Below are 72,089 nucleotides of genomic sequence, written 5' to 3'. Positions count from 1 at the left end.
TAAAAATTGAACTTTTCATGATTTTGAGCCTTTCCGGAGCCCCTTAATGGTAAGAAGCAGGTTCAGATTTATAATAAAATTAGTTGGGATAACACAGAACATGTTCAGTTTGGTCACTTCTGATGCATTGTTGAAGACGTATATACCGTTTTTGCGCTCTGGCGCTCAACTATGGATGTGACCAAATTGCAGTTACCCCACTGACGTATACGAGCAGAGATATTCGTTCAGATTTACACGCGCTGCAACTCATAACGGTTGCGCCAACGAGAACGGTCGTTAGTGGAAATGTTTGCAGGGGACCCGTAATAACTTTTCTGCGGCAAGATAACTGCTATAACTCCTTGCTAGGACGTTAGTCGCTTACAGGAACAGCTTTAGACCCATGAAGCAGTGGTGATCGAGTTTAACTGATCCACCTGAATGGATAATTCTAAAAAAAAATGGCTCTGAGCACTATGGGACTCAACTGCTGAGGTTATTAGTCCCCTAGAACTTAGAACTAGTTAAACCTAACCAACCTAAGGACATCACACATATCCATGCCCGAGGCAGGATTCGAACCTGCGACCGTAGTGGTCGCACGGCTCCAGACTGAAGCGCCTATAACGGCTCGGCCACATCGGCCGGCAAGTTTCAACAGCTTGATGATTTGTTATAAATGTATGTTGGTGACATCGTATTACTGATAGAAGGTGACACCAGTGAAGACAACGCATACGCCCAAGCAATATATGGCATGCACTTTCACTACTAAAATTGAAAAAGAGAGAGCCATTAACTACCTTGATCTTACTATTAGGAAAGTTCACAAGAAACATAAATTTTCGATTTTCAGAAAACCTACTTGTATAGATAATATCACCAACGACAGTTCTTACCATCCTCCACGATATAAAAAAGCCTTCTTCACCTCAAGGATTCACCGGCACCTTCGTCTACTTTTGGTCAAAAGCGAAATATGTAAAGAACTCAACATTTTAGAGCAGATTCCGGTAGCTAACGGCTTTTTCGTAAATGGGATCACACGCCCTTACATTAGGCTAAGGAAACGTATAACAAACAACAGGCAACTAGTCGATTAGTGGGGGCATGGGTGCAATTTTGATACAAAATTGTTATGCAAATTAATTAAATTGATCAATTAATACACCCCCTACCACGCACACCCCCGTCCCCAGATGACGTCATGTGTTTTTCTCAGCCTGCACGTGGACCCCAGCCCCTGCCCACTCTCCCCCCTCCCCTTACCCCTCTCCTTCCCTTCCCCTATTATCCTATTGACCGGAATTTCGAATGTTCGCGGGAATTTGGGCGGGAATTTCTCTGCCCCAGGGCTGTCCTGACATCCCACCCCACACCCCACTCAGGAATTGGTGGTGCTCTTCCTCGGACTCGAACCCTGGTCCTTCTGGATGGAAAGCCCAAGTGCAGCCCACCAACACAATTATAATACCAGAGGCAGTTTTAATTGATGTGAAGCTGAAAATGGTGGTACCTTTCCTTGGACTCGAACCCTGGTTCTAGTGGATGGAAAGCCCAAGGACAACCTCCAAGACATGAAAACTGTGCAGATGCTGTAGAGGAAGGTTAGGTTAGTGTACTTTATCTATTCTGGTCAGGAAAATAAAGTAAATTAGGTTCTAATTATGTAATAAATCATAAATTTTGGGCCTAATTACATAACTACATGCATAGCGCTACACACGGATGGCCTAAAATCTCAATACAGCTCAAAAACTGGCGATACCATACAACTGGTGTTATCTTGCTGAGAAAAAATTTCGCAATATCACTCGAAACTAGTGGCAGACACACTCAAACTTTACTCTTCACTTACAAGCTAACAGGAAAAAGACAGGGCTTTATTTGTTTTTGGCTGGAAATATGTTCAGTCTCAGCTGTAGAAATGCTGATGTTGGACAGAGAGGATTTTAAAAAGTGTGTTACCTGTGAGCATACAGCTGAGTACAGTATCTATTATTGTTTGATGTCAGAGTTCTCTATAGACGCCTGCTCAAAAACCATCCTGCAGCAAGGGTAACCGAAGTCAATACACAGTCACAACTGCTTGAGAAAATGCACCACAGTTCTAATTACACATCAGAATTGTCGTGAATAGAAAGACAACTTCAAAGTTGTCGTGAAAAAAACAGCACTCGTAATGAATGGTCAGAATGCAACACACGTACTGGGGAAAAATCATCGTCTCAAAAGACTGCAGAGGGGACGGAAGTTGAATGTGTGTTCTCCTCGAAAGGCGACAACAAACTGCCGAAAATCGAGGCCCTCTTGCCTCCCCTCATCCCTCCGCTCCCTCCCTTCCTCCATCCATCTACCTATGGAGAGGACGCAGGCTTTTTCAAACAGCCAGCTGCCACACCATGCTTTGTGCTCTACCACCCGCCATGGCTAACAGCCTTGAGGCGATGCTCCTTCGCCAACATAATAGTATATAGTCAACTAAACAATTGGAGATAAAAGGACGGCCACCCAAGCGTAACTTGTTCTCCTAAAAGATAGCGACACTGCCCAAACGCTCCATCCCCTAGTCAGATTTCAGCAGTGTCATGCCCCCTCGTCCGCAACAGCCCGCCTTACTGGGATAAAGAGTGGACCCCTCTGGATGGCCTTCTTTAAGGCGACGACCCTTTGCCAACAGAAAATTAAAATTTAGCAGCACTGCCCCGCCACTTGCCGAGTGCAGATGTCTTTGGCATTCGACTCGCCCCCCCCCCTCCCTCCACCACGCCCTCCATTCTTAGATGGAGAAAAATTGTATTTGACGTTAACGAACCTGCTATAATAAAGCATCTATTAAAAAAGGAAAACACAGTTGCGACAATAATGAATGTTCTCTTTGTATAAAAATAGGCGTAGTCCATTTTCTTTTAGTTCTATGGGCAAAACTGGTATAGATTTTACAGTCAACTGCAGGGTAAAATTCGCATCTCGTTATATAACGTCGATCACTACATAACATCGCTCAGAATTGGCAAGAAAAGGTCTCAGGGATAGACCAAAAGGGCGTCAACGACATCAACTATTTCCCTGTGGTGTGGATTTGCGCACAGTTAGTGCTCGAAAACGACAATTCGCATTGCGATGAGCAACAGGAGGATGTTCTTGACAAACGTTGACACTCTCGAACGTTTCAATTCTTCTCTAAGGATATTTTAGTACTGAATTTCCATTAGACGTGATGTGACCCCTTTGGAGCGCAGGGCGACCGCTCTGTTTGCGCTTCTGTTCGGATTGGAACTACTAGAGAGTATTCGAAACCATTCCACTAAATTTAAATGTGATCCATTGCAGGCAAGGGCACTTACGCATTTTCGTTCCTCCTATTTCGCGTCCTCCTGTGGCGGGATGAGGGTGATGCGACATTGACTCATGTGTGAAGTCAAAAGCAAAGAGTGCCTTAAAGATCGCCCAGTTCAGCAAAACCCCCGATGACACCTGCACACCTTTACTGAGAATTTTAAAAACGATCGTGTGCAGAAACAATCAGAAAATAATCCGCAGTGCCTGGAGGTAAGCATCTTGTTGAAAACCTTGCAAATTCAGCTGGCTGTCTACAAGTGCCTCGTACTTCTTTACTGGTTATCTCTGAACACATTCATTTTTAAAACTCTACTGGAGGTGGGCGGATGCCAGCGAGGATTTAGCCGAACTGGGAGATGTTAAAAGGGGCCTTTTCCATTGTATACTCCGCATGGGTCGATGTGGCATCACCCCATGATGACGCCACAGGAGGATGTGACATCAGGTGAAAATACATACGTAGTTCCCTTTTCTGCCAGAGGTCATGTTCAAATTTAGTCGAATAATGTTGAACGGTCCGTAGTGGTTCTAACCTGTACATGAGAGCAACAATGGAGATCACCCTGTGCTCCAAAGGGTTCGGATCATGTATAACAGGGGTGTAGCCCCAAAGTGTACTTAGGGAAGGGTTAAAAGATCGGAGGGTTTCAGCAGTGTCAAAGTTTGTCAAGAACGTCTACCTGCTGATCATCGTACTGGAAACTGTTTTCGACCTCGAAATGTGATGGAATTAATGCCCCGTGGAGAGGGATAGTTTCACTGACGTCCTTTATGCCACCACATGAGGCCTTTACGTGCAGATTTTGAGCAGAAGAGTGTGTCTTGATTTTCTCGGCCACTCATAAGAAAACTGGGGTTCTGGCCTCCATTTCAAAGACGTCAAAAGGAGGGATGAAATGTGGGTAAGAGAGATTGTTACTGGCACTGAACAGAACTATAGTGAAGTTTGGTGCCTTTTTTCGTATGTAACGACACACTGCTGTTTAAAGAGTCTTCGAGCAAGGATGAAGTCACAGGGAACCACACATTGCACCATTACAGAGGAAGACGGTACGCACTTTTGAGCCAAATTTCAGACTTACGCCTGGCAATGGGTGGAAATACAGGCGTTTAGAAAAAGTTATTCTTTAATTCTGTTGCGCAGTGTATTTATAAAACTAGAAACTGCATAATTGCGAATTTAAATAACGTGCCTGAGGTTTCCCATTGAAAGGATTTCGTTATCTTACCTCCTCCTCTTGCATACTGTAGGCTATAGATAGCATGAATGGCTGCTCATCAATGTAGAGACATTCAAACGAGCTCGTAGTTCGTCGTGAGGGTCTCGTTTTCAGAAATAGGACTGGGAGAGGACGTACGCCGACAAACAATTAAACCGACAGAGGGAGGGAAGAGAAGGGGCAGATTAAACTGCCCGTGCTTGTTCAGGCGTGATTTGTCAGGCCATGGACCGTTTATTTGGCGCTTAAACGCTGACGAACGATCGCGTACAGTTCTCCCAGGAGTAGCCATCCGCTTTTGTTCGCGTCGGACCTGTTGAAACTGAGCCCTGCCGTTTTCCAACTGAACGATCTGTGCTTTCAGTTGCCGGTTCAGCCACCCGCACACTGTTTGTTTATGCGTGACTGGGCGTTGTGAAATGTTGCGAAGTAAAGACAGTCTTGATAACAGTAGTGGTTCGTACAAATTCTCTTCCTTTACTACTGTCTAGTTATTTCTGACTCCTGTTTTTCTTCGTATTTCCTCTACCACCTTCTGCTCTTATCAGGTTTTTTTTCTCTCTAGCTCATGGAGCAACTGTTTTAGAATTCTCCTTACCATGGTTTAACTTTCAGTTCAGCCTTTACGTTAGCAGTCTCCCACACATCTAAATACAGTCAGAATTCTTCAAATACCGATCTATCTTCTCCAGCTTTAAACCAAATATTTGAAATTTTGAGACAATTGCGAAAATGTTAAAAAATATTACCGATCGGTAACAAAGGATTACGTCAGATAACTGTTGGTTACAACCAAGTAACAGATGCAGAAAAAGTTGATATCAGACAGGTTTAGTGCAGCATATTACTAATCAGACAACTTTTAGTATTCAAAACTCATTACAAGATCATATTGGGGCGTATGAAAGTCTACGTTGCAAGCCAATGATCGGTCTGCAACACCAAAATTCTGATATCATTAATAAATAGCTTAATCGAAACTATAGTACTGAATGATTTGTTTAAATAAATTGCACAAGAACAGAGTGGGATAAAGTAAGAAAAATACAGTCTATGTAAATGAAACTATGTGAACGTTTTTAATCTCAGTTGGACGGCTCAAAAGTATCGTGATCATGAAGATCGCTCTCCTGCTCACTACCAATTTCTTCATGTCATTTGCTGGGAACAAAAGTATAACTACACAAAATATTGAAATTCATGTTGCCTACACCTATTGTGAATTTTGATTCTTCATCTAAATAAACATCGCTTATTTCTGGCTGCTAGCTAGTTAAGAATTGTGAAAATTCCTAACGGACCTCGTTACCATACCATTCTAAATCTGTGGGGTTTAGATCTGTTAGATTTTTCGTATTAGCGTTGCTCTATATTCACGAAATTATTTTGTTTACAATAAATGCTACGGCAGTTCTGTTTTAGTTAGAGGTAGATTGCAGACATCATGATTAGAAAACTCAAGATTTAGAGCAATAGAAGAATGTTCACTTTTCATTTTATATGTTTATGTAAAAATGTTAAATCCAGCCCAATCGGCGTCACTAATTTTTTCACTGTATAATCTTCACGTGAATTTTCCTAAGACGTTCCAAAAATTCCCAGTGTCAGAAGTATACCTACCTACAAAGCCTTCTGCTAGCATTTAGAATTTATCAGCTATGTCAATGGTCTTTTTCCACCTAGAGATGAATTCGGGGCTGTAATCACAGCCGGTCATAGCACGAAAAGCAGGTAAAGATTTTGTTACAACACTCCAGTTGTTTCATACAGACGCGAAACATCAATCTAACGACAGCAATTAACAAAACGAACATTCACCCTAACCACTATGCAAATTTTTACACATTCCAAAATCCCAAATTGTATAATTAAAATGTCAGCGTTGAATACTGAATAGCTACTAAAACTCGTTAATTAATTTGACAAACACGATAAACAATCTTATTATATACCTTCTCATGTATTTGACAAGTTAAAACGTCTTTAATTGTTTGTTTAACAGTACCATATTCCGTAGTACATATCGTGATTACTATGGAAGGTTTTGTTCGCGATAACCAGCGACATATCCTGTTGTGACCAATTATCAATTAAAAATTCGACCAGAGCTTCTTTAAATATTATGTTTTGCAATTCCTTTGCGAAATCCGTAGATGCTGTGATCGTGAGATGTAAATGTAGGACGAGAGCTTAAGAAGTTATTGGAACTATAGGCGGCATCGAATATATCTGAAAGCAAACAGCTTCATAGTACAGTGACAGAATCTATGTGCATTTTAACTGCATTGTATTTTATTGTGATAACACTTTTTTTTCACATAGCAGAAACGGACACATGTGGATTTGTGACGTTCTTGACCTAGTCTTGTTCACGATCATCTGCACTAATAATTTTATACGGTTATGGCCAAACCGCTGAGACATGGCTGTGGTCGTGGGCTCTCGTACTACAGTACCATTACGGCAGAACACGGCGGTGCTCGGCCCACTCGTTAATGATCACTTACAACGACAGTATCGTCGTATTTCACATCCAGTAGTGCGAGGTGTATTAGAAACCGGAACTGACTTTCAAAGTTACAGTCATTTGTACACTGAGATAAGACTATGGTTTTACTGTTCAGCGACACTAACATACCCATAGTGACATTTCTGTGGGCCTGGATTGTTTCCAAGTCAAGTACTCCATTTTGTTCAAGTTTTAATAAAGGGATCTAATATGTTGTGTATGTTATAGTATTGTTACGGTCTCCTCCTCCCCCCCTCCCCCCAATGAACCATGGAGCTTGCCATTGGTGGGAAGGCTTGCGTGCCTCAGCGATACAGATACACAGATAGCCGTACCGTAGGTACAACCACAACGGAGGGGTATCTGTTGAGAGGCCAGACAAACGTGTGGTTCCTGAAGAGGGGCAGCAGCCTTTTCAATAGTTGCAGGGGCAACAGTCTGGATGACTGACTGATCTGGCCTTGTAAAACTAACCAAAACATCCTTGCTGTGCTGGTACTGCGAACGGTTGAAAGCAAGGGGAAACTACGGCCGTAATTTTTCCCGAGGGCATGCAGCACTACTGTATGATTAAATGATCATGGCGTCCTCTTGTGTAGAATATTCCGGAGGTAAAATAGTCCCCAACTCGGATCTCCGGTCGGGGACTACTCAGGAGGACGTCATTATCAGTAGAAAGAAAACTGGCGTTCTACGGATCGGAGCGTGGAATGTCAGATCCCTTAATCGGGCAGGTAGGTTACAACATTTAAAAAGGGAAATGGATAGGTTAAAGTTAGATATAGTGGGAATTAGTGAAGTTCAGTGGCAGAAGGAACAGGACTTTTGGTCAGGCGAATACAGGGCTATAATTACAAAGTCAAATAGGGGTAATGCAGGAGTAGGTTTAATAATGAATAAAAAAATAGGAATGCGGGTAAGCTACTACAAACAGCATAGTGAACGCATTATTGTGGCCAAGATAGACACGAAGCCCACGCCTACTACAGTAGTACAAGTTTATATGCCAACTATCTCTGCAGATGACGAAGAAATTGAAGAAATGTATGATGAAATAAAAGAAATTATTCAGATAGTGAAGGGAGAAGAAAATTTAATAGTCATGGGTGACTGGAATTCGGTAGTAGGAAAAGGGATAGAAGGAAACGTAGTAGGTGAATATGGATTGGGGGTAAGAAATGAAAGAGGAAGCCGCCTGGTAGAATTTTGCACAGAGCACAACATAATCATAGCTAACACTTGGTTTAAGAATCATGATAGAAGGTTGTATACATGGAAGAACCCTGGAGATACTAAAAGGTATCAGATAGATTGTATAATGGTAAGACAGAGATTTAGGAACCAGGTTTTAAATTGTAAGACATTTCCAGGGGCAGATGTGGACTCTGACCACAATCTATTGGTTATGAACTGTAGATTAAAACCGAAGAAACTGCAAAAAGGTGGGAAGTTAAGGGGATGGGAACTGGATAAACTGACTAAACCAGAGGTTGTACAAAGTTTCAGGGGGAGCGTAAGGGAACAAATGGTAGGAATGGGGGAAAGAAATACAGTAGAAGAAGAATGGGTAGCTTTGAGGGATGAAGTAGTGAAGGAGGCAGAGGATCAAGTAGGTAAAAAGACGAGGGCTAGTAGAAATCCATGGGTAACAGAAGAAATGTTGAATTTAATTGATGAAAGGAGAAAATATAAAAATGCAGTAAATGAAGCAGGCAAAAAGGATCGACAGGAAGTGCAAAATGGCTAAGCAGGGATGGCTAGAGGTTAAATTTAAGGATGTGGAGGCTTCTCTCACTAGGGGTAAGATAGATACTGCCTACAGGAAAATTAAAGAGACCTTTGGAGAAAAGAGAACCACTTGTATGAATATTACGAGCTCAGACGGAAACCCAGTTCTAAGGAAAGAAGGGAAAGCAGAAAGGTGGAAGGAGTATACACAGGGTCTATACAAGTGCGATGTACTTGAGGACAATATTATGGAATTGGAAGAGGATGTAGATGAAGATGAAATTGGAGATATGATACTGCGTGTAGAGTTTGACAGAGCACTGAAAGACCTGAGTAGAAACAAGGCCCCGGGAGTAGACAACATTCCATTAGAACTACTGAGTCTTCGGAGAGCCAGTCCTGACAAAACTCTACCGTCTGGTGAGCAAGATGGACGAGAGAGGCGAAATACCCTCAAGACTTCAAGAAGAATATAATAATTCTAATCCCAAAGAAAGCAGGTGTTGACAGATGTGAAAATTATTTACAGACGAATGGAAAAACTGGTAGAAGACGAACGCGGGGAAGATCAGTTTGGATTCCGTAGAGATATAGGAACACGTGAGGCAATACTGACCCTACGACTTATCTTAGAAGCTAGATTAAGGAAAGGCAAACCTACGTTTCTAGCATTTGTAGACTTAGAGAAAGCTTTTGCCACTGTTGTCTGGAATACACTCTTTCACATTCTGAAGGTGGCAGGGGTAAAATATGGGGAGCGAAAGGCTATTTACAATTTGTATAGAAACCAGATGGCAGTTATAAGAATCGAGAGGCAGTGGTTGGGAAGAGAGTGAGACAGGGTTGTAGCCTCTCCCCAATGTTAGTCAATCTGTATATTGAGCAAGCAGTGAAGGAAACAAAAGAAAAATTCGGAGTAGGTATTAAAATCCAAGGAGAAGAAATAAAAACTTTGAGGTTCGCCGATGACATTGTAATTCTGTCAGACAGAGCAAAGGACTTGGAAGAACAGTTGAATGGAATGGATAGTGTCTTGAACGGAGGATATAAGATGAACTTCAACAAAAGGAAAACGAGGATAATGGAATGTAGTCGAATCAAGTTGGCTGATGCTGAGGGTATTAGATAAGGTAATGAGACACTTAAAGTAGTAAAGGAGTTTTGCTATTTGGGGAGCAAAATAACTGATGATGGTCGAAGTAGAGAGGATATAAAATGTAGACTGGCAATGGGAAGGAAAGCGTTTCTGAAGAAGAGAAATTTGTTAACATTGAGTATAGATTTAAGTGTCAGGAAGTCGTTTCTGAAAGTATTTGTATGGAGTGTAGCCATGTATGGAAGTGAAACATGGACAATAAATAGTTTAGACAAGTAGAGAATAAAAGCTTTCTAAATGTGGTGCTACACAAGAATGCTGAAGATTAGATGGGTAGATCACATAACTAATGAGGAGGTGTTGAATAGCATTGGGGAGAAGAGATGTGTGTGGCACAACTTGACTAGAAGAAAGGATCGGTTGGTAGGACATGTCCTGAGGCATCAAGGGATCACCAATTTAGTATTGGAGGGCAGCGTGGAGGGTAAAAATCGTAGAGGGAGACCAAGAGATGAATACACCAAGCAGATTCAGAAGGATGTAAGTTGCAGTAGGTACTGGGAGATGAAGAAACTTGCACAGTATAGAGTAGCATGGAGAGCTGCATCAAACCAGTCTCAGGACTGAAGATCACAACAACAACGACGGTCTCCTCCAGAAGTAAATCTGGACTTACTTAATGCCACTACCATATGTACCTAAACAACCTAAAAGAAACGGCAATGAAAAGAAAAAAATCCGCGTAAGTGCAAGTAGATAGTTCATCAGTCCCCGGGAATCGAGAATCTCGACCGTTTTTGTCTGTTATTGATATAGATACAGGGAAGACATGCATCTACCCATTCCTGAGCAGAAAACCTGTTAAAAGAAGGAAAGACAAAACAGTCGGATAAGATATGAAAAAAAATCGTGTCATATAATTCCAAATTAACCATTTCCGGATTTTTTCGTTTGCTTTTACTGTAAAACCTTGCTTCTGGCCAAATATCATGAGTCTGGCACAACAGGTATTCCCCTATAGATTTTGATGAGTGAATTTGCGAATATCAAAATATTTGACATAAATGGCAATTTCTTTTGATTGCATTGAGTTACGAGCTAAACTATCTTACACCGTCAAGGGACCATAGACCTTAATATGTGACATAAATTTCAAATTGATACCTCCACCCGTTCCTGAGAAAAGAGATTCGTTAATAGTCGGGTAGACAGATACAGAGAAAGACAGACAGACAAGCAGACAGAGGGACAACAAATTGATCCTATAACGGTTCCGTTTTTACCGACTGAGGTACGGAACCCCAAAAACGGCATTTCTCAGATATTGTCTACTGAAATGGAATAAATCAGAGCAAATACTGATCAAATCTCTTACGTATGAGTCTACTGTTGAAACTGAAGACATCAGCCGAAATATTAAATGAAGATACTATCATTCCAATGTTTGACCTCCACGCATGCGCTTGCACGCATACGCGCGCTCGCACGCACACACACACACACACACACACACACACACACACACACACACACACACACACAAATGAAGAATGCTAAAACATGCAGTCACACTATTGAAAAAAGATTATACGACTATCCAAAACAAATAAACCACTATGCCTTGACGGGATTCTCAATACGTTTTACATAAAATACACCGAGGAATTATCCTCTTTCCTAGCTCACATTTCTGGAGGATATCTTGAGCATCGAATAGTTCCACATAATTGCAAAATAAAGCAAATGACTTTTGTTGACAAACAGCGTTAAATAAACGAATGTGCAAAATTACGTTTGTGTATTGCTAAAATCAATCGCTGTAGGATCCTATATCATATTCTGGAATCTGTGCCTTTTCCGAAGGAAAACAAACTTCTCTTAGTCAGTTCGGACTGTGGCAAAACCACTCGTACGAATTATGACTTACATTATGCACACGAAAAATTTTTCAGGGCTAATATGTAGGTGTACAGTTAGATTCCGTCTTCGTGGATTTCTGAAACAGTTCGACACAAAATCGCGTGGGGGACTCATCACCAAGACAGGATCTTCTGGGTATTTGATTACGTCCACGAATTTTTGACTAATTAATAGAACCTAGTACATTGTACTGGACTCTGAATGTTCATCAGAAACGAAATTGGCATCACATGTGCCACAAGGAAGCGCAATAGGACTTCTAATGTTCGGAAAATGCAGTCACGATTTCACAGGTAGAGCGCTAGCTGACTATACAGAAATGCATCTTATGACGTCGTAGTTAAATGCATAAATACCTAGACAAAAATACTTCTTGCTGTAAATAGGCGAATGGAAAACATAGAAGAGTTGGGAGATTTCTGGGGAAGTGAGTTTAATATGGGAATAGATCGTGACCAATGTACTACCAATTCTAGAGTACTTCTCCAGCGTCTGAAGTTACTACCAGCTGCACAAGACAGTAGAAACAGAAAGAACACAGAGAGGTAATGCAAGGATGGCAACATATAGATAGAGCTCATCCATAAATGACTGGAGAACTTAAATAGCAATCTTTGGAAAAAAGCGACTTTCTTGCTAAATTTTTGATATTCGAAGATGACTATGCTACAGTAAGATTGTCTATCATGTCTACTGATCATAATAATAATATATATTAGCTTATGGCTTGTATCTATGTATGCTCAGCATTGGAATGTACTCCTAATAGGACAAAAAGTCACTAATAGTGTTAAGAAGAACCCTTTACCATGGTCTCTAAGGGGTTTCCGGAGTATGAACGTAGAACTGTAGATCCACCAGTATTGCGTGGGGTAACGGTCAGTCATCTTATCTCGTGCCCACAAGAGTTTACCCCAAAAAATAAATAAATGTGTGGTGCACGAGTATACATTAGACGTCAATTAAACACCATTCCCATAAACTACCCATTGCCTTAAGGTGGGAAACAAACTTGGTAGAACGGCAGCGAAACACGTATGTCTCACGAACAAATTGCAAACTAGAGCTACGACGTAATCGAACATGACTAGATTGTTAACCTTAGTGACGAAATTTTTTCCCACATATAGTTATGACTTCGGCGTTCTCTGTAGATGTCATCCCTTGTGTTAATGTAAGTGTTTTTGTGGATGCAGTAGCTGATGATTTCATTCCGCAAGACGAAATAATTTACTGCAGGATCTTCCTTCGTCTCACAATGATTAAGATTCAACGGTTTGTTTGCTTTGAGGTCCTTATATACGGACAAGAGGCCGAATGGGACAGAAGTATGAAAAAAAAATGGTCGTGTTGTTTCCAAAGAAATCGACTTCGCGAAACCAAGGGAAATCTAAGTCCGGGTCGCCTGAAAGGGATCTCAACTCCAAAACATCGAATTCGTGTCCAACGTTTAAATCGCTGCGTAGTGCCTCTCAGTGGTTTCGCCTCGTGGTACGTAAGTCAACCCACTGTCCCGTGAAAATTATTTCTCGAACTGGACTTCATGTTCAGTCCGTATAGTATCCGTAAGAAGCACGTCACCGTGGCGAGAGCGTCAGTGCAAGAAGAACAGTATTAAAATCTGACGGATGTCATATACGTGGTCCTTAAGTGATCAAATATTATTGTATGTGCAGTGTTGTTGAAAGAGTTACTCGCAGACCGCTTTGATATTGATTGTGGTGTGCCAAAGGGGCACATCTGCTTTATACGTTTCAATAATATTTTAGTGACAAAGTAAACCCATTATTTTCAAGCATGATTGTGAGTGGGACCGTGCACCGTTAACCAGGCTGGCTGTTCAGTAATATGGATTGCCACAGTACACCATAAATGGTTGAACATTATTTGTGATGTGCGTCATGTTACAAATTTGAATTTTTGAGTTTTAACAATGACTTATATTTATTCTACGCCTTACAGACACTTCTTTATCTTTCAAATATCATTTTCTGAATCATCACTGTTTTTATAATTTTCCATTAGCTTAAGAAAAACAGCTTTATGAAAGTGTCATACCTTTTCACAGGTTTTCTCTGCATTGTTATGGGCGACTATATACACTCCTGGAAATGGAAAAAAGAACACATTGACACCGGTGTGTCAGACCCACCATACTTGCTCCGGACACTGCGAGAGGGCTGTACAAGCAATGATCACACGCACGGCACAGCGGACACACCAGGACCCGCGGTGTTGGCCGTCGAATGGCGCTAGCTGCGCATAATTTCTGCACCGCCGCCGTCAGTGTCAGCCAGTTTGCCGTGGCATACGGAGCTCCATCGCAGTCTTTAACACTGGTAGCATGCCGCGACAGCGTGGACGTGAACCGTATGTGCAGTTGACGGACTTTGAGCGAGGGCGTATAGTGGGCATGCGGGAGGCCGGGTGGACGTACCGCCGAATTGCTCAACACGTGGGGCGTGAGGTCTCCACAGTACATCGATGTTGTCGCCAGTGGTCGGCGGAAGGTGCACGTGCCCGTCGACCTGGGACCGGACCGCAGCGACGCACGGATGCACGCCAAGACCGTAGGATCCTACGCAGTGCCGTAGGGGACCGCACCGCCACTTCCCAGCAAATTAGGGACACTGTTGCTCCTGGGGTATCGGCGAGGACCATTCGCAACCGTCTCCATGAAGCTGGGCTACGTTCCCGCACACCGTTAGGCCGTCTTCCGCTCACGCCCCAACATCGTGCAGCCCGCCTCCAGTGGTGTCGCGACAGGCGTGAATGGAGGGACGAATGGAGACGTGTCGTCTTCAGCGATGAGAGTCGCTTCTGCCTTGGTGCCAATGACGGTCGTATGCGTGTTTGGCGCCGTGCAGGTGAGCGCCACAATCAGGACTGCATACGACCGAGGCACACAGGGCCAACACCCGGCATCATGGTGTGGGGAGCGATCTCCGACACTGGCCGTACACCACTGGTGATCGTCGAGGGGACACTGAATAGTGCACGGTACATCCAAACCGTCATCGAACCCATCGTTCTACTATTCCTAGACCGGCAAGGGAACTTGCTGTTCCAACAGGACAATGCACGTCCGCATGTATCCCGTGCCACCCAACGTGCTCTAGAAGGTGTAAGTCAACTACCCTGGCCAGCAAGATCTCCGGATCTGTCCCCCATTGAGCATGTTTGGGAGTGGATGAAGCGTCGTCTCACGCGGTCTGCACGTCCAGCACGAACGCTGGTCCAACTGAGGCGCCAGGTGGGAATGGCATGGCAAGCCGTTCCACAGGACTACATCCAGCATCTCTACGATCGTCTCCATGGGAGAATAGCAGCCTGCATTGCTGCGAAAGGTGTATAAACACTGTACTAGTGCCGACATTGTGCATGCTCTGTTGCCTATGTCTATGTGCCTGTGGTTCTGTCAGTGTGATCATGTGATGTATCTGACCCCAGGAATGTGTCAATAAAGTTTCCCCTTCCTGGGACAATGAATTCACGGTGTTCTTATTTCAATTTCCAGGAGTGTAGTAGATATATTGTGTATATATTGTGCATTTATATGGGATTATGTGTGCTTATGCAATGACTTCTAACGATATTGATTTTGAGATATCACTCTTTCTTACACACTTGTGGCAATATGGTTCACGAAATTTATGGAAGAAATACGCACTTGATCCCTGGCAAATGGATAACTGTATTGTACCATGAATGAAGTTCTACACTGAACTGTCTTCGTTCACTGATGACTGCTGGAGCTAAGCTGGTGCCAAACTGGATGGAAACATACAGGAATATAAAAGTATCTTGGTCATTGGACATTAACTTGTCGAAGATAAGTTGGTAACGATACTAAAGAAACTGATAGTTTGTTTACTGCATGCCTCAGTGAGAACAAGCTATGTGGTTTCCTCTGTATAAAATTTTTGTGTAATGGATCATCGTTTCCTATGTATAACGTCTGGATGAAAGCGTTGGTTGCTGGAACCACCTTGGAAGAGTCATACTACACTATCATACTACACTACTGGCCATTAAAATTGCTACACCAAGAAGAAATGCAGATGATAATCGGGTATTAATTGGACACATATATTACATTAGAACTGACATGTGATTACATTTTCACGCAGTTTGGGTGCATAGATCCTGAGAAATCAGTACCCAGAACAACCACCTCTGACCGTAATAATGGACTTCATACGCCTGGGCATTGAGTCAAACAGAGCTTGGATGGCGTGTACAGGTACAGCTGCGCATGCAGCTTCAACACGATACCACAGTTCATCAAGAGCAGTGACTGGCGTATTGTGACGAGCCAGTTGCTCGGCCACCATTGACCAGATGTTTTCAGTTGGTGACAGATCTGGAGAATGTGGTGGTCAGGGCAGCAGTCGAGCATTTTCTGTATCCAGAAAGGCCCGTACAGGACCTGCAACATGGGGTTGTGCATTATCCTGCTGAAATGTAGGGTTTCGCAGGGATCGAATGGAGGGTAGAGCCACGGGTCGTAACACATCTGAAATGTAACGTGCACTGTTCAAAGTGCCGTCAATGCGAACAAGAGGTGACCGAGACGTGTAACCAATGGCACCCCATATCATCACGCTGGGTGATACGCCAGTATGGCGATGACGAATTCACGCTTCCAATGTGCGTTCACCGCGATGTCGCCAAACACGGATGCGACCATCATGATGCCGTAAACAGAATTCATCCGAAAAAATCACGTTTTGCCATTCGTGCACCCAGGTTCGTCGTTGAGTACACCATCGCAGGCGTTCCTGTCTGTGATTCAGCGTCAAGGGTAACCGCAGCCATGGTCTCCGAGCTGATAGTCCATGCTGCTGCAAACGTCGTCGAACTGTTCGTGCAGATGGCTGTTGTCTTGCAAACGTCCCCATCTGTTGACTCAGGGATTGAGATGCGGCTGCACGATCCGTTACAGCCATGCGGGTAATATGCCTGTCATCTCGACTGCTAGTGATAAGAGGCCGTTGGGATCCAGCAGGGCGTTCCGTATAACCCTCCTGAACCCACCGATTCCATATTCTGCTAACAGTCATTGGGTCTCGACCAACGCGAGCAGCAATGTCGCGATACGATAAACCGCAATCGTGATAGGCTACAACCCGACCTTTATCAAAGTCGGAAACGTGATGGTACGCATTTCTTCTCCTTACACGAGGCATCACAACAACGTTTCACCAGGCAACGCCGGTCAACTGCTGTTTGTGTATGAGAAATCGGTTGGAAACTTTCCTCATGTCAGCACGTTGTAGGTGTCGCTACCGGCGCCAGCCTTGGGTGAATGCTCTGTAAAGCTAATCATTTGCATATCTTCTTCCTGTCGGTAAAATTTCGCGTCTGTAGTACGTCATCTTCGTGGTGTTGCTATTTTAATGGCCAGTAGTGTAGTTTGATGTCAGATGCTCCTTACCTAATATAGATTTGGGAAGAAATACTCGAAACCAAAGATCTGTACTGCGTAGCATGGGGTATCACACGATCTCATTTCGTAGTGGAAACGGCGCTGAATAATTACAAGTGGTCATCCTGCAGTCCTGTCAATGAGTTTTCCAGTGAGTCCGTCCGTTATGTTAAAATTAATTACTATTAATGAAGCTGTTAATGCAACTTATCGTTACCAAAAGTCACCATGTTAAAATCGAAATCACTATTCTTCTTTTCAAACTGACTGATTCTAGACGAAAGTGAAGGTAGTACCTCTTCGTTGAGTCTGGCGTCTTATTTAGCTGTCTGCATATATACAGAAATTTGTCCTGCGGGCGCCTTCTCGTTTTGGTAGTCGGTGTGAAGAGACTTGGAACAGGCTGGCGCCGGTCCTCAGGCACAAGTGCGGCCCTCGAGGCGCTAGTTGGTGGTTGGTGGGTCGTTAGCCGCCCTTTCGGGGGAACCGCGTCGCCCACCGGAACCCACGGCGCGCTCCCCGGGGCCCATCTCGTCCGGCTGAGTTAGGCACGCGGGAGAAGGGCTGCACTGGCAAGCAGGCCTCCCAGAGGACCGTTACTTCACCCCCTTAGCGCCAAGCATTCGAAAACTGCTGAGAAGCTAGTGGCTATTTTCGGCATAAGTTAAGCATCAGACGTTGGAAATATTCATTAATCAAAAACTTTCCTCGGTGTCCTCGTCGATAGCCCAATTTTATTTCATACGACGGATACCCTCCAAGTTTTAGTTATCACCTCTACAAAGCAGAGTTACATAATTTCTACTTTCTTTCGTTGCGGGAGCATTTCAGTATTTCTGGGATACATTGAAATCCCCGCTAGAGGAGCCAAAACAAAGTAGAGCAGCATTTCGATAACGTGGAGTAGTATCGTGCTTAGTTTCTTGTCTGCAGATCAAAGGGAATATGGCTGTAACAATTAGTACTGAGTCGATGGAAACGGTTACCACAAGTGTGTAATTACATGACACAGTGACTCAGAAGTACCGTATCATCTCTTTGTGAGGAAACGGAAACAGTAAGAGAAGTGGACGCCCTAGAGCTCAGAAATGGTGTGTGCCAACCGAGGAGACAGCAGAAAAAGTGAATTTTGGTCACGAAATAGCTTTCAGCATCTTGCATGACCTATTGAAAACGAAGAGTTCGCTCACCGTAAGCTTCCACGTATCCAAAAAGGCAGCCAACTGAACGTCAGCGGAAATGTTTCAGGTGTGTCACGTCAACCCAGGTGACATTTCTACCTGGTATAATCACCACAGGAGAGTGCTTGGTGCTTCACTTTGAGCCCAGTGTAAGGGAGTAAGGCAATCAGTTTTTATTTCCCACCCGCGAACCAAAATGACAACCAAAATCCACGCTACGTCTAACTTAGACGTAGCAGCAGTATTGTCAACGTCTGCTCATCAGGAGGTGCGACTGTAAACATACTCCAGGAACTCACAATTTCTGGTTCTACGGCACTAGCAAAAGCTAGATAAAAAAATTTTTGCGTTCAGTAAAAGACATGAAACCCATCAACAACCGACTTCCGACCTCAGAAATAATATATACAAACAAAAACTACATATTATTAACGTACATGCACCAACAAATGATGATATTAAAGAAGAGCACGAAAAAACAGGCAGATTATGGGAAATTGAAACAGAGATGGCCGAAATTTCAAAATGTTATGTGGAAATTCTAGTCGGTGATTTTAGTATCCAAATTGGCAGGGAACGGAAATACGAGAGAACAATCGGAGACTGTCCTACGCAGGAGTCGCCAGTAGGCCTGGCACACGATTTGTTGACTGATGCCAAAAACAACCTAAAATTATGTCAACCTCAATTCGGAAACAGCCTCAAAACTAAAAAGCCATTGCGGTAACCCATCCATCATTTAGGAGAATTTCAGACTGCTCATGTGGCAATTTCGTACTACAACCCAAAAGAAATTCACGATGTGCAAATTCGCAGAGGTGCGAACATCGATTCCCATCATTATTTAATTAGAATCAAAATTCGATTGAAGACAGCTTCAAAAATTACAAAACACACGTTTTCCACAAGACCTTTGCGAATCAAATCAAAGGGTATTCACCACAGAACCTCTGCTGACAAATAATGAAAATTGCCGAGAACTAGTAACATACTTATCACAGCTTTTAAACTGTACAGAACGCAAAGAGAGATTCCTGAAAAGAAATCCAGAAGTCACCACCAACGTAAAGCGAAGTTTACTGACACATCGATCAACTTAAAAACAACAAATCATCATGGGAGAACGGAATTGTAGTTGTACTCTCGAAAAATTATGCCCGAACCCACTCAAATAAATACACAAATAATCCTAAACATCTGGAAAACCGAAAAAATCCCGTTTGAGTGGTAGATTGCAATACCCCATCCACTACATAAGAAAGGAAACAGATTAAAAAACTGTAAAGGGATCTCCCTCTTACCGGTCACCTACAAAATCCTGTCAAATCTGGAATACACCATAAAAGTAATTATCTGAATATCAAGCACGATCCTGACCGTATAGATCACGTCCATAAAAAAATTTTATCTCAAAATCGTACTCAAAATGCGAACCATCAGACATTCGCAGATTTAAAAAAGGCGTACGACTCGATGGAAAGGCTCTCACTACTCCAAATTTTGAAAGAGAGGGGACTAGCTACAAAACCATGATACCTCATATAACAAACACCAGCTGGCACGAAATCTAACGTAAAATATATGGCGAAGTCTGAGAACCCGTTGACATTCAAATAGATGTCAGACAATGAGATGGCCTCTCTCTTATTCAACACAGTCCTAGGCAAGGTTGTGGAAGATTGGGAGAAACAACTCAAGAAATGTGGGTCTTGGAATCCATCCATAATGAGCTTTCTCGACAACCACCTCTACATATCATACCACAAGTCTGCGGACAACCTGGCATCAAAGGGCTCTATACAGTTTAAGAATCTGCAGAAAAATCAGGGTTACAAATCTCATTCTACAAGACTGAATCTTATGTTGAAAGACAGAAATCGCGTCCTGAAAACAAAATACGGCAAAATCAACAAGGCTACGTACTTTCGGAGAATTCATCGAACCGACGGGCGTTGAAACAGTCTCACAGCAAAATCGCCCCCAAAAAATCCATGTCAAGACAAACAAAAATTCAGCAATGTAACGCAGTCGTAAAACCAAGCGAACCACAAAAAACACGAAATTCAAGAAACCAAAAAATAAGAGAAAAAGATCATTAGAAAATTAAGAGAAAAACGTACCCAAGACGATTACAAACTACAATTGATGAAAACGACACAAAAGTTCTGAAACATCGAAATAAGATTTCTCGAAAAGAGTGTAAGTCTATTGGAACAACAAGAACAGGGATCAGATCTTTCGCTGTTTTGATGATGTTAGTTTGAAATTTCTGCCAATCTTCTGCAGGTTGCACTTTCAATTTTTCTGTTGTTTTATAGATTTTGTGTAGATGAAATTTTGGCATCGCCGGTGTTCCCTGATGAATTTTCTTTTGGCTGTGAACCTAAGGAAAACTGATTAAGTTATTTGCTTAGCGTCTGTCATTTATTGGGAGAATTCAATAATAATGATAATAATAATAATAATAATAATATAGCATTAAATGCAGTTGGTAATACAGTGATAATAATGACATAAATTGTAGATTGCAATAAGAATTATTTGAAAGCCTTGGTTGCAGAAATAATTATCTAAAAAGCTATAACTGAAATGAATTCCTTACATGCTCTTGAAGTTACAGAGACAAAACAATTCGTGCTTTAACTGGTGACTGTTTAGATGTCTATCTCCCACATCAGTAATTATACATGGGCGGACACATAACAGTAAATATGTAGGATCTCATACTTAACATTTAAAAGACGAATGCTGAGTGAATTCTGAAACGAAGTAACTATAAAGAAATTAAACATAAAATAACTATGTAGCTTTAATACAAAATCCATGTAGCATACAATAGCCATACAAACAATGCAGTTTGCTCAATGCCTACGTAAGAGGAAGAAGAAAAAGAAAGCAGACAGAGAAAGGTGAACAACCTTATTAAGAAAATAAAAGTACGTAATTCCATCAGTGATTGTATAAAAACTGTTGCCTGTCCTCTATAACTGAGTTTCTCGACGTAGACAGGAGGGTTTAATTAATTTTTGTGTTGATGTTAAAAGTCTCTTCACTTCTGATACCACTGTTTCTCCCAATTGTAATATTAAAGTGACATTTCTCGTTAACACTGTTATCCACTACTATAGTTTCAACGTTACTTATTCTCAACCTGTATTCAATGTAAAATATGCTGCCCACTCCCAAACTTTTCATATATTTGCTTCATTGCTTCTTCGATGAAGAAGTTAAGAATGGCTCTGAGCACTATGGGACTCAACATCTTAGGTCATAAGTCCCCTAGAACTTAGAACGACTTAAACCTAACTAACCTAAGGACATCACACACACCCATACCCGAGGCAGGATTCGAACCTGCGACCGTAGCAGTCGCGCGGTTCCGGACTGCGCGCCTAGAACCGCGAGACCACCGCGGCCGGCGAAGAAGTTAAGAAACTGTGTCCACAAGTGGCCCCTCTGCGTAACACACTTCTTCACATTTTCCTTTCAAGATATTTGTCGTTTATGACTAGTTTCGAATTTAGGTACATTTTCTGCACTACTCGTCTATTTCGTTACTTTAGCTTCACTTATTTCGAGAAGAAAACATGGTATACCCTCTTACATTGCTGTAAGCTTTTCTTAGTAGAGAACTGCTAGGAAAGTTTAATGCTTTTTTTCCGTAGTATGGTTTCAGTTTCTAAGAGGAAAGTCAACGTTGCTTTGGTGGCACTATTTCCTGATTGAAAATCAAACTTATTGTCCAGTGCCTACTTAATATTACTTTCCATTCTTATTTATATTGTTCTCCTCAAGTGTTCACAAGATTTGTATGTGAGATTGATCTCGGTATTGTTTTCCTATTTATTCACAACACACACACACACACACACACACACACACACACACACACACACACACACACTTCCTTCCGTAATGTTTCTGGGAACCTATTTTTTACATAAACTTCTTCTTCCTTAACGCTACAGCATATCTAAGCTTTCTTGCTCTCTTGTACAGTGCTGGTGCATCTGCACTTCATACTTTTTTCAACGTAATTACTAAGATTTAATATTCCTCTGGTTCATGTCAATTTTGTACAACCATCCCCGTCTGAATTATTTTACATGCCTCACTCGTATGTTTCGATACGGTCTATTTCCACTTCATGTTAATTTCGTTTCTAAGTGACAGCAGGCGTGCTGAGAGGAAAATCTCGGCAGGGTTGAGGTGCGGGTGGCCTCACGTGCGGAGATAAGGCGCCGGTCACGACGGAACACCGAAGACCAACTTCAGGAAACAGCAGCACTTTTCCGACGCAAGTACACTGCTGGCTATTAAAACTTCAGCAACAGGAAGAATAGAAAATGACTAAATTTTACTTCCCGTGCGTATACAGTGCAGTAGGAATAATGTGTGATTACATTTGTAGGCATCAATGTATCTAACCCGGCTGCGCTTAGTATGAAACGGAGCTTGGTACATGCTGTTGCAACGGTATGGAAGATTGCATCAGTCATAGTCGCTCACGAGTGGTAGCATGACCGAAAGTTTTTATTGGTTGAGAGATCTGAAGAACATGCTGGCCATGTCAGTATTCTAACACTCTCTATATGAAGTTAGGTCAGGGCAGCAAGGGCAACCTTAATCCTTACGTTATCATTTTGAAATCTTGATGTTACGACACGGCCATCGACCGTAGCACATCAGAAATGTAGTGTATGCTGTCCAAAATACCCAGCGGAAACCCAGATGTACACTCCAGTTGATGGGTTCGTATGACGATCCAGTCTGGCCTTTTCGCACGAATACACCTATCGTGTTGCTGCACATAGACCTAGAACTTGTCTGAAAAAATGACGTGGTGTCACCCACGTGTCCGCTGTTGCAGTTGGGTGCACCACTGTTGATGCGCCTCCCTCTGCCGCATCTTTGTTTAATAGAACTGGCGATGACACACAGATCGAAGATTCTATTACTGTAATGTTTGTCGCATCTACTCTAGTACGTCCGAAAGCTGTAACCGGTGGTCGATTTGGTTATGTAACCACCAAAACACAACAAAGAACAACATAACCTCTCTCTAACTCTCTACGCTTTGGACCATTCTTCGATTATTGGAACCGATTGAGCAGTTCAATAGGTGCTCAACAATGGAGACTGAGCCAACTACATATGTCTTGCCCTTGGATGACTGGCTGATACAATTTTCACAATCTCTGGAGCAAGCCTATAAATCTGCCCAGAGCTCTAGGCCAATGAGAATATTGTCGGCCGATGATGTTACTCTCAAGTTTGATATCAGACGGATCAGTCCTTCCTCAAAAGATATTTTATCTTCTACTTTTTTCCAGTAACTCTTGGATACCAATAATGTTACGCTGCTAATTTTTACACACTCTCCATTGGTATGTAATGGAAATTCTCTACGCTACAGGCCATTAAAATGAAAATACCAGAAGAGATAACACATAAAGAAATTTTATAAAGGATAAGATATTCGCCATTGACTGTAGAAACTATTTATTTCACAGTTGAAGTATAAATCTTTGCACAATTTTCTAGTGGTACTGCTAAGGATATTGAAACAGCAAATCCCAGACTTTAAAATCCTCTGACATCTATACATGTCATCAAAACTATGGATATTCACTGTAGAACTACAGTGACATCAAACGAATGCATAGCTCTGTACACCGTGAAATGATGTGATTTACGTGAACCATTATTGATGTCACCATCCTTCACATAAATGTCTGCAAATCAATATTCATGACAGGGTTTACACGCGAACTAAGACCCTTCGTGCGAAAATACTTTCAGAGACCGCCTGTGGCCTCCAGTGAAAACGTACCTCAGTACAAAATTTAACTACATTAAATTTTGTACAAAAAGCTCATGTTCATTTCTTCTGTCGAACTAACAGTTTGTGTGTAGTGATGGAGAGAATACGAAAACTCTCGCGTGTTGTTTGAAGACGTTGTGGGTTCCATCAAACAAATAAGTAGGGGCAGCTGAATCACCATTTACACTGATGAGCCAGAACATGAGATCACCTGCTCAGTAACTTGTTTGTCTGTCTTTGGAAAGAAATACATCACTGATTCTGCGTATCGGGTATCCGACAGTTTGTTGGTAGGTTTGTGCTGTAAATAACGGGTCCCTGATTGGTGCACGCGGTGATGGCGCCCCATAGCCGATACATCAACGTGAGTTCACTATAATGTTCCTCAAACTACAGCAGCGCAGTTCTGGCTCCGAGACAAGGACAGTTATAATGATGAAACATGACATCGCCGTCGAAGACGAGACATCAAGCACAAAGAAATGCAGGTGGCTCGCACATATCTTCGATTACTACCACACATTCCACGCAAGAGCAAGAGAATGTCTCCCGTACCATAATACTGCTCCCATCAAGTTGCGCCCGTGGTGCGCTACATGTTTCGAGCCGACCTTTACCTCTATGACGCCGTTTGAGGAGACAAACATCGACCTAGTGTAGCAGATATGTGATTCACCCGTTTCTGTTGACCGACGCTCGAGTCCCGATGGTCCCCTGCCCACTGCAATTGTAACTGACGATGTCGTTGCGCCAACATCTGAACACGCAGGGATGCTGTCCTGCGGAACTCCTTGTTCAACAGCGTACGGTGAACGGTGTGTTCCGAAACATGCGTTCCCCAGCATTGAGATCTTTCTGAAGAGATGCCACAGATCACCATCTAACCTGCTTTACATAGCAGACAAGCCTGCAGGACCCACGTTCTATGAAGGGTCGTGAACGTCCAACCACTTACCGCCTATTAATGGTTTCACTGTCCTACCTCTTTCCGTAGATGCTCTCTGGAGTAGCACGTGAACATTCGACCAGCTTCGCCGTTTTCGAGGTACACGTTTACAGGCTCTGCGTAACAATAATCTGCCCTTCGAGAAAGTCGCTTGTCTCAGTGGATTTCAGCATTTTCACTCCGTATCTCCATTAGGGTGATCGCCCATCCGTGTCTGCTTCGCTTGCGTGCTTTTGCTACCGCGTCACTTGTCCGCAACGCCATCAGGCAGAATCCAGCGTCCCGGTAGCACTGGTCATAATGTTTTGGATCATGAGTATGTTATCGCTGTTCGCGTATATTCTCAGAGGTGTAGGTATCGACGAAGGCATTTTATCATAAAATTCGCACCTGTTGAACGGTGGCGCCATTGAGTTAATAAGTACTGTATGGCACCACTGGCTCAGGTGCAGTATCGACTCGTCCTCTTGCGGCCCCATTGCCAATACCTATGACGAAGAGTTGGCATCTTTGGGTTGTGTCCTTAGGTCTTTGCTTGCCGATACATGTACAGGGCTCGCTGGCCCGAGATGGAGGCACGGCGTTTGGGGATTGGCGGTAGCGTTGCGACAAGAGGTGGTCACGAGATCCGCGTGGCCGAAGATTCGAGCTGCGCAAGGAGGGCCCGCGCAGAGCGAAAGTACCGGAGTACTTCACCAGGGTCAGCGTCGACTACAAGCAGCAGGCTAACATCCTGTTGGTTGGTTGGAAACATTCGTGTCGGACGACCGTTCGTAGCCTGGCTGCCCTCTTCTACCTGACTTTCATCGGCACCACTCAGTAACCGCTGCGACGCACCATAGAACTGCTTGCTGTTAAAGGGGAGCAACAGTATGTAATCCTCTTGGTGATTTGTCATTGTCTACCTGCCCTCCTTATTATTTTTGGTTTGTATCCGACCCTCAGAGTTTTACTCGGTCGGCTCTTTGGTTGTAAACATAGACCGTGTATTGTACAAAGACGCTAGTTGTCGTTTGAAAATTTGTCCCGATATTATATTGCTTTTCTTTTCTGGTTGGTACCCGATCATTAATATTCAAATGAATCAGCTCTTGGTCGTAAATACAGCCGAAGCAACTGTACTAAGGCACAGGTTGCCATTAAACAAAGTAGAGGACTTGTGGTTAGATTTGAATGTTAACTGGTTCAATTTTTTGATTATAATTTTATTCCACCATTAGTTATAATCTGAAAAACCTGTTGTACTAAGCTGTGCGTTGCTGTGTTCGAAAGACCAGGTCATTATTGGTGTATTTTAGCTGGATCTTGTGACTCCGCCGAGTGAGTTCTCTTGTAACAAGTGTCCACAAGTAATGTTTTTAGACGTTCCTTCGGAGCGGTGTCAATGACTGACAATCAAATTAAATTTGAAAATATTAATAGCCAACTGTCACTAAGGCTGTAGTCAAAATAAAATTGTCAAAATGAACGGGTTGGGATCCAGTCGTACCTTGTTTGCCGATTGAAATTAAGAGGTTGGTTCCTTTGAAGTAAACCTTATCATTGACATATTGTTTCCTAATCTCTTTAACCTTTAAGCACAGGTGCACATCTTAAGCCATAACCTTTCGACATACAGCTTTCAAATTAAAAGTTACGTCATGTGTTTTGAGTAACTGAATCACTGTTGTCATCAGTGGTGCTTATGTAGTTTACATGTGTTGCAGAAGGGCATTTAATAAGTGAGAATGTGTCCAGCGGGGTGGTAAAAACCGCTGTTTCACCCGAAACGGGCGGGCGGTAAGTCCGGCCGTCTTGTATTCATTGTCATATAATTTGCTGTTTTGATTTCTTTGGCAAAAGCTTAGCCATCTCAAGATTTAAGGTGAAAAGAATTTTTCAAATTTGTTCATTTTGTATAAAAAATACAAATTTTATAGTTACATATTGTTAAATAAACAACTTGTGTGAAAAGTAAGTTATGTTGGTGGGTCGTCCCAACCACGTTTTCCTTAATTCCAGTAAGTATCCAAGTTTCATAGGTAGCAGAACGTGGATTTGGACCCGTTAGCGGGGAGTTGTCAATAGTTTCATTTTACGCAAACCTGCTTCAGTTTAAATTTTGTACTTTATTCTTTTGGGACATTGTCTCATTATTCTCTTTTTCCACAGCCGCCTCATGGATCCACATCAGTGTCCCGGTATTTCGTTCCTAAAACGGGAGCCGGCCGATGTGGCCGAGCGGTTCTAGGCGCTTCAGTCTGGAACCGCGCGACCGCTACGGTCGCAGGTTCGAATCCTGCCTCGAGCATGTATGTGTGTGCTGCCCTTAAGTTAGTTAGGTTTAAGTAGTTCTAAGTTCTAGGGGACTGATGACCTCCGATGTTAAGTCCCATAGTGCTCAGAGCCATTTGAACCTAAAACGGGATCAGTTTGAACTGAGCATTGGGCAACAAAATGTTCACGGTGCGGTGGGGGAGCTGGCAGCCAGGCTACGGGCAGCTTTGTCAACACCACTCTCCGTTTCTGTCAGCACGGTTGGCGAGGTGAGCCAAAATTTACAGACTATCACGGCAGGATTGAATCAGAAGTGAGCCGTGGCGAGCTGGCGCCGGTCTTATTTTGTTCATGTATCGTTGAAATCGTTTGTGGTTGAGGTAAGCTATCTTTGCTTTCCGCCTGTCTTATCTTGCGGCTTCGCAGGCGAAGCGTTAAGCGGAGTAGTTTGTTAGCCTTCGACGGGTAACCCTCGAGACCTCAAGATCTCATCATGTTATTCGGGCGCGGTGGGTGGTGCGGGGAGGGGGGGAGGGAGAAGGGGGGGGAGACGAAACGAGTGTCAACGGCTGCCAACCGACGTGGGGCAGCTTGAAGGTACAAGTTCTGTGACTTTGCTGGGAACAAAATTTGAAGGGAAGCTATGAAGCTGTAGAACCCGCTCCCTCGTATTGTGTACCTGATATGAAGTAAGTCGCCGTAATTGTTTGTTTACCGACGCTCTCAGAGATTTTAAACTTTATTGTTATTATGGGAGACTACTTTCAGGTGGACGTTATTCGAAAATTTTCTCGGAAGTTTTTTGTGTCTCTTGCAATCAAATGATTTCATGTTGCTGTTCTTAAAGCCTGCTCTCTATTAATACAGTTGTCCATGAGTAAGTGAGTAAAAGGTTCTCCCCAGTGCTTCAATGTTTCAGAGTTATTGGAATGTCTTTGTGAGTCGGGCAGAAACTTTCAACTGTGCCAGCGCCTTGGCGGTGAGTGAAATGTCATCAGAGGTCTAGGCCTGGCAGTGTTTAAGAACCTGGTCAGTACCGGAGTTGGTCACATATCGCCTTCCGAAGTTTAGTATATATCTTCCTTGCGTCAAGGCGGGTTAAGTTGGTAGATACATATTTTGTATGTAACCTGTTTGTATATCAACTTGTTTTCTTAAATATTACGGACTGGCAACTGGCTAAACCTTAAACTGCAGGGCCTCTGCTGAGTTCCTTGTGCAGCATTTTCTAGTAATGTTTTATTAACATGTCTCAGTACGTAAACATTTATTTTTTTAAGATCAGTGTCTCTGTTGTAATTTTTTTTAATTGATTCTATCATATTATGTAATGGCATCTTAGTTTGGCACTAGTGCTCAAGTGCTATGAGGTCAGCCGGCCGAAGTGGCCGTGCGGTTAAAGGCGCTGCAGTCTGGAACCGCAAGGCCGCTGCGGTCGCAGGTTCGAATCCTGCCTCGGGCATGGATGTTTGTGATGTCCTTAGGTTAGTTAGGTTTAACTAGTTCTAAGTTCTAGGGGACTAGTGACCTCAGCAGTTGAGTCCCATAGTGCTCAGAGCCATTTTTTTGTTATGAGGTCACCCTTTACCTGTAATTGTTTCATTATATATATTTTGAAGGAAGTCCTATATGGGAGTTTGAAGTTCTCAAATTTGTCAGTAGCCCCCTTTTCTTAATTTGGAATTATTTGTTAGAGTACTGACTACGCTGGGTTTCTAATTGCATTTGCAACGTTTTATCAAGTGGCTCTTCCACAATTTGTAATTGTCAATTTTGTTTTAAAGGGGGTAATGTCAATAAACTGTCTTAAATATAAATTGTGACTACCAACCATGATTCCATCCCGCTTCCTCTTTTATGGTATTTAAGATGTGGTGTGTAAGTGTGGTACGATTAAGAAACAACGTATCACCAAGAAAATCTCTCCTTTCTCAAGAATAATCATCCAACCGTGAGACAGGTGAAGCGCATTCATGCACAATTAGTCCACCTGGACAATGGTGTAAAGGACCTCATACTTCTAGAACCGAGCCCAGAGCAGTCAGCAAGCGTCATTCAGTTGAAATTTTTTTGTTTGATTTGCAAATCCAAAATGAAGCTTTAGAAGTAGAATGTGCGGCTGACAGAAATAATATAGAATATGTTTCTGACAATCCAATAGCCGAATGTGGATCCATCGCCCGACGTGTGAGTGATCGGTCTGGGGAATATTTTGCCCATCTCCCTAACCCGATGATGTGTCTCTTAAATAGTATTTGGGAATTGTCAATGGAAACCTTATAAAACATACAACTCGGTTTGCGGCTGCTAGTTAAGTTTGAGTCGTATGTTGACGCATTAAGGATTCCCCATCACGTAGTACTTATCGCACTCTGCCCGTTAGCACGCGGTAGCTTTAAGTAATCTGCTATCGGAAACCTTACAGCAGTCTAAGACTATCGGGCAACTGAGGCAATCGGTCATGAATGGTAAGTTATGAGACTGTATGCGCAAAGAGCTAAAGTGTAGATATTATTGGCGCGTGCAGGACTCCCATGAGTCGTTTGAATATGTAGAGGAGGTTCGTGAGGCAGTATCGGCACTACGTATTGATGTTCCCGATGCGAATTTAGTTGCTAATGTCTTGGAAGGTATTTGGCCTGAAGATAGGTCTCGGATCGCACTCTTTCCTATTTCGGTCACTCTTCATGAGTTAGAGAATCTTGGTAACTCTGTTATGAAATTGTCTTTTGCCGACACCCAGCGAAATGAGTTAACGGTGGGACATCAAGACGTTCCTTACTCTGGTCCAGAAGGTAGCATGGGAGGTAGAGCGTGCGGTTCAATGAAATCAGGGGCTTGTTTTAGATGCGGCGTACCTGACCATTTAGTACGTGGGTGCCCGGTTCCAAGGACGCCTCGCGCTAAGAGAGGACCACAGGGGTGATGTATTGTGCAGGCAGCCACCACGTGTACCTTACCATTTGTTTGTGCGGCTATAGGGCACGGACAGTTGTGGGCTACTAGATTCAGGTAGCTCTGTGTCACTCTTAAATTACGAGTGGTTTACTGAATATAGACACTTATGTAGATTATCTCCGGTACGTCCCTCGACTGAGAGATGTGGGGTGGCCAATGGCCAAGAGTTACCTCTGTGCTTGGAAGTCCGGGGAAATGTTTCCGTGCGTGAATTTTCATGGCCTGTGCAGTTTTCATTGGTTAAGGGACTGGTGTCTGACGTAATTCTAGGGCATTATTGCATCCGTAAGACCGGTATGTTGTTACATTTTGGTATCCGAACATTTTATTTCAAATTTACCCTCAACAATCGAGTAGCCTTTTGTTCATGTGCTCACGTGACGATGGTACGTGACTTCAGTAGTAATACGTGCCTGCATGAGGTAGACCACCTTTCTAGTCAACAACGGAAACAGTTAAGTGAACTTTTGGGAGAATTTCCTGACGTATTTTGTGACAAGCCGGGAGTCACAGACGTCATTAATCTAATGATGGATTCGTGTGTCATGGATGACGTGCCGGTCCGCCACTCTCCATATCGCTTGTCACCACCTAAGATAAGGATATTGCGGCACAAAATTGAGGGCTCCTTAAAAGAAAGAGTCATAAGACCGTCCACCTCTCCCAATGCTTCCACCATTTTCTTAGTACCTACAGATCAGGGGCAGGATTTCCAAATTGTGATTGGTTACAGGCTTCTCAATATAAAAGTGATCTTAGAATCGAGGCCACTGCCTGATCTCCTCATCTGTTTCACCTGGTTTTCGGGAGCACCTTGGTTTACGGCCTTAGATCTTAATCGGGCTGATTAGCAGATACCCTTAACGGAGGAATCTAAGCATCTCTCCGCCTTCGCCACGGACTGGAATTTTCGTGTTCAACCGGGTTCCGTTTGTTTTGTCAACCGGTGCAGCAGTTTTAAAGTTTAATTGTGTCAATTACTTTGACCATGTCGTCATGTTTAGTGCCTCCTCTGAAGAGCATTTAGAGCACATCCGGAAGGTAGGCCTACTATCCAGGCTGAGGGATGCGGCACTGACTGTGAAAACCTCAAAGATAAACCTGGCTGAGCGTCAGGTTTCACTTTTGGGTCACTTAGTGTCCAGGGAAGGAATTAGCATTGATCAGGAACTCACTAAGGCGTCGAGGCATTGTCCCAAACTTTGCGCAACTTGTAGCTCCGTTGAATTTGTTACGCAGAAACAATGAGAAATTCGTTTGGGCTGAAAGTCAGCAGGCAGCCTTTGAAGGAATTAAAACTGCTATTGCCAACCCACGGTTTTAGCAGTACCTGACATTAAGAAAAGATTTGTTGTCCAGACTCATACTTGCAATACCAGTGAGGCAGCAGTTCTTTTACAGGAAGATCAAGATATCAGGCGTCCGTTGGTATTTCCTTCCCGACGTCTAGAGGGGCCTGAGCACTTGGTATATGAGTACGAAGCGTTAACTGTGCTATTTGCCGTAGAAAAATTTCGAATCTATCTCTAACATCGTGAATTTGACCTAGAGTCGGATAATCAGGCCTTTAGTTGGGTCCTAGCTCGTCCTAGGAAGACAAATTCAGCAGAGCTGCAAGTTGCGCAAAGTTTGGGACAATGCCTCAACGCCTTAGTGCGTTCCTGATCAATGCTGATTCCTTCCCCTGACACCAAGTGACCCAAAAGTGACACCTGGCGCTTAGCCAAGTTTGTATCGCGAGATGGGCGGTCCGCATTTCGGTTTTTCATTATAAGGTTCGGCACGTTAGAGGCTCTGATGATCAAGTTGTTGACGCCCTTAGCAGGATGTTCCAACAGCACGAGCTTGATGAGAAAACACCAGACAGTCACCTAGTATGTACGATCCTTACCGAGGTACGCCAACTGTTTAACAATTTGAAAACTGAACAATAACAAGAACTATTGTGGAGAGTTGGGGGTGGGGGGGGGCTCAGGAAGCAAATACTAGATGGAATCCAGTGACTTTAGGGGTAGGTCTGGGGAAGTCAGAACTTGTCTCCCACGAGTCTTAGTTATTCCGGTCTTCCTTTACTTCCATGACTCTCCAGTAGGAGGGCATTTAGTTCTTTACACAGCCTCAGAGAATGACAAGGAACAGCTGACCTGGCCGACACTTTGTAAAGACATTAGAGGTTTAGTCAAAGAATGCCGAGGCTGTAAGAAGGGAAAACCAAGTAACTCTTTGGTGAGGGGATTGCTGCAGTCGGAACGGGAAGAGAATCCGTTGGAAAAATTGTTTGTTGATTATGTGGGCCCGCTTTCTCGAACGAAAAAAGGCAATTCGTATTTTCTCGTAGCGGTGGACGCCTTCTCCAGGTTCGTTTGATTGATACCTAGCCGGAATGTGACCGCTTTTATCACCTTACTAATATGTTTAGGTGGTTCGGGTCACCGAGGGCCTTGGTTACGGCTAACGATCCTGGCTTTCTGGCAAGGTCGTTTAGACAATTCTGTTTTGTCAATGGGATAAGACACCTTATTATCCTCAGGCTTCCTGTGCCGGAAGAAGTAACTGCAACTTGAAGTCAACGTTGATTATTTACCACCATAAATCGCCCAAGAAGTGGGATACCACCTTGCCGTGGTTAAATTTAGCGCTTAACTCCACGCGGCATGAAGCATCCCAGGCCATCCCAGGTAGCCTAATGCTCGCATATTCCACGAATTCCTCGCTCACCAATTTATGGGATATAAATGATCTATTACTTCCATCTATCACTCCAGAGGTTCTTAGGGAGAAATGAGAGCGAGCTCGGGCAAATATTAGGAAGGCTCGCCATTATCAGGTCTGTCGCTATAATAGAAACAATCGCCCTTTCAAGGGAAGATAGGGGATCTTGCCTACATCAGGAACGTTCCTGGGCGGACTTCCTGGGATAAAGGCTTAGGGAAGCTTGACCCGTGTCTCCTAGGTCCATATTCCATTGTCAAAATCTTAAGCCCAGTCCATCCTTTGGACAGGGACCCGGTAAAGGGGAAGCTCATAAGCTCTCAATCAGATTAAACATTTCAATGTAGTGAGTGATTCTTAGCCCCGGGGGGGGGGGGGGGGGGGGGGAGGCTTGTTCAGGCATGAGAGGGGTAGGTTGAGCCATGGCGCCATTGAGTTAGTAGACTGTTCTGTCTGGATCCACTGGCGCCGGTGCAGTATCGATTATCCTCTTGCGGCCCCATTACCAATATCTGTGAGGAAGAGGTGGTATCTGTGGGTTGTGTCCATAAGTCTTTTTTATAAAAAATACAAAAAAATATGGTTATATTGTTAAGTTAACAGGTTTTGTGAAAAGAAATTTATATTGGTGTGTTCTCCCTTCCACGTTTACCTTAATTCCAGTAAGTACCAACGTTTCACCTGTCAGAAATCGTTTCTAGATGTTGTCCAGTAAATCGCTGACATCTTTGGTGGTTTAAATAAAATATTTCAGCTGCTTGAATCAAATTAACATTGTCACTGAATATTACTGAGTATTATTTATTATAAGAATTATATTAAGTGTGGATTCCTTCTTTTAATACGCATTTATCGGCATTCGTTGTCTTCGGTACCTCCACACACGGATACATCCATTTCGATGTTGCACACAGATCCGAAATTTATCTGAAAAGAAATATTTTACCACTCCTGAATCCGGTGTTGTCGTTAGGGCACCACAGTCGGCGTGCCTCTCACTGCTTGCTCTGTCGCAACAATGGTCCCCGTGGTGACGGATCTTGTTGGTCGAGACACAGACGCACTATCTGCATGTATAGCTGCGTTTGCTGCAGAGAAGCTCGTGTCTTGTCAATGTGTGCGTGAGTTGTCTGTACGATCCTGCACGGGCGTGCGAAACGCGTGTCTGTCCTGTACGAACGCTAGTTCTCTGGAGGCCCCAGAGAAGCTGCGTGGCATTAAGTATGGTCTTTCTGAATCAATCGATCCATATTCGCAGGACAATCCTGCGATTCCGACCAGAGGGAGCAGCGACATCGTAAAACGATGGACCGCAGACTCGTAATGTCACGAACCTGCCGTTCTCGAATTCCAGCATATTCTGATAGACGAATCTCCTCATTACATGAAGCAGAATACAATATTTTCACAATCAACATTCAAATGTCATTTATGAATGAGAAATTTTCTGCCTAACCCTTATACAGAAGGTAGGTGGCAATAATTCTATTTACTTTGTGCTATTGCGCTGAGATGCATATTCCGGCATGTGGTAAGTACACTTCATGACAGTTTGACGTTCGTTGCATTCAGCCTTCATAGTTTTTGAGTTTTAATGGCAAGCAGCGCACTTCCTACCTGACGCGCTGTTCTGTGTTGCTGGAATAGAGGAGTACCTTATGTGATTTCTATATGATTGTGCAGCTGGGGACGGGCTTTAGGTAAATAAAGAACCTAGGCATGCAACCATAGGGAGGTTATTTTAAATGAAACTAGATTTCATCTCAGGTGAAACTGTAAGAGCCCTATGTTGTTTCTTCTGGTGACAGGAGTTCTGAATAGAACATTTAAATTTCCTATATTAGTGCGTGATTATTCTAAATATATTGTGATAAAACCGTCTATATCGTTTAATCTGTTTCTTTATATAATACGCCGTTTGAGCCTCTACCATAATCAGATATCAGAAAACATAGAACTTTCAAAACTTTGGTTTAGTGTCAGTATCACAGGTCAGTGTCCACTCAGGGCTTTAACCAAACTAGATTTTTATGCACACGCTGAACCTTGTTCTGTAAGTTTCAATTATTTTGATACCTGATGACGGCAATACCCGAAACGGCTTAGTAAATCAAGAAATTTACTAAGTGGTCTGGAAAGTTTTATTCGCAATATGTTTAGAAGACTGTTAGGAGATGAATGGGTACTGGAAAACATTATGCACATTGTAGAAACAGAATACAGTTAAACGGATTCAAAAGAAACTGTATGTACTACAAATATTATTTCTTGTGGAGGCTCAGAGTTACTCACACTAAATATATGTACAAAAACGCCTTCAGACATCCACGACTGTGGGACAGAAAGAAAAAAGTGAGCTGCTCTACCGAGTTCACCTCACAAAAAATTTACTTCTCTGAATCAGGTATCCACTGCGGGTTAGATGGCCAAAATGAACAGCCTATATACCAATAGATGTGACAAGAGATTTTATATCGATGTTCTGTTAAGAGTTAATAGGGCTACTGGTTGCTAAACGATAAACTACTGGGGGAAAATAGCGCTAAGCTTACCTATAACGGAGTAATAAGCAATCAATTGCATAAAAGAAATTAAGTTTCTTTTATGCAATTGGTCGCTTATTATTTTGCTATATAAAACTGCAGATGCAGAGGCTGGGTAAAGAGCTAAGCTTAACAGATATGCAAATTCACAGCTATTGACCGAATTTTTCTTCTAGTTCACCAGAAGCTAAGAGATCGTCAAGTTAATATCTCAGAATTGTTATCACACTGCGACCTTAGGCCAGTACATCTGCGATCAATCGGTAAAATGCCGTCTGTCTAAAGCGTGGTTGGAAACTAGGCTAGGAGGTTTGTATGGTCAGCACAGGTTTCCTCAATTGTTAAGGGTGACATTAGAAACCGAATTAGGAAGAATTTTCAACTAGCATTTCGTTTGGCTACCAGAAGCTATGTAGACTTTTACCAGTACTCCAAGGAAAATTCCGTGTCGATACCGAGGATGTAACTAAGATACTCCCTGTGGCTGTCAAATGCGGTGAACTGTCTGCCACTTACATAGACTACTTCCATTTAATTATTTATTTTTGAACACGTTGCTGGTATTACTGTGGGGTGCCTCTAGCATCAAACTTCCTAATGGCAGACTTTCTGGAGAGATCAGTGCAACCGATGATGTTATGAAGAACGCTCACGATGTCTTCGCAGTGTGGCCACATGGTTTCTTGATGTGATATTCACCGAAAGGAAGTGTTTTTCGCAAGTGTTTGACTTAGGAAATTGCGAAAATTATTATGTTCAGTCCTCCAAGGGCCCCTGGGTTGTGTGAACGCTATTAGAAAGCTGGTACCTACATGCAATAACTTTTCTGAGCCTGACATCCAAGAAGGAGAAAGAACGTTCCAGAAGGAAATTTAAAAGCTCTGCAATCAAACACTCTGTAGCGGATAATGGACGGAAAAGAAGCCAAGGAAATGTAACAGCGTTTTTCAGCTGTTGGGGGAATGTCTTCTTCGAAACTACATTGTTCCTTAATGATTATTAGATTCAAGCAGTTTTCCACTTCACCCGATACAGGAAACCATCTGAGAGGAATAGTCTGCTGTTATGCAAAATGGGGTATAATAAAATTCAACCATTTACCTTTCGTATGACAACACAACGATCACCTGATGTTGAACAGCAAGCGTACGCCCACCTCCTTCAAACGAAGAAGATCCATACTCAATCAGCATAAGTCTTGATGAAACTCCAGTCACGTAATCCAGTGAACTATTGTAATCTTCTGATAGTGAAGCGTTATGTCTCCAACATAATACGTATCTCTAGCTTGATTGCTAGTGAGTGTAGTCCCGAATGGATGTGTAACACATTTTAGCAAATATTTAAAATTTTTTAAAAAATGAGAGAGAGAGAGAGAGAGAGAGAGAGAGAGAGAAAGATGAAATGACAAAATGTACACTATACAGTAACAATCGAATTGACAAAGAATCTGTTGAACTTAATCGCCGAAGATTAAGGTATATCGAAACAGAATGTTTCAGAAATAAATATATCTCACAGAATATTGTTAAGAAATTTTAACTGGCAGATGGGATATATGGTAAGGCGAAAATAAAATAGATTAGGCCGTGTGATTTCTGTTGTAAACTCACTGAGGTTTTCCACTGATAGAAGAACATGCAGACAACGACGAGGGTATCAGAGACGGATTACAAGATCGAGTTCGTGGAAGAAAATCAGCCATACCCCTGACATCCTAGTATCTGCCTTAAGCGATTTAAGAAAACCGCAGAAAACCTAAACGTGGAAGACGGACAAGGATTTGAACCGATATTTTCCCGAGTATGAAACGAGTGCCTTCACGCTGTGCCACCTCGGTCGATAAACATTAGAAAGTTCTCATCTTTGGTAGCCTCGTACGTAACCCCCAATAGCATTTCTAACAGCTGCACCCCAATTTTCTATTTTTGTAGGTAACTGTCAATACTTCTGACGTTTTGACTTTAGTATTTTGCTGTTGTGGGTGTCTATGATTTCTGTGTACATCTACGGTTATATAATGTACAGTTACTATTAAAACAGGAAACTACCAATTTCAGCTGTAGTAAGTATCACAAGTAATCTTCCAGTTGCGACGAAAATTTTCAAGGGTTGACGGAAAGAGGGCGCCGGGTGTTCTCCTTATTGTAAACCTCATGCTGAAACTGGTAATCTGCTTCCATTTATTCTCAAGTGGAAACCTCTCTGCCCCATTAACAAATCGCCTGAGAACTAACTTATAAAAAAGCGATACTATTTAATGGACTGGGCCTCAAACAGACTGCTCTGCTCCGCGAAATACAGAATTAATAACAAAATTCCTGTAAGCTATTTCGTACTCCTGTTGATCATCCTATACCACATTGTGCGATACCCTACTGTTCTATAAAATCAAGCGTGCTTACAGTTATCACAGAAGAAGTATAGCTACGTTTGTTAACAAGTAAGTGATTTTTAAAAGTTAATATGAAGTAACGGTCTTTTTATTAACCATCAACTGTACTAGATGAATTTCCATTGGCTGTAGAGATTCCTACTTCACCTCATTTTGTTCATTCAAACAAAACTCTGATCGCTGTATAAACAATAATATGCCATAGTATGCCACATAGAAGTTTGTCACACAAAACAAAAGAAGAAAGGCGTTAAAATCGAATGGAATCCAGCGCCAACATTTTTTCGTCCTTGTCTTATATTATCGTTGTCAAAGATAAAGATCTAGCTGACGTCAAAATTTATGTAACGTTTCCAATTATGAACTAAAATGAAAACGTATAGAATTTTGGTGATTAGCGCCAATGACTTCTTGCTGAAGGATTTCATTTTCTGTCAATACCAGGCCACACTGAAGAGCAGCAAGTAATGAAAGCAGAAGCAGTTTTGACCTGAAAGTTTAGACTTGAAATCCATACTGTAGTAGGAGACTGGAGACTACAATGGAAAGGCTTAGGAAACTAGCCAGCCGCTCTTTCATCGCCGAAGCCCTTTTGGTGGAAGATCCCCCTCTTTTCACTCACTCTCTGCAGTAGGATCAATGTTGACGTACTGAATTGTGTAAGATTCGGTTCTAAGAAACGCCTGCGGTCACGCAATGCGTTAGTCTCGCCGCTTCATCTACAAAAACATTGTATCAAAAAACTAAATTACAACTGAGATGTCGGTGATGCATGTTCCGTAAAACAATAAAAATTATCAATTACATGCACCACATTTTTCGCATACAATACGTTAATGAAGGCGTCTGGATATGCTGTAGTGACACGCGTTTTAAGTAGCTGTCTCTTAGAAACAACAAATTGGGAATTGTGAGTCCGCCTTTATGCAAAATTCTTTTTGTTATTTGTTTATTTGTTTTATTCCCCGAACTAATTTCAGCGACAGATATCGCAATAATCTGAGGGTTATTTAAATCTCATTTACTGTACGTTATAGCATGTTTTTAAGAATTGTTGTCGCTGTTTGCGACATATTTTCCGTGCCTTTTCTGTTGCCGTTTTTCACGGCATTGCGCCAGTTTTCAATAGGATTCGTTATGAATAATAAGGCAGGGCAAGGAGTGTGATACTGTGAGCAGTTCAGTGATAGGGTTGTTTTTATCAGAATAAGCAAACCAACACCAACACCGACAACGATAGTTGTTAGTTCAGGTATACATGCCGACGTCGGAAGCTGAAGACGAAGAGATAGAGAAAGTGTATGAGGATATTGAAAGGGTAATACAATATGTAAAGGGATAGGAAAATGTAAGAGTCACGGGAGAGTGGAATGCGGGTGTAGGGGAAGGAATACAAGAAAAGTTTACAGGAGAATATAGGCTTGGGAAAGGAATGAGAGAGGAGCAAGACTAATTGAGTTCTGTAACAAGTTTCAGCTATTAATAGCGAATGTTCAAGAATCACAACAGGAGGAGGTATACTTGGAAAAGGTTGGGTGATACAGGAAGATTTCAGTTAGATTACATCATGTTCAGACTGGATTCTAAGGTGTACCCAGGAGCAGACATACACTCAGATCACAATATAGTAACGATGAAGAGTAGGTTGAAGTTTAGGAGATTAGTCAGGAAAAATCAATACCCAAAGAAGTTGGATACGGAAGTACTAAGGAATGGCGAGATACGGTTGAAGTTCTTTAAGGCTATAGATACATCAACAAGGAATAGTTCAGTGGACAGAACAGTTGAAGAGCAATGGACATTTATAAAAAGGGCCATCACAGAAGTTGGGAAGGAAAACATAGATCCAAGGAAGGTAACTGCGAAGAAACACAACTGATCGATGAAAGAAGGAAGTACAAAAACTTTCCGGGAAACTAAGGAACATAGATATACAAGTCGCCGAGGAATGAAATAAATAGGAAGTGCTGGGAAGTTAAGACGAAACAGTTTCAGGAAAAATGTGAAGGTATAGAAAAAGAAACAATAGTCGGAAGCACAGTCTCAGCAAACAGGAAAATTAAAACAACCTTCGGTGGCATTAAAAGGAAGGGTGATAACATTGAGAGTGCAACGTGAATTCCACTGTTAAATGCAGAGGAGAGAGCGGATTGAAAGAAAAAATACATTGAAAGCCTAAATGAGGACAAAATTTGTTTGATGTGATAGAAGAAGAAACAGGATTCGATTTAGAAGATATAGGGCATGCAGTATTAGAATCAGAATTTAAAAGAGCTTTAGAGGCAGAAGGGATAGATAACATTCCATTAGAGTTTCTAAAATCACTGGGAGGGAAGTAGCAACAAAACGACTATTCACGTTGGTGTGTAGAATGTATGAGTCTGGCAACATATCATATGACTTTCGGAAAAGCATCATCCACACATTTCCGAAGACGGTAAGAGCTGACAAGTGCGAGAATTACTGCGCAATCATCAAATTTGCTTACAAGAATAGTATACAGAAGGATGGAAAAGAAAATTGAGGATGCCCTAGATGACGATCAGTTTGGCTTTAGGAAAGGTAAAGACACGACAGAGGCAATTCTGAAGTTACAGTTCCTGTTTTTGAATATCTAATTCATAGCCTACATTTCTTAAAACCACAAAATCAGCCGTAGATTTTATTTCTTTAACATTAAAAACACATACAAAGAAATGCAACTGCTGCTGTTATTAAATTTCTCTCGCTAACTTCTATGTTGGGGTGCTGTAGAGAAGGTGACGTCTGGTATGATCAATGGAGGAGAGACATTATAGAACAGAGGGAAGTGTCACGGAAATGATGCGTCATGGTCTCGGTGGTCTGAGGATGCTGTGGTATGGAAGAGGCAGCACAGAGATGTCGCAACAGAGGAACGATGCTGCTTGGAGGTGGCAACACAGGGATGAAGCGCAGAGGTACCAGTTTGGAGCTGCTGTAGCACAAACGCAGTGACATGGCCTGGAGGTGGTGACACAGGGAGGCTGTAGAACGAAGGCGGTGGCATAAAAGCGACATTGCATGAAGAAGACAGATCAGAGATGACATGCTCAGGGACTGTAACATGGAGGTACTGTGGCATGATGGCAGCAGCATGGAAGCGATGCAGCACAGAGATGGTGACACTGAAGAGATGGGGCACGGACGCAATAGTGCAGAAGCACTGCAAGACCAACAGATTCTGGTGGAGACAGTTGGTCCTGTAGTCAGGGGCCGGCGTAGATAGGAATGATGAAACTTTGATGCTTTGGGGGTAGATAGGTATGATGACACTCTGATGCTTTGACTTGGTGAGACACTGCTGCCGATGCACGTGGCAGCTCTGTGCAGATTGCAGCATGGCTCGACGGTGGGACAGATGCGGTGGGTCTGCAACATCTGCAGAGTGGACAGGCAGTTGCGTAGACATGGCACCACGGCGAAACAGCAGCGCTGGCAGGGGAGTGCGTGAATGCAGTTGGCTTGCACTAAATGCAGTGTTGACAGGCGGCTGCATGGACACAACGAGGATGGGTCTGCACAAACGCTGTCTCCCAGCGAAACAGCAGCATGGGCAGTTGGTGACATGCAGTCAGCTTAGACACGCTGTGATATCGCGTGTACCGCTGCCTATTGGTACATCAAATGTTCACTGACGCACTTAATGATTGCTCAACTCCTGGTGTTACTGTTATTGGACGATCTAGAGCTCAGAGTATGTGCATATCTAAGGCCTCAAATATTTACTGGGACACCCAATTCCGAAATAAAACCAGGAATGTGTTACACCTGAAATTCTATCCCAGATGAGTCAATGAAAATACAGTGCTGATTCCGGTTTATAGCAATATAGTAAGTGTAGTAAGTCATCAGATGAAATCAGTTTGTTGCCACCTAATCACCAGAAAACGAGTACACAACCTTAAATACGTATATGGCTCATCTGAAAAATTTAAGGGTTCAGATGCACACTGTTGATTTAAGCCCTTATTGAAGGTTCCATTATTCATATTGCTCGCCTAAAGCCAACTTGGTGAATAATTTACATATGCACATAAATCAGTGAACAGGTTATTAAGTAAAGAAGATAAGAAAGGAATAGAGTAGAGTGGATTACTAAGCATTTGTTAGACCTATTCCTGAATATTGGCCATTATTCTGCGACCATTGCCGCTTGGATAAATAGATATCGTCAGGAACCACCGAGGAGCGGCGCGTCTCGACAGGAGTGCGTTTGGTTGGCACATGATCGTTAGATAGATGCTCCACAAAGATCCAATGCCAGACGCTACGAGAGATGGGTCATACATCAAGGAGGTATATATTTTTGACATTCCCAGAGAGGAATTTTCTACCTTACGCATACGTTACGCGAAATGACCACAAAGAGAAAATTCGAGGAAGTCTTCCCATGTGCCATTCGCGATCATTTAATGGTACCAGAAGTACACCGTCAGGTGGATTGCGGAGTGTAGTCCCAGATATGGATTGTAATGAACGCTTCCATAGGATCGGACACCACACGGTAACTTCGCTATATTACGCCGACAGGATCATAAAACAAACTTTGATTCAGGGATGAGCTCATCAGCTAGCTGCATCTCATGGCCTTTAGGTGGCCACGATGGAGCAGATGTACCGCTGATGAGAGTCGTAAACTCCTAACTGTCCGTTTCTCTACGGAAAATAATGTGGGGAAACTTTTACATTCTCCGCCTGCGAGAGCTAAAAGCTGCATAGCAAAAGCGGCAAACAATTATTTGGGAGGTAACGCAGCCACAGGTACCAGCGGCATTAACTTTTTTTCCTCTCGAAAGCCCGGCGCGTAGGTACAGGTTCGCAAAACGTGGTAAGCGACGAGCAATTTATGAGAGCTTCCAAAAAATAAGTAACATATGTAGAAAAATATCCCTGTATATCCCCAGTAAGCCACCAAATAAAAAAAAAAAACCACGAAATGCTCCATAAATCCGTTCATTACACACACAAGTGTACTTAGCAAGTCTTTATTTTTTATTCTCTTCACCGTTCCACTCGTTAACCGCCCGCAGAAGAACGGCACTTGCTGCGCTCCTCTGTACATCCCAGAATTCTCACCCACCTTGTTCTTAAGCTCCTTGTGTGAGGTAAATGGAGACAATGAGATTTAGTAGATGCAGGCAATTCTTGCAGGTGACATATTGTGGAAATTAATGTCCTGAGAAACTATCGGAGGCCACATATTAGTTGATTTATTTGCCTGGTTCCGCATATCAGTGCATGCAACAAACACTACTTTGTGTTCACATTGGTGTTTAGTAGTGGTTTAAACGTACTGCTTGCCGCCAAGTCAGTGAATTTCTGAAGGCGCTCGCACCTGATGAGCAAAACTGATTGAAATCGGTGAATTGCGCCTATGAAATTTTTATCCAGTCTGCTCAGAAATCGTTCATTACTCTTTCGAAGCAATATTTCGCAAAACAGGCGTTGTCCTTTGCCCGACGATTCTCAGATAAGATTTAGATTGATTTACCCAACACTTCCGTTGATCATATCATTCGGTTGCTGTCGTATCATTAGGTTATAAATCAAACAATATTGTATTCAATTTTGCAGTCGTCCTGGAGGATTCAGAAAATTGTAATAGCACTCTGGAACGAACCGCTTAAGGGTCTTGTACATGTTCTCCTTGTAAAAATGTGCGAACCTTTCCCAGAATACTCCGAGTAAACTGAAGTTGTAGATTTAGTCTTCCTACTACTGAACTCATCTCTTCGTATCACTTTTCACCACCTCAGAGCGGAGATAATTAAATGGAAGTAGTTTAATGTAGTAGCATTTCACTAACTTGTTTTGACATTTCACAGTTTCGTGTTTAACTGAGTAACATAGAGGAATTTTAAAGCAGTTTAAGAAGAATACTGCAGATACTTTTTCGGTTGTTATTGGCTTTATCGCTTGGCCCATTCGTCCTGGCAGCAGTATTGTCTTTTCTTTATTTTACTTATTGACATATTCTCCGTGTGAGCTTCTAGACATCCCCGAGTAGGTATTACAGTAAAACAGCTAATAAACACTTTTTATTGACTATTTAAGGGATCAGTCTCTTTCTATACATTTTTCCTGGACAATTAAGTCCTTAACTGTTGTTCACCCTCTTACAAATACATATATTATCTGTAAGAACTTCTAACGCAGCGAGAAAATTACCACATGCAACAAACCAAAACAGAAAATAAAACACTGTTGAATGATCACATATACAGAACAAACAACTCAGTGAGTACATTAATAAATGAAGTAGTAGAATAACATTCCAGCAGATACTAATTATCATAATAATACGACCCAACCCTTTTCCTACTCTTTCAAGAACCCCTCCACAAAACATTTAAACCAAAACTCCGATAAGCTGAATACTAAAACTTGCAATCACTCTCTGACGGCTGCTACATTCACATTCATCTTTCTACAACTCGCTCTGACTAACCACAAACACACACACACATACACACACACACACACACACACACACACACACACACACACACACACACACACAAAAGAAAATGGTTCAAATGGCTCTGAGCACTATGGGACTTAACATCTGAGGGCATCAGTCACCTATAACTTCACACACACACAAGAGAACACAAATGAACAGACGCTAGTTTTCAGCATATAATTCGTTAGGTTGGCAACAAGTACATAAACAAACGAAAGAGGAAGAGATATAATGTGAGCATGCCGTAGTTAAGACTTCATATCACAGTTTTTGGAAAACTGTCCACAGCTAGTGACATCAGAATAACAGTACACCATAGCAATTAGCCCAAAACAACGTGAAAATTGTGAAAAAAAGTTCGTACCGTGAAAATCTGCTTATGTTTCGTAAGTGAAATTATAGCGCGACTTGCAGCATATAAACAGACGAGAGTAACCGTAGATGCCAACCAAAAGCTCAAATAATTGCAAGTAATCACTTATTATGTAAAAAATGAGATGGGAACTGTTTCATAATCTACAAATATAAAAACGGAACATTATTATTCTACATTCGACTGAAGATCCCTTTAAAGTAAAAGACGAAACACGTCTGGGACACACACAATAAACTGCTGCAAGAAAAATGATTTTTATTTACAAAAGCGGATGATGACCACACAAACAAATTTGATACTTAACATACTTCACATTCATCTGTACACATAGTTCACCTAACGAATTTCGCCCCACAGTTTCATTCTCATGCAGCTTAGTGTTTATGACATCATACAGCCTGAACTATATTTCCTGCGCTGATATAATTTTGTAGCTGCTTCTTGTGGCATACGTGGATACTGTCTGCGAAATATATTACCAATAGAGTTAGAACCAAAGAAATAATAAATTTAGGTGTCATGCATGATGTGGCGGTTTGTCTTGCATCTCATTGTTTATGACGTTATGACTCCTTAACTATGTGTCCGACAATGAAATAATTTAGCAAGTACATTCAGTGGTAAATGTGAACACTGCCTACTAAATGTGTCGTGGATAATGTTAGTAGTAAAGAAGTGATAAAACGTCATCCCTGACACGGCGGTTTTACTGCCTGAGCACCGAATATGTAGTAAGCAAAAAGCTTTTTTCCTTTCATCGTTTTGTAAATGGTTGAAGTAATGTGTAATGTTCGCTACAAATCACTAAGTACTCTCATTCTCAAATACTTCATTTCAAAGGTAGGAATCTAACAAATTTAGTTGAAAGAAAAGCAGTAAATCACATAGAACCAGCAAATCTAACAAAAGATTAAATATAAAATTTGATTAATTGTGCGTCTTGAGCTACACTTATTTTTCACCCGTACCCCCACTCCTGCGAGAGGTCGGTGATTCTTACTCCCACAGTAATTTTTTGTTTCCGGACAGTAAGTGATATGTGTATCAAGCTAGGTTGAAATCAGTTCAGTGGTTTAAGCCGAACAATAACATGTGTACAACAGAGAGGCATAAGAACCGAGTAGATTAATAAAAACTTACTCTTCTTCGGTAGAACGGTATGAATTCCTTGTTCGGCCATACAGATTCAGGTTTTTCGCGATTTCCCTAAATAGTTTAAGGCAAATTCCGGGGTGGTTCTCTATAAAGGGATACAGCTAATATCATAGCAGCCCTCGGGGTTTTCCTCCGTCTCTACTGAAGTCGTCTTCACCAGCAGATTACAACCTAACCCTTATTTACTTTTAGTTGTAAAAGTTGAAACGTCCCCTTAGAAAAATTTATGAATGACTGTGCTGATAAACCTCTTGCATTATTTGCTTTTCAAACAGCTGAGCAAACTGAACGTACTCAGACATTACTCTTATCCCTACAAAAGAATGGCCCTCACTAACAATAACCTATACCTTTCATAAATCATTTACCTCACAAAAATCTTCGTTACTCAACTACTGCAATACAGTGAGCGCCAATACTGCCAGCTAAATAAAAGATTCTAACTACTGAAGTCATTAACTACTGATAGGCATAGTTAGCAAATGAAAGATTTTGATAACTACAAACAATGTATTTACCTTAATAGTTTTCAAAAGTCATTATATATATCAGTTCATGACATCCAGTCTTACAAATTTACTGTCTCTGATGGACACACGTACAGATCATCCGCTCTCAAAACTCCGCCATCTCTCTCCCCACATCCACCACTGCTGGCGGCTCACCTCCAACTGCGCAACGCTACGCGCTGTTCACATCCAACTGCCCAACACTACAATAGCGAATATTACAACAATGCTAACCAGCCGCAGACTGCACACAGCACAGCCAGTGATTTTCATACAGTGCACTACGTGGCGTTACTAATATAAAAACCTAAACAACCTACTTACAAAGTGCAGGGTCGAATAGCGCTGAAGATAGTGGATCCTTATATATGGGACCGAGCGAGGTGGCGCAGTGGTTAGACACTGGACTCGCATTCGGGAGGACGACGGTTCAATCCCGCGTCCGGCCATCCTGATTTAGGTTTTCCGTGATTTCCCTAAATCGCTCCAGGCAGATGCCGGGATGGTTCCTCTCAAAGGGCACGGCCGACTTCCTTCCCCATCCTTCCCTCATCCGATGAGACCGATGACCTCGCTGTCTGGTCTCCTTCCCCAAACCAACCAACCAACCTTATATATGGAGGGCAGTTAGTGTAGATATCGGGATACTATGAAGGATCTGACGGCGAGGTAATGAGTAATCTAGTTGTGTTTCGTAAGCCAAGAGGTGGAGATAGTGGTGGAGATAGCAGTTGAACATGGTGGAATACGGAGGACGATATAAGTGTCATACTAGCACAGGGAAAGAGGCAGTGCTTCTCCAAAAGAAGTTTACTGGTAACTTACACGAGAAAAATAGTTACTTTAAATGTATGTCTGGAATAATATACTATATGGTAATGAATTATGGTCTCTGGCAAAACCATTGGAGAAGAGAACCAAAACGTCTGAAATGAGATATTACTGAAAGATGCCGAATGTTAAATGCAATGAGTAGATTCCCCGCATGACCGTCGACGATAGTATTATACTGAAAACAGGAGGGGATGGGATGATACAACATAAGTGAAAACATCATGAATAAACATCCTTGGGGGATCTGTGGACGAGAAGTAAGAGGTTATAATACGTATGATCTCTGATTTTGAGCTTCAGAAGTTCGCTGTAGTCGAATAGCCGCATCTTTTTCATGCCGTCCCTTCTTGTTTGCAGACTGACCTACGTTATCTCATTTACATTCTCTAGAATCTTATTTTTCTCCTGCTTATCCTTTATCCTTTGGTCCTTTTCATGGAGACAACGTTTCACTGCAACAGTCATATAAAACTGAAGTATCTTTTCCTGCTGGGTTGTAGTTTATACTGTCCACCGCGCGGTGTTTCCGGTTTAAATCCATGTGTATTTCAAATGCGCAAAAATATAAAATAGAGAAAGTACATATTACTATTAGTTTATCTACTTTATTAGGCCATCTGCTATTTACCGAATAGCGGTTGGTCTTTCCTGAGCGTTTGCGGTTGAAAGTATTAAGCCACTTACTTCCCAGTTTGAAAGTTGCGGAGACATTCTTTGCCTTCCAGTATATCAAGGAGAGATAGCTGCCACAAAGCGTTCTTTCCTCTTCATTTACTACCCTCCCGTAGCACTTAACGTTGCATTGAACAGCCAGACATACCGTACGGTGATTTACTTATACTGTGCCGATATGGATGTTTAAAAGCAATATGAATATTAAAAAAAATGCTTTACATATCATTTGAGCCGCCTTAGTTTTTCCCCACGCGCCTGGTAAACAATGAATTTCCGTACGACCAACTAATACTGCGATATGTTCCATCCATCTATTGACATCCTGTTTGCTGTTATGGAACAATATAAACTCTAACAATACGATTTCTAAATCTGATAATGACTGTGGAACACTGAGTATTGAATGAAAGCTGTCCTGCATTGGAACTGCTTTCCCGCAGTGCTGAGTACTAATGGAACAGGCGATCGAGAATCGTCGGATAGCGGCTGATGTGTGTAAAGTGATTCCAGAATAGGAGCGGGAACACGCTCCGGGTTGGACAGCGGCCGGCCATAAATCGGCGGGCCGCCCGCTATCTGCAGCACGCAGCCGGCCCTGACAGCGCCGGTGCGGTTTCCTGTCAGCGCCGCGTCACGATTCTGGCGCCAGCGATCCGTGGGCCGTGAACTTCAAAAGGAAACGGCCGCAGCGGGACTGCTATGGAAGGCGTGCGGAATCCATAGTCGTATTCCACTTTTGCAGGCAGGCAGTCACACAATGGTCAGTGTTTACCCTTAATTGCGGTCTCAAAAAAAGTGACCCAGGCGTTTAGCTTCTAATTATCGCACAAACACTATCTTAAAATTCGCCAATAAATACTGGGTGGTCAAAAAGTCAGTAAAAATTTGAAAACTTAATAAACCACGGAATAATGTAGATAGAGAGGTAAAAATTGACACACATGCTTGGAATGACATGGGGTTTTACTAGGAAAAAAAAAACATATTGCTAGACGCGTGAAAGATCTCTTGCGCTCGTCGTTTGGTTATGATCGTATGCTCAGCCGCCACTTCCGTCATGCTTGGCCTCCCAGGTCCCCAGACCTCAGTACGTGCGATTATTGGATTTGGGGTTACCTGAAGTCGCAAGTGCATCGTGATCGACCGACATCTCTAGGGATGCTGAAAGACAACATCCGACGCTAATACCTCACCATAACTCCGGACATGCTTTACAGTGCTGTTCACTACATTATTCCTCGAATACAGCTATTGTTGAGGAATGATGGTGGACATATTGAGCATTTCCTGCAAAGAACATCATCTTTGCTTTGACTTACTTTGTTATGCTAATTATTGCTATTCTGATCAGATGAAGCGCCATCTGTCGGACATTTTTTGAACTTTTGTATTTTTTTGGTTCTAATAAAACCCACGTCATTCCAAGCGCGTGTGTCAATTGGTACCTCTCTATCTACATTATTTCGTGATTTATTCAGTTTTCAAATTTATAGTGACTTTTTGGTCACCCGGTATTTCCTCAAACGAATGCAGTGTACAGCCTGACACACGTATAGCTGACACGTTTTAACATCGAATAAAAATTGTACCACCAGTTACTTTTCTTTCAAATGCCGCTCCAACGTGTTTTGTTTCATTGAAATATCTCTTGAGGTCTTGTTACTACAATATCGCCAGTTCCTTGTTTCACAGGTAGCGTTTCACCATGGCCGAGCACGGATGTTTATCAGTTCAGCAGCGTGTTAATGCAGTTGTCCTTCATGCTGAATTGGAAAGTGTTACAGCAACACGAAAAAAGATTTAGGGCAATATTCCACACGCGTTGGGCTGCATCAAGGAGCACAATTACCGAGAAAATCTGAAGAAGAAGACAGTTTGTTGGAAGGCAAACGACCTCGGGCACCGGCTGTTCGCTCTTCGGAAAACATCGCAGTGCTACAGGTCGTCATTCAACAAAGTCCAAACAAGTCGTCCGGACAGCAAGGGAAATAGCGATATCCCGTCGTTCTGTGTAAAGAATTTTCGAGTGATCTCAGGCTCTTCCCTTAAAAAATGAGTCCATTACAGAAGCTGACTGAGCAGAACAAACAGTGAAGACTGTTGTATTTCTTATGGACAGAAGGAAGAGATGAAATAAAGTTCAGCACGTGGTTCTCAGTCGAATCATTTCTTTATTGTGAAACCTGCTGCATATATTACATCACAGTATGACATTATGCACAGAATTTGAAAACACTATACTAAATGATATTTTATTTGAGTATATAAGCTTATATCGGTGTTATTGCCGTCCTGACGTTGTTGATAAACATATGCCAACTTTGAGTAAACAATTATTGCTGTCTATATTTGTTGCCGGCCGAAGTGGCCGTGCGGTTAAAGGCGCTGCAGTCTGGAACCGCAAGACCGCTACGGTCGCAGGTTCGAATCCTGCCTCGGGCATGGTTGTTTGTCATGTCCTTAGGTTAGTTAGGTTTAACTAGTTCTAAGTTCTAGGGGACTAATGACCTCAGCAGTTGAGTCCCATAGTGCTCAGAGCCATTTGAACCATTTTCTATATTTGTTGGTTACAATATTGTTTTCGGAAACGTCTCAAAGTTGTTCAATAATTTACTGTTTCACGTATATTATAAAACGTTTTTATTATCTGACAAATGTAGACATTCAAATCTGACAGCTAGTTGTTTCCATCAGAATCGAACAGTAAACAAACAAAATGTTGGAACTGTGTACAAAGCCAGGCCAACAAGCATTACCTGCATTGACCAAAAAAGGATAGTGCATTGAGAATGGCTAGTTTCTAGCTGAAATCTAGATCTACCAATAAAAATTCCAAAGGATGACTGATAGCTGAAATCTATTTTTTACAAATCACAATAACGGTCGCTGCGTGCAACAGCCTCTGAATGGAGGGTAATCTGATGAAAATGTTTGAGTTTTTGGTAGAGAAAAACCGCAAAATATTCATGATCATGGAAGAACGACCGTTGGGGATAAAGTGACAGTGGGGTTAGGTCCATCCATTCATGGCCCCACATCTTCTTTCTGCCAGTCTTGCAACGAACAGACAACGAGTTACGCTAGATGGCACAACACCTCATGCGGCTACTACTGTACTGGATTTTCTACAGGAAATATTTGGCGATCGTGATGTCCCGTCAGTACACACAGCGTCACCATGGACTATTCTTTCGGACATACTGAACATGTGATGAAGCGAATCGCATATCCATGGACCATGCTACCTGAGTGCAAAATCTGAAAATTTTCGTTCCAGAAATAAAAGTGTTGCGACAATAAACTGTGTTAACTACTCGTGCGCCACCCCTTAACTACCTATCACATTTATCAAAATGTAATTGTGACCTCACGTTGATCAGTATTAATGTACTTTGTTGTAATCTATTTTTCAACTGTTTTCATGGCGTCCTCAATCTCTTTGGATTTTGCGCTAACTTCAGTAATTTGTCTGGTATATTGTTCTCCTTGTACGGCCCCCAGATTTTTCCCCTTTATTGCTTCTCCTGCCACCAAATTAACTACTACTGCTTGTCGTAGCAGATAAAAGGAAGTTCCATCATCATTAATTTACTTCTCATAACTTTCTTGTTTCTACTTCTGTCCCTTTTAAAGTATTGATCTCAAGAAAATATCTATTCGTTTTCTATCAAATTTTATCGCAGTCTAGAGGCACAGGAAAGCCATCTACGACAGATAACACTTTAATGCTAAAAATCTGCCGCTTTCATCAACACTTCAAGCTGTTAAATCTATGTGACAGTGGGGTTATCCAGGTCAAGTTAGATCCGCTGATTCGTGTTTACGTTACTTTAAGCCCATTCCGGAGCAGTTGTCAGCATCCACAGGATGCTATCATCCGTCTTCCTAACACTTGCAGCAACATGTTGGCAAATCCACAAAAACTGTTATCGTTTAGGCGGCCCCCTTTTTTTTGTGTGGTCATCAGTCTACTGACTGATTTGATGCGGCCCGCCGCGGGATTAGCAGAGCGGTCTGAGGCCGCTGCAGTCATGGACTGTGTGGCTGATCCCGGCGGAGGTTCGAGTCCTCCCTCGGGCATGGGTGTGTGTGTTTGTCCTTAGGATAATTTAGGTTAAGTAGTGCGTAAGCTTAGGGACTGATGACCTTAGCAGTTAAGTCCCATAAGATTTCACATACATTTGAACATTTTTGATGCGGCCCGCCACGAATTCCTTTCCTGTGCTAACCTCTTCATCTCAGAGTAGCACTTGCAGCCTACGTCCTCAATTATTTGCTTGACGTATTCCAATCTCTGTCTTCCTCTACAGTTTTTGCCCTCTACAGCTCCCTCTAGTGCCATGGAAGTCATTCCCTCATGTCTTAGTAGATGTCCTATCATCCTGTCCCTTCTCCTTACCAGTGTTTTCCACATATTCCTTTCCTCTCCGATTCTGCGTAGAACCTCCTCATTCCTTACTTTATCGGTCCACCTAATTTTCAACATTCGTCTATAGCACCACATCTCAAAGGCGTCGATTCTCTTCCGTTCCGGTTTTCCCACAGTCCATGATTCACTACCATACAATGCTGTACTCCAGACGTACATCCTCAGAAATTTCTTCCTCAAATTAAGGCCGGTATTTGATATTAGTAGACTTCTCTTGGCCAGAAATGCCTTTTTTGCCATAGCGGGTCTGCTTTTGATGTCCTCTTTGCTCCGTCCGTCATTGGTTATTTTACTGCCTAGGTAGCAGAATTCCTTAACTTCATTGACTTCGTGACCATCAATCCTGACGTTAAGTTTCTCGCTGTTCTCATTTCTACTACTTCTCATTACCTTCGTCTTTCTCCGATTTATTCTCAAACCATACTGTGTACTCATTAGACTGTTCATTCCGTTCAGCAGATCATTTAATTCTTGTTCACTTTCACTCAGGATAGCAATGTCATCAGCGAATTGTATCATTGATATCCTTTCACCTTGTATTTTAATTCCACTCCTGAACCTTTCTTTTATTTCCATCATTGCTTCCTCGATGTACAGATTGAAGAGTAGGGGCGGAAGGCTACAGCCATGTCTTACACCCTTCTTAATACGAGCACTTCGTTCTTGATCGTCCACTCTTATTATTCCCTCTTGGTTGTTGTACATATTGTATATGACCCGTCTCTCCCTATAGCTTACCCCTACTTTTTTCAGAATCTCGAACACCTTGCACCATCTTATATTGTCGAACGCTTTTTCCAGGTCGACAAATCCTATGAAAGTGTCTTGATTTTTCTTTAGCCTTGCTTCCATTATTAGCCGTAACGTCAGAATTGCCTCTCTCGTCCCTTTACTTTTCCTAAAGCCAAACTGATCGTCACCTAGCGCATTCTCAATTTTCTTTTCGATTCTTCTGTATATTATTCTTGTAAGCAGCTTCGATGCATGAGCTGTTAATCTGATTGTGCGATAATTCTCGCACTTGTCAGCTCTTGCCGTCTTCGGAATTGTGTGGATGATGCTTTTCGAAAGTCAGATGGTATATCGCCAGACTCATATATTCTACACATCAACGTGAATAGTCGTTTTGTTGCCACTTCCCCCAATGATTTTAGAAATTCTGATGGAATGTTATCTATCCCTTCTGCCTTATTTGACCGTAAGTCCTCCAAAGCTCTTTTAAATTCCGATTCTAATACTGGATCCCCTATCTCTTCTAAATCGACTCCTGTTTCTTCTTCTATCACATCACACAAATCTTCACCCTCATAGAGGCTTTCAATGTATTCTTTCCACCTATCTGCTCTCTCCTCTGCATTTAACAATGGAATTCCCGTTGCACTCTTAATGTTACCACGGTTGCTTTTAATGTCACCAAAGGTTGTTTTGACTTTCCTGTATGCTAAGTCTGTCCTTCCGACAATCATATCTTTTTCGATGTCTTCACATTTTTCCTGCAGCCATTTCGTCTTAGCTTCCCTGCACTTCCTATTTATTTCATTCCTCGGCGACTTGTATTTCTGTATTCCTGATTTTCCCGGAACATGTTTGTACTTCCTCCTTTCATCAATCAACTGAAGTATTTCTTCTGTTACCCATGGTTTCTTCGCAGCTACCTTCTTTGTACCTATGTTTTCCTTCCCAACTTCTGTGATGGCCCTTTTTAGAGATGTCCATTCCTCTTCAACTGTACCGCCTACTGCGCTATTCCTTATTGTTGTATCTATAGCGTTAGAGAACTTTAAACGTATCTCGTCATTCCTTAGTACTTCCGTATTCCACTTCTTTCCGTATTGATTCTTCCTGACTAATGTCTTGAACTTCAGCCTACTCTTCATCACAACTATATTGTGATCTGAGTCTATATCTGCTCCTGGGTACGCCTTACAGTCCAGTATCTGATTTCGGAATCTCTGTCTGACCATGATGTAATCTAATTGAAATCTTCCAGTATCTCCCGGCCTTTTCCAGGTATACCTCCTCCTCTTGTGATTCTTGAACAGGGTATTTGCTATTACTAGCTGAAACTTGTTACAGAACTCAATTAGTCTTTCTCCTCTTTCATTTCTTGTCCCAAGCCCATATTCTCCTGTAACCTTTTCTTCTACTCCTTCCCCTACAACTGCATTCCAGTCGCCCATGACTATTAGATTTTCGTCCCCCTTTACATACTGCATTACCCTTTCAATATCCTCATACACTTTCTCTATCTGTTCATCTTCAGCTTGCGACGTCGGCATGTATACCTGAACTATCGTTGTCGGTGTTGGTCTGCTGTCGATTCTGATTAGAACAACCCGGTCACTGAACTGTTCACAGTAACACACCCTATGCCCTACCTTCCTATTCATAACGAATCCTACACCTGTTATACAATTTTCTGCTGCTGTTGATATTACCCGATACTCATCTGACCAGAAATCCCTGTCTTCCTTCCACTTCACTGACCCCTACTATATCTAGATTGAGCCTTTGCATTTCCCTTTTCAGATTTTCTAGTTTCCCTACCACGTTCAAGCTTCTGACATTCCACGCCCCGACTCGTAGAACGTTATCCTTTCGTTGATTATTCAATCTTTTTCTCATGGTAACCTCCCCCTTGTCAGTCCCCTCCCGGAGATCCGAATGGGGGACTATTCCGGAATCTTTTGCCAATGGAGAGATCATCATGACACTTCTTCAATTACAGGCCCCATGTCCTGTGGATACACGTTACGTATCTTTAATGCAGTGGTTTCCATTGCCTTCTGCATCCTCACGTCGTTGATCATTGCTGATTCTTCCGCCTTTAGGGGCAATTTCCCACCCCTAAGACAAGAGAGTGCCCTGAACCTCTATCCACTCCTCCGCCCTCTTTGACAAGGCCGTTGGCAGAATGAGGCTGACTTCTTAGGCCGGAAGACTTCGGCCGCCAATGCTGATTATTTATCAAAATTTAGGCAGTGGCGGGGATCGAACCCGGCACCGAAGACGTTTCGATCATGAATCAAAGACGCTACCCATAGACCACGGGTACTATGAATCCCGAATCTAGACAAATGGTTCAAATGGCTCTAAGCACTATGGGACTTAAAATTTGAGGTCATCAGTCAACTAGACTTAGAACTACTTAAACCTAACTAACCTAAGGACATCACACACATCCATGCCCGAGGCAGGATTCGCACCTGCGACTGTAGCAGCAGCGCGGTTCCGGACTGAAGCGCCTAGAACCGCTTGGTCACAACGGCCGGCTCCGAATCAAGACAGGAAAAGGACGATCAAAACATCTAACCTAAGCACACAGCCTGGAGAATTCAATAAAGACCAAATATACTGAATGAGAAAGAGATCATGGAGGTAAGCAATATCAAAAACAGCTATTCTTGTTCTTTACTTTTAAATCAAACTAGTATCAGAGTCTCGTGACCTAAGACGTAAGCCCTACATACTCTAAACATAATTTGTTAGAACCCCATTCTGGACTATAACAAAAACGACACTCGTGGTACACACATTAGAACATCCTTTAGATCTCATACCACAGAAAACTTTATATACCACTGGCATTACGTCAGGTAAGTTTCGTTCAGGGTATCTAACTAGAACCACGTAGCCATGGACATTAAAGTGTCTCTTATCTACGACTAGCCTAGTGCTAAACAACGTCGCACAACGTTATTCCACGTGCGAACCAGCAGGAACACCGTGCCTTGATCAGACGCAGTACGTAAATGAAATTACCATGGGCGGTAAAATATAGATAAAGACTGACTGTAATAACAAATAAATGGTGGAGATTGTGTCTTGAAGCCACTTACAAATTAAAAAAAAATTATCGTAGTAAAAGTGAAGACTAGAGAGCTAAAGGAATTGATGAATAATTGCAGATCATTAGATATGGCTGCTGGCAAACCTTTCAGGACGTGAGGTCGTGATCTGAGAAACTCTTCTGTTCCCAATGTTTCGTCCAGGACTGCACTGGACATCCTCAGATCGCGCTCCTCTGCTGAGTCTTGCCAAATGACCGGTCGGACGTCCGAGAGCGACATTTATACTGTAGAAAAAGGGGCGTGGTCAAAGTAACACGTGTTGAGCAGAGATAATCATTGTCAAAGATAAAACTTAACTATCTATTGACGTATTGTCAAAGATAAAATTGTCTAGTGATTCTGTAGAGCTACTGTCCATATGTTGCTATCTCATTGCCTCCTCTTTCCTATTAAAATTATCCTGATGCTTATAAATTTCAATGGCTTCTCTACATAGTCGTGGATAATAATTTAAAGTTGTAGATAAAATTTCTGTTTCAGAAAACTTCACTTCGTGGTTTCCTGACTGAACAGCGTGTTCTGCTACAGTTGATTTCTCTATTTCTCCTAGTCGGCAACGACTTTTGTGCCCTTTCAGCCGGGTATTTACGCTCCTTTTGGCAGTTCCAATGTAAACTTTACCACACGTACACGGAATTTTGTATGCACCCCATGTCGACAGAGGAGGACGTTTATCCTTCACAGATCAGAGTAATTGACTTATTTTCTTTGTTGGCCTAAAGACCAGTCTGATGTCATGTTTCTGTAAAATGTTACCGATCCGATCCGTTACTTTTTTAAGTCAGCACTATGGGGCGAAACAGAGTTTCGAAATAACAAAGTGTATGAGGGTTGACAGCAGGCCCACTAGATCTGAACGCCTTAAAACTGACAAATTTTCTCTTGTCCCTGATATTTGGAATGCTTTCACAGAGAACTGTGCTTGATGCCATAAAGCAAATTCATATCATACAACTGATGGAACCTTAACTAACAGCTGGTGAACAAATTTTTCCGTCTAAAACTAGATGCCTATTCACATAATATGTTGCAAGCCAGTCAGACAAGTTTGGTATAAAATTCTGGTTACCTGCATGTGTTTCGAGTAAATACATAATGGATTCCAATACAGTGGTGCTGATCCCCTTCGACTAGCTGCCCAACGCCTAGGTGGAAATGTTATCCTTAGGCTTATGGAACCATACTTAGGCAAACATCTGAATGTCGTTACCGACACTTACCATACTTACCGTGCTTCCCTAAGCCTTGCAAATCATGTGAGGGAAGCATCCACAACTTCAGTAGGTACCTTGAACCGTAATCGAAGGGAGGTGCCTCCTACTGCGAAGACCAGAAAAATACCATTTCACTCTCCTGCTGTGTACAAAAGTGATGATGGAACAACCCTAACAGTTTATCAAGGGAAAAATATAAGAATATTTTGTTAGTGAGTTCGCTTCATTTTCGTGTATTTATGCCTTTTCAGTAGTTGCAGGGGCAACAGTCTGGATGATTGACTAACCAAAACGGCCTTGCTGTGCTGGTACTGCGAACGGCTGAAAGCAAGGGGAAATTACAGCCGTAATTTTCCCAGAGGGCATGCAGCTTTACTGTATAGTTAAATTATGATGGCGTACTCTTGGGTAAAATATTCTGCAGGTGAAATAGTCCCCCATTCGGATCTCCGGGCGGGGACTACTCAAGAGGACGTTATCAGGAGAAAGAAAACTTGCTTTCTACGGATCGGAGCGTGGAATGTCAGATCTCTTAATCGGGCAGGTAGATTAGAAAATTTAAAAAGGGAAATGAGGGAAATGGATAGGTTAAAATTAATATAGTGGGACTTAGCGATGTTCGGTGGCAGGAGGAACAAGACTTTTGGTCAGGTGAATACAGGGTTTTAAATACAAAATCAAATAGGGGTAATGCAAGAGTAGGCTTAATAATAAATAAAAAAATAGGAGTTCGGATAAGGTACTACAAACAACATAGTGAATGCATTATTGTGACCAAGATAGACACGAAGCCCACGCATACGACAGTAGTACAAGTCTATATGCCAACTAGATCTGCACGTGATGAAGAAATTAAAGAAACATATGATGAGATAAAAGAAATTATTCAGATAGTGGACGCGAAAATTTAAGTCATGACTGACTAGAATTCGATAGTAGGAAATAGAATAGAAGGAGACGTAGTAGGTGAATATGGATTGCGGGTAAGAAATGAAAGAGGAAGCCGTCTGGTAGAATTTTGCTCAGAGCATAACTTAATCATAGGTAACACTTGGCACAAGAATCATAAAAGGAGGTTTCAGATAGATTATATAATGGTAAGACAGAGATTTAGGAACCAGGTTTTAAATTGTAAGAAATTACCAGGGGCAAATGTGGACTCTGACCACAATCTATTGGTTATGAACTGTAGATTAAAACTGAAAAATTGCAAATAGGTGAGAATTTAAGGAGATGGGACCTGGATAAACTGACTAAAGCAGAGGTTGTACGGAGTCTCAGGGAGAGCATAAGGCAACAATTGACAAGAATGGGGGAAAGAAATGCAGTAGAAGAATAATGGATAGCTTTGAGGGATGAAGTAGTGAAGGCAGCAGAGGATCAAGTAGGTAAAAAGACGAGGGCTAGTAGAAAGCCTTGGGTGACAGAAGAAGTACTGAATTTAATTGATGAAAGGAGAAAATATAAAAAAAATGTAGTAAATGAAGCAGGCAAAAAGGAATACAAACGTCTCAAAAATGAGATCTACAGGAAGTGCAAAATGGCTAAGCAAGCATGGCTAGAGGACAAATGTAAGGATGTAGAGGCTTATCTCACTAGGGGTAAGACAGATACTGCCTACAGGAAAATTAAAGAGAGCTTTGGAGAAAAGAGAACCACTTGTATGAATATCAAGAGCTCAGATGAAAACCCAGTTCTAAGCAAAGAAGGGAAAGCAGAAAGGTGGAAGGAGTATATAGAGGGTCTATACAAGGGCGATGTACTTCAGGACAACATTATGGAAATGGAAGAGGATGTAGATGAAGATTAAATGGGAGATACGATACTGCGTGAAGAGTTTGACAGAGCACTGAAAGACCTGAGTCGAAACAAGGCCCCGGGAGTAGACAACATTCCATTAGAACTACTGACAGCCTTGGGAGAGCCAGTCCTGACAAAGCTCTACCATCTGGTGAGCAAAATGTATGAGACAGGCGAAATACCCTCAGACTTCAAGAAGAATATAATAATTCCAATCACAAAGAAAGCAAGCGTTGACAGATGTGAAAATTACGAACTATCAGTTTAATAAGTCACGGATTCAAACTACTAACGCGAATTCTTTACAGACGACTGGAAAAACTGGTAGAAGCTGACCGTGGGGAAGGGGGGGGGGGGTTGTTTTTGTTGGTTGTTTTGGTTTTAGGGCGCAAAACTGCTATGGTCATTAGCGCCCGGTCCGTGACTTAGGAAACAGTAAAAACCGAAAATGGAAACCAGCAGAAATTGGAACGAAACTCAAAAAATTGGATAAATTAAAAGCAGAAGGAAGGCTTATAAATCCACTACAGAAAGGGGTTGGTTGTCCCCAAAAAAAGCTTCAAATGTCTGACGTCATTTCACTGGCACTAATAAACTCAAGAACGCGATCGTCCGAGCGCGTGTCACCTGCTAAAATTGACGATATATCAGGCGTCAGCTGTATACGGGCGCGTAACCGAGTAAAATAGGGGCACTGAATTATAAGGTGTCTTACCGTCCACAGCTGGGAGCAGTGGGGACAGAGTGGGGGAGGATCGCCGCTTAAAAGATGTCGATGGCTAAAAAGACAGTGCCCTATCCGAAGTCTAGTTACAATTACCTCCTCCCGACGACGCGTTCGGGAGGAAGAGGTCCAAGCACAGGGAAAAGCTTTCACGTCCCGCAAATTATTATGGGGGTGTCGAACAATGTGCGTGCCATAAAAGAACAACACGACGACATAAAACGCTCCGTAGATCGGCGAAGGGCATCGATTGAATAGCTGGCCGAAGAAGAGAGACTGCAGCCTTGGCCGCTATATAGGCTGCCTCATTTCCACAGATACCAACGTGTCCTGGGAGCCAGAGGAACGCCACCGAGACGGCCCCCAGGTGGAGGAAGCGCAGACAGTCCTGAATCCGGTGGACCAGAGGGTGGACAGGGTAGAGAGCTTGGAGACTGAGGAGAGAGCTGAGAGAGCCTGAATAGATAACATACTGTATCCGCTGATGACGGCGGATGTAGTGGACAGCCTGGAGAACAGCGTAAAGCTCCGCAGTATAAACCGAACACTGGTCGGGAAGCCAAAATCGATTTGGGGTGTCGCCAACGATATAGGCACTCCCTACACCTAACGATGTTTTCGAGCCATCAGTGTAAATAAATGTGGCTTCCTTCTTTTGTGCACATAGAGCAGCAAATGCCCGACGATAAATAAGTGAAGGGGTACCATCCTTGGGAAATTGACAAAGGTCACGGGGCAGACAGATCCGGGGACGGAGCCAAGGCGGTGCTGTGCCCCAAGTTGTCAAGAAGGTTTTAGGAAAGCGAAAGGAAAGAGAATGGAGCAGTTGACGGAAGCGGACTCCCAGTGGTAGGAGGGAGGAGGGGCGGCCTGCATACCCTACATCAAAGGAGGCGTCGAAGAAAATGTCATGGGCTGGATTAGCAGACATGGAAGACAGATGGCTAGCAAAACGACTCAGAAGGACTGCTCGCCGAATGGACAGCGGAGGTTCAGCAGTCTCAGCATAAAGGCTTTCCACAGGGCTGGTGTAAAAAGCGCCAGACACTAAACGTAATCCACGGTGGTGGATTGAGTCGAGACGACGAAGAATAGACGGCCGAGTGGAGGAGTAAACTATGCTTCCATAGTCCAATTTGGAGCGCACTAAGGCGCGATAGAGGCGGAGAAGGACCACTTGGTCCGCTCCCCAGGAGGTACCATTCAGGACACGGAGGGTGTTGAGGGATCGCAGACAGCGAGCCGAAAGATAGGAAACGTGGGAGGACCAGCACAGTTTTCTGTCAAACATAAGACCCAAGAATTTAGCGACGTCCGAAAACGGAAGGTTGACAGGTCCTAGATGTACGGAGGGTGGAAGAAACTCCTTACGTCGCCAAAGATTAACACAAACGGTCTTACTGGAAGAAAAACGGAAGACGGTTTCGATGCTCCAAGAGTAGAGGCGATCGAGACATCCTTGAAGACGTCGTTAAAGAAGGCTGGTCCGTTGAGAGCTGTAGTAGATCGCAAAATCGTCCACAAAGAGGGAGCCCGAGACATCAGGAAGGAGACAATCCATAATTGGATTTATGGCAATGGCAAACAGTACAACACTTAGCACAGAGCCCTGGGGTACCCCGTTTTCTTGGGAGAAAGTACGGGAGAGAGTAGTGTTCACCCGCACTCTAAATGTGCGCTCTGCCATAAATTCGCGAAGAAAAAGGGGCAGCCGACCTCGAAAGCCCCAAGAGAACAGTGTGCGGAGGATGCCTGTCCTCCAACAGGTATCGTATGCCCTCTCCAGATCAAAAAATATTGCTACTGTTTGGCGTTTCCGGAGAAAATTGTTCATGATATAAGTGGAGAGAGCAACAAGATGGTCAACTACAGAACGATGCTTTCGGAAACCGCATTGGTCAGGTGTTATAAATGCGAAGGAGGTAACGCAGACTATGGGTTGATAAATGCAGCAACATTTGGATGTGGATACCATCCGGTCCTGGGGCGGAGGAGTGAGAAGAATAGAGTGCATGTTGGAGTTCCCGCATGGAGAAAACAGTATTATAGCTTTCGCGATTTTGAGAGAAGAAAGCAAGAGGTTGCACTTCCGCTGCACGTTTCTTCGGAAGAAACGCTGGCGGGTAATTTGAAGAGCTCGAAATCTCAGCAAAGTGTTTACTCAAGGAGTTAGAAATTGCGACCGGGTCCACTAACGTATCACGCGCGACAGTGAGCCCCGAGACCAGGGAGAAACTAGGCGCGCCAGATAACCGTCGAATCCGACTCCAAACTTCCGAGGAGGGAGTGAAGTTGTTAAATGAGCTAGTAAAGAATTTCCAGCTTGCCTTCTTGCTATCGCGGATGACGCGACGGCATCGCGCACGGAACTACTTATAGTGGATACAGTTGACCAAAGTAGGATGGTGGCGGAAAACGCGAAGAGCACGTCGCCGCTCACGTATTGCGTCACGGCATGCCTCGTTCCACCAAGGAACTGGGGGGCGCCGGGGCAATTCGGAGGTGCATGGTATTGAACGTTCCGCAGCTGTAAGAATAACGTCTGTAATATGTGTGACCTCATCGTCGACGCTAGGAAAATGACGGTCATCGAATGTCGCTGGAGACGAAAAAAGTGTCCAATCGGCTTGGGCAAACTTCCAGCGTCGCGGGCGCATATATGGCAGTTGAGGCTGCAGTCAAAGGACACATGGAAAGTGGTCACTCGAGTGTGTATCATCAAGGGCGAACCATTCGAAGCGCCGAGCTAGCGGAACAGTACCGACCGAAAGGTCCAAATGAGAGAAATTTGTCGTGGAGGCAGACCAAAATGTAGGAACCCCAGTGTTGAGGCAAACTAGATCCGCTTGGTGGAAGACGTCTAGCAATAGTGAGCAACGTGGACAAGGATGTGGAGATCCCCAAAGCGGGTGGTGGGCATTGAAGTCCCCAACCAGCAAATATGGGGGTGGAAAATGACCAAGAAGTTGAAGATCAGCTCGTGCCATTGGTGTGGACGATGGAATGTATACAGTACAAAGAGAAAATGTATATCCAGAAAGGGAAAGACGGACAGCGACAGCTTGGAAGAAAGTGTTCAAGTGGATTGGGTGATAATAGAGAGTATCATGGAGAAGAATCATGAGTCCTCCATGGGCTGGAGTGCCTTCAACAGAGGGGAGATCAAATCGGACAGACTGAAAATGGGGGAGAACAAAGCGGTCATGGGGACGCAGCTTTGTTTCCTGAAGACAGAAGATGACCGGCGAGGAGGATCGTAAGAGGATCGATAATTCATCCCGATTGGCTCGAATGCCGCGGATATTCCAGTGGATAATGGACATAGGGTGAATAGAAAATGGAGGAATGTGATCAAGGTTGCCGTCAACTCAACAACTGCTCAGAGCTTGCGACCGACAGCATGGAATGGCATTCAGCCGAAGGCAGAAGATCCTGATCCATAGGTTGTTCAGGAGCAGCTCCTGCCACCAGCGATCGGCCGGTTGATCGGCCGCCAGCAGTGCGCCTCGGCGACACAGAAGACGGCCGAGGGCGATTTCCGCCAGGTGGTGCTGTAGATGGGACACGCCTTGGCGGAGAAGGAGATGAACTGGGTTTCTTAATAGCCTTCTAGGAAATATGATGTTTAGATGAAGGAGGAACCGATGGTTGTGAAGTTGGGGTACGTAAAAAATCTTCTCGAGTATGCTCTTTTTTCGACTTTGGGGCTCGAGATTTAGCAGAACCCGATGAAGGGTGAGCCATAGAGTGGGCAGGCGAAAGTGGTGAGGTTGAATGGGCGATCTTTGCGCTGGCCGATCTGACGACCGTGGTACTGAAGGTGAGGTCGCAAGTCTGCGTGGCTGCCTCCTTTGTTGGCTGAGGAGAAGCAAGGACAGTGCTGTATTTTCCTGCCTGAGGCACGGTGGGCTGTCGACTGGCGAATAATTTTCGAGCAGCAAAGGTCGACACCTTTTCCTTCACTCTGATTTCCTGGATGAGCTTTTCGTCTTTAAAAATGGGGCAATCTCGAGAGGAAGCAGCGTGGTCACCCATACAGTTGATGCAGCGAGGGGATGGAGTTGGATAAGCACCCTCATGGGCATCCTTGCCACACGTAACACATTTGGCCGGTTTGGAACAGGACTGGCTGGTGTGATTGAACCGCTGACACCGATAGCAACGCGTAGGGTTTGGGACGCAAAGGCGAACGGAAATTATCTCATAGCCTGCTTTGATTTTCGATATGAGTTGAACTTTGTCAAATGTCAAGAAGACAGTGCGGGTTGGAATGATGTTCGTGTCAACCCTTTTCATAACTCTATGAACAGACGTTACGCCCTGGTTAGACAGGTAGTGCTGAATTTCTTCGTCAGACAATCCATCGAGGGAGCGTGTATAAACAACTCCACGTGAGGAATTTAAAGTGCGGTGCGCTTCAACCCGGACAGGGAAGGTGTGGAGCAGTGTAGTACGCAGCAATTTTTGTGCTTGGAGGGCACTGACTGTTTCTAACAACAAGGTGCCATTCCGTAATCTGGAACAAGACTTTACAGGACCTGCAATTACGTCGACACCTTTCTGAATAATGAAAGCGTTGACCGTGGAGAGGTCGTGACCTTCGTCAGACCGAGAAAAAACAAGGAACTGTGGCAACGATGGAAGAACTGTCTGTGGCTGAGACTCAGTAAACTTAAGCTATTGAGCAGACATAGTGGAAGGTGAGGAAACCATTGTGGAAGAATCCCCCATGATTACCGGCGACTCTGATGGCGCGCTCCTCCCTTGTGGGGGCCCTCTCTGAGGGCACTCCCGCCTTAGGTGATTGTTCACACCTCAGGTCACACCACCCAACAAACGGACGGAGGGACCAATCGGCACTTTCGGAAGGTATCAGCTCGGGTAATCACCCCTCCCTGGGCCTGGCCGTTACCAGGGGGTACGTACGTGTCCTACCTGTCTCCCCGGGGCGGGGAATTAAGCGTTACCCCGTCACCGGCTACGCGTGGAAATGCGTGTGTCGGCCTTCAGACACGCACAGGTAGGAAAAACGAGAAAGGGAAAGGAAAGAAGAGGGGTCTCAAACGCCGCAGCGGAGAAAAGGGCAAAGAGAAGAGGTAAGGAAAAGAGAAGGACAGATGAAGGACTAGACTTGCAAGCGGAGAAAGCAAAGAATTTGTTACAGTTTCGAGCGTCCGTCTCCGGACGTAGGCACAAACCATACTCCCAGAGGGGGAGAAAGGTAAGGAAAGAGTCAGAGGTGAGGGGTGGGGGGGGGGGGGGCGAAGATGGGGGATAGGGAAGGATGCGGAAAAGGAAGGTATGCAGCCCGGAAAGGAACGAGGGCCATATTAGCTCGCTACGCACGTATCCACAAAAGAGTTGTGGACCCCCTGAGGGGGACCGCGGGGAAGATCAGTTTCGATTCCGTAGAAATATGGTTACACGTGAAGCAATACAGACCCTACGACTTATCTTACAAGCTAGATTAAGAAAAGGCAAAACCTACGTTGTAGCATTTTTAGACTTGGAGAAAGCTTTTTACAATGTTGACTGGAATAATCTCTTTCAAATTCTGAAGGTGGCAGGGGTAAAACACAGGGAGCGAACAGCTATTTACTATTTGTACCTAAACTGGATGGCAGTTATAAGAGTCGAGGGGCATGAAAGGGAAGCAGTGGTTAGGAAGGGAGTGAGATAGGGTTGTAGCCTCTCCCCGATGTTATTCAATCTTTATATTGAGCAAGCAGTAAAGGAAACAAAAGAAAAATTCGGAGTAGGTATTAGAATCCATGGAGAAAAAATAAAAACTTCAAGGTTCGCCGATGACATTGCAATTCTGTCAGAGACAGCAAAGGACTTGGAAGAGCAGTTGAACGGAATGGACAGTGTCTTGAAAGGAGGATATAAGATGAACATCAACATAAGCAAAACGAGGATAATGGACTGTAGTTGAATTAAGTCGGGTGATGCTGAGGGAATTAGATTAGAAAATGAGACTCTTAAAGTAGTAAAGGAATTTCGCTATTTGGAGGGCAAAATAACTGATGATGGTCGAAGTAGAGAGCATATAAAATGTAGACTGGCAATGGCAAGGAAAGCGTTTCTGAAGAAGAAAAATTTTTTAACATCGAGTATAGATTTAAGTGTCAGGAAGTCGCTTCTGAAAGTATTTGTTTGGAGTGTAGCCATGTATGGAAGTGAAACATGGACAATAAATAGTTTGGACAAGAAGAGAATAGAAGCTTTCGAAATGTGATGCTACAGAAGAATGCTGAAGATTAGATGGGTAGATCACATAACTAATGAGGAGGTATTGAATAGTATTGCGGAGAAGAGGAGTTTGTGGCACAACTTGACTAGAAGCAGGGATCGGTTGGTAGGACATGTTTTGAGGCATCAAGGGATCACAAATTTAGCATTGGAGGGCAGCGTGGAGGGTAAAAATAATTCGCCTCCAAGAAGGAACAAGACGATGCCAATAAAGGGCAAGAACTCGAGCCAGGAAAACGAGAGAATGACAAACCATGCTTATGGAAATAATTTTGAACCGTTCTTTATAAGCGCTATTAGTGGCGACAAGAGAAACACATACTCTTAGTGAATATAACGACGAAATTCTGCATGCCCACCAACATTTTTAGGAAAGCATTAACATATGAATCTATTTCTCTTAAAAATATAGGAATACAGCGGCAAAATATAAATATATCAATCTGAATATACAGCCCAAAGGTATTAACATCGAATTTAGTGACCACCTGGAGAGCACAGGCTAAACACTCCAAAATAGTGTCAAAGACTCCGAAGGGAATTACCGATAAAACCGTCGCACACAGCAGTCGACACAGTTAATGGTTTGCTAGTGCGCCCCCTCGACAGCCATGGGGAGGGACAAACAGTGTACCGCTAGACTATGGGCGTGCGAAGGAAGGATCACAAGCCACAACAAGGTTAGAACACTCATGGCTGCATGTAGCAGTACAAGGCCCACATGCAATCAAGTTTAGCGTAGGTAACCGGAGTGGATATGTGAAAATCGCATCCAGCCATAAATCTGCGAAATTCGTATCCAGTTTTGCTGGAAGCTACCTGCTCAAGGGCAGAGCCCATCTGCGTTACCGGGAATTTTCAATCATCGTATCCGATCCCTGTGCGGCACGGCCTACCTGCACTCGGTAAGTCCTCGTCCACTCAAGTAACTGACAGCTTGGCTTATCACTGTCGGTGTGAGTCGGAGTGTTCAGCTCGTTCTCCCTGTGTCTCTGCTTGCTTATACGTTCGATATGGAGCTGTCAACAACCACACACAACAAACCATATGCCCACTATGATCGTTACTCGTACACCGTAAAGAGAACCAAAGCAGATGGGAGTGTGATATGGCGCTCTTCGAAACATAGAAAAACATATTGCCGAGAAATGTTTAAAAAAGACTGTATCGTGCTTAGTTCAAACGAGCAACAATGTGGGATGACCCTCGCTTAGATGTAAAACAGACATTGAATCAGGCGAAGAAGACATCACGAGAGGAGGAGACCTCGATTGGGTGACTTGCTCAATCGGGAGTATGATTTAGTTACCGATATGCCAGAACGGCAAGCAATAAAGAGGATTTTATACATGCGCCAGGCCAAATCACACGGGAATCAGAAACAGCCAGAAACACTTCAAGAAGTTGATCGTCAAGCAGAGTTACTAACCATGAATGACGGCAGCAGTTTTCAGAAGTGAGACAGCTTTGGAGACAGGATCATACTTTTTAGCGGAAAAGCAGGAAGAGACGCTCTAAAGACTAAACAAGACATTTTTTTAATAGATGGGACCTTCAAAGGCTCTGTCAAGTAATTTTCACAAATATAACTAACTATTCATGCAGACCTCAGAAGTTCAAATTACGAAACAAACATCTATCCGGTGGCTTTTGCATTATTACCAAACAAAATAAAAGAAACGCATATCCGTATTGGTTAAAAACAGTCTTGGTTGCAATTTTAGATTTTTTTATGTTTCAACCACGCGATTCGCCTTATTTAGGCATCTTCAGGTTATCTACATAGAAAACAAAGAACAAATACATCTATTTAAGAATCGCGATCGCGTTGTGCAGACTTGGATAACCTATAAGCATGTATAAACACATTACCTATTGAAAGTATAAACAGATCACCTATTGAAAGAGCAAATACCTTAATTTGGTATTTCTTAGAAGAATCCTTTAGTCAGTGTAGCCAAAGGGCATCGTCGAATATATCAGGCTAACATCGCCTTCGTTAAACTCAGTATAAACTAGAAATATAAATAGCAAAATCATTACCTTTTCTAGATGGACGCGAGAGATCTGCATAACGCGTTCCGGTTCACAGGAGCGAGTAACAGTAAGATGGGGGCTCAGGTAGTAAGCATAATGCGCCCCAGCGTCGTGTGCCAGTACTGAAGCCTAATACAGAATCACCTCAAGAGGTGGCGCTGCGACGCAGCAGTCATTAAAAATGAGAGATCGTAAACTTTATAAATGTAATGCACATAAAACATTGATAAGATGGAATTACTAGGGGCAACACCTGCGCTTAACTTATCCTAAAATTTTGACGAAGTAAAATATAAAAGAAGGCGGTAAATTGAAAACGAGAAAACAAGGTGTATAATACAACACACAGATGCAGTGCATAAACAGATTTTTCGTATCATATACCACTTGAACGAGAACATTAAAAACACAGGACCGTAATTTCAGATAAAGAGGCCGATCATATAACACTCAATACTGCGTCATTCGGAGCTAGAACGTCTAGCAAAGAATTTTTTTTCTTTTTTTTATAAAATACGAGTAAAATTATTAGGCTTAAAAAATACACACCAACGAGGAAGACGGACGTTATGCTGGTAACGCGGTATTGACTGTCATATGGGCGGTCTCTTCACCTGTTCACTACGGAAAAGTACGTTTACACGGACTGTAAAAATAGGCCATTGGTGACAATATAGGCCGGCAGTGTTGTCTGGCAATACACTGCCACACGAATTACTGCCAAATGTACGGCAACATTACCGGCCACTGCTGCCCGGCAATGTTTGCGGCAAAGCATTTACAGGAGTCATGCTATGGCCGCGTCGTGAACAAAAGCATGATAGTGGATGTGAGTGGAGCTCTCCTACATTTGCATTCTACTAGGAAAAAAATGAGCAAGAACAAAACAAATAGGGCATCACGGATGGGTTCTTTTTTAAAGCAGGCGAACTGCTTCCGAAACTTTAGCTTGTTAACTGATACTGGGAACACACCGTTTCCAGAATGCTGAGATCCGGTTTCCAATGTATCGTTTAAAAGTAGTTTGTCCGAGAATTGGTAAAACCAATACCACTAATATCTACTATATACGAGTTGCTACCGTTTAGTTTCCGACTTGTGGGGGTTGATACAGACGTCTGATATTCTTCTTTCGAGGGCTAAGAAAAATGCATTTTATAAAAGTTTACACCAGAGCTTCTAGTTATTTAGTGTTGGCTTTCAAGTTTCGGGCTTTGCCTATTTTAAGATGCCACCTGTTACAGACAGTAAAATTTGTAATGAGTCGATGCGTCAAATATGGATAATAAATGTACTCTATCAGTAATAGTATGGTTCATATGGTAACTGCTTATGTTTTTTGTATTTAGTATGTGTCTGGTGTGGACAGTTTTATTTATATCAGAAGAATTACATGTATCTCAGCTCTGCGTTAAAATATATCACAATTGTAGTTACACCTTACTCTGTTATGTTAACATATCTGCATAATATATATTCTCCTTAATTGTTGTCTTCATTGCCCAGTATGGTATGATTCACGTAACAACAGTATTTGACATACATTGGAGAAGTTCCTCAATGAACCACACTGTGCGTCACGCTGGCTTATTCATCGAAAATATTATCACAATTTTGACAGATGTTAATTCAACGAATTTTATTATGTCTTATATAATATTTGACGTATTCAGTTTACTTCGCGGTTGTATTAAGATCAATGATTATATCCAATGTAAGGCAGTGTTCCAACACATCACAGTTGTACAATAAATATTTCATTTCCATTCAGCACTCTTTGAAAGCAAAGATATTCTTTCATTTGTATTTCAATAAGATCTGCATACAGTAGTATTACGCTGTTATAATTCTCACTGTACAGATTGCGCGGTTCAAGTGCTAATTAAGGTACTCCTGAAGATTTTTCTGAATCGTTTGTAGTTGCGTAATTGATGATTAATGGATGGCAGAGATGCCTTTCATGTGCTGTTTAAGGTGCTATGAAAGTTTTCTGATTTTTCTGCTGCCCGATTCTGTTTGTTGATTTGACATTTGTTCTGGGTGCTTAGTCGTGTGAATGTAGCTTTGCACCGCTATTTCTTCTAGTATGTCCATTAATTGGCCTTTGCAGACATCTGTAAAGTAGTGAAATTTCTCTCGATATTTTCAATGGAGTGTGTATTATTCTCTGAGGTGCGTGCTGAAAATTAATAGGTTATTTTCGGTTCTGTTTACGTACCCTGTACATCTTGTTTTATGGGGACCTGGAGTTCAATGGGCTGCATATCTACGCCTTGCTTTCATCGCGTGTTACTCTTGATCTAGAATGCGAAGAAAGTTGCGGTTTTGTACCAACACTGAATGACATTAACTAAACCTGTAGAAGGAAAGCTATTTAATTATCTGTCATAGTTTAAGAAATATGACATTCTGTATGATAGACGGTTTACTTTGGAGGAATTTGGTGAACATGGCTCAAATCATTGTGAAGATATATGTACCTAATGCCCTGAAAATGAAGTTTGGAGAAAATGAGAAATCATTGTTCTCAGTGTTTTTGACTCATCGTATGCCTCTTTCAGAACATTGCAGCAGCATTATTCTTGCTGGCCAGCTGCTTCTTCATCCTCGGCAGACTTTTTCAGGAATCTTTTCCTTAATCTGGACCGACAGTGCTGACTTCCGCAACACTTTCAGATTCAACTACTTGCTGATAATCTTTGGCTACCACACAGCTAACATATCATTTCCGGGTTGGATGCCTAATTTGTCTATTAGTTTTGTCTTGCCAATTACACTATCACTGAAACAGATGGTCGGCCGTTGTGGCCGAGCGGTACTAGGCGCATCAATCCGGAACCACGCTGCTGCTACGGTCGCAGGTTAGAATCCTGCCTCGGGCATGGATGTGTATGATGTCCTTAGGTTAGGAAGGTTTAAGTAGTTCTAAGTCTAGGGAACTGATGACCTCAGATGTTAAGTCCCTTAGTGCTCAGAGCCATTTTTTGAAACAGATGACAGCATCCATTACACCTGAGTACAGTTAATGGAACACACGCAGCTGTTGAAACTCTCATTAGGGTTTGGTGTATGACCGTGTAGACATCTTCTAAGTAATGTGGAATCTCCAAGATCCCTGTATATTGGCTTTATTGTTTCCATGACTGTGGCAGGCAAGAAATGTTTATGGTGATATTCCTTGCCTGTCACATGAGTGTGGCTGGTTCGCAGACATTTGTTCAAAGGGGGTTAAGACCAAATCAACAATTGAAAAGTATATAAAAAATACATTTTTTGAAAAGGGGCAAATTTGTCTTTCAGATGGTGACAAAAATATCTTTTCGAAAATTTCAGTTATTTCAAGTCCAGGTATCTTTAAACGTCAGTCTGTCCAACGTAGGCTCTATTACGTTCGTTGCATTCGTTTCTTTAAACTGCCAGAATAGTCATATCGTCATGCTTTGACTGCGTTGTAAATGATGTTGGTGTCGAGTGTGTTTATGTCAAAATTGCAATAATTCCTGCAATAAATAAGCCAGTGTAATCCAATGAGAATAAATTCTCCACTATATATATATATATATATATATATATATATATATATATATATATATATAATGCACATACATTAAAAGAACACGGTAGGGTGTAAATAAAATTTGCAATTGTGACATCTTCGAACGCAGAACTGAGATACAGTCAAGTATGGTGACATAAATAGAACTGTCCA

This window comes from Schistocerca nitens, chromosome 2 (genome assembly GCF_023898315.1).
Source record: "Schistocerca nitens isolate TAMUIC-IGC-003100 chromosome 2, iqSchNite1.1, whole genome shotgun sequence".
NCBI classification, from domain to species: Eukaryota; Metazoa; Arthropoda; class Insecta; order Orthoptera; family Acrididae; genus Schistocerca; species Schistocerca nitens.
The sequence above is the reverse complement of the archived record's forward strand: the minus strand, read 5'-3'. Positions refer to the sequence as shown.